The sequence below is a fragment of the Nothoprocta perdicaria genome, unplaced genomic scaffold (genome assembly GCF_003342845.1).
Source record: "Nothoprocta perdicaria isolate Ctin4 unplaced genomic scaffold, notPer1 scaffold_171, whole genome shotgun sequence".
NCBI lineage: Eukaryota > Metazoa > Chordata > Aves > Tinamiformes > Tinamidae > Nothoprocta > Nothoprocta perdicaria.
The window spans coordinates 348183-418485 of record NW_020454883.1 but is presented as its reverse complement, the minus strand read 5'-3'; the positions used below and the strand labels follow the sequence as shown (position 1 = coordinate 418485).

The 70303-nt window shown below is 48.0% G+C and overlaps 2 protein-coding genes across 6 annotated transcripts in view; both read left to right on the top strand.

Annotated features, from left to right (window-relative positions):
* The window catches only part of LOC112944676 (cystathionine beta-synthase-like), a 26910-nt gene extending 9105 nt beyond the window's left edge, over positions 1-17805 (top strand). For 4 of the 5 annotated variants that reach the window (XM_026036157.1, XM_026036158.1, XM_026036156.1 and 1 more), the window contains 14 exons: positions 106-240; positions 2716-2795; positions 4102-4236; positions 4788-4857; positions 6525-6616; positions 7292-7417; positions 7980-8064; positions 8270-8375; positions 9248-9322; positions 10009-10143; positions 10776-10884; positions 11616-11645; positions 13246-13330; positions 14110-17805. In XM_026036157.1, the coding sequence (XP_025891942.1) occupies positions 106-240; positions 2716-2795; positions 4102-4236; positions 4788-4857; positions 6525-6616; positions 7292-7417; positions 7980-8064; positions 8270-8375; positions 9248-9322; positions 10009-10143; positions 10776-10884; positions 11616-11645; positions 13246-13330; positions 14110-14219 (1373 nt within the window). In that variant the 3' untranslated portion in view covers positions 14220-17805. The remainder of the gene's footprint in view (positions 1-105; positions 241-2715; positions 2796-4101; positions 4237-4787; positions 4858-6524; positions 6617-7291; positions 7418-7979; positions 8065-8269; positions 8376-9247; positions 9323-10008; positions 10144-10775; positions 10885-11615; positions 11646-13245; positions 13331-14109) is intronic. The other variant, XM_026036161.1, reaches the window with a different exon arrangement.
* A 14449-nt stretch (positions 17806-32254) lies between these two features.
* On the top strand, positions 32255-59889 carry LOC112944697 (cystathionine beta-synthase-like). Its single transcript, XM_026036189.1, has 16 exons — positions 32255-32294; positions 34613-34767; positions 39909-40015; positions 42917-43051; positions 44746-44825; positions 46036-46167; positions 47477-47546; positions 48955-49046; positions 50206-50331; positions 51303-51387; positions 53407-53512; positions 53987-54058; positions 55149-55283; positions 56358-56466; positions 57195-57279; positions 59714-59889. The coding sequence occupies exons 1-16, from the start codon at positions 32283-32285 to the stop codon at positions 59887-59889; spliced, it is 1677 nt and encodes a 558-aa protein (XP_025891974.1). The 5' UTR covers positions 32255-32282.
* The last annotated feature ends 10414 nt before the right edge of the window (positions 59890-70303 follow it).

Below are 70303 nucleotides of genomic sequence, written 5' to 3'. Positions count from 1 at the left end.
TTTCTGCTGGCATGTTAACAAAGTTGCTCTTCAAAGTATGTTAGAGATGAGCAGCCTGTTGGCAAAAAACTGCTGCTGAAGGCCTCTGTTTTTCTTTGTTCTYAGTGGTAAAATGTGAGTACTTCAATGCCGGGGGCAGTGTGAAGGACCGCATCAGCCTGAGGATGGTAGAAGATGCTGAGAGAGCTGGAATCTTGAAGCCTGGAGACACCATCATAGAGCCAACTTCTGGAAACACAGGTAGGGGATGAAGGGTCCTGATGAAGTGTAGAATCTGTAGAAGTGGCAGACCTCAGTCCAAAGCCTGGATGCTGCCTTTGCAAAGGAGAAAGGAGATCTCTTCTTGCCTGCATGGTAGATGGAGTGCTGCAGAGCTGCACCTTATGTGTGAGATGGAGAGGAGGAAATGAGCTGTGCTGAGCGGAACAGCTGCAAAAATGTGCTAAACTTGCAGAGGCTCTCTGTTTTCTAAAAGAAAAAGGTGTTAGACCCGATTCACTAGGAATCATCACTAATTTGAGAAAGAAAACGTAATATTACTGGAATTTAAGTATCAAAAGACTGGTTGAAACTGTGCCTTTTCTTGTTTGGAAACTTCTGTAGTCCTTGCTTCTGCAYTGTTAAGTGAGTTGGGTCTGATCCTAGTACAGAAAGGCTGTTTCTGAGAAAGCTACAAAACAGCTCAGCAGTTRGTGTTGAACTGATCTGCTGTACCACTCTCTACTGAGGCAGGCAGCGCTTACACACCTTAACTTTTCAGCAGATTTTCCTTGGGCTGGCATCTCTTCCTTGAGGAAGACTGGAAGAAGAAACAGTCCCACCAGTTGGGCCAGGGAAGAATCTTGTGGCTGGGAGCAGACCAGATAGTTGACTGGTGTCTTGTGCTTAAGCTATTTCAACTGATATATTGGGCTGCTCTACTTGCAGAGAATAAATATACCTGGAGCTCCTCAAAATAGCAGATGGCCTGATATCAATGGAGGGACTGGGATGGGTGAGCTGATCTGCGACAGGTTCACTTGCCTTCAACAGAGATGACTGGGAAGTCCCATGTCACTTGTTCAGCAGGCTGCCCAGTGAGAGACGCAGTGTTGCTGAGGCTTTGGAGTGTGCCTTGCCTTAGCAATGGCATCTTCTGCTGTGCTGAGCCTTTTCCCGAGGGGGTGATTCCGTGCTGGGCTTGGCACTGCTTTTGCCTTGCAACAAAATGCCCCTGTGTAGCACACAGCTCCTGGGCTTGGTTGTGTACTGAGTTATAAGCTGTTGGTGAGAGCTGTGAGCAGTACTGAGACAGTGAYGTGCAGCATTAGCAGAGTGAGGTTTGCAGAGAGGTCAGTTGCCTGTGACCCTGGTACGTCTTACACAGAGGTACCAGAGGAGGACAGAGCTCCATGAGTGGCAACCAGCATCCCAGTGTTGGGACTGCAGTGCAGATGCCCCTGCAAGATTAACAACTGCTTGCATATCTACACAGATAATCTCATATGTGCACATTATAACTAGGTATGTGCATATACATATATRTGCACGTGTGTGTATATAGGCAAGGAAACTATTATCAGATACAGGATCAAGCAGCTGGATGGCAGCATAACTTAATGGAGGAAAATAATATATATGTAGTATTATATGTTACAATATAATATGCATTATATATTGTAATGTGTCTGCACATTGTGTATATATTGTAATGTGACTGCAGTCCTCCAGTCACACTGACATCCAGCTGCTTAAGGCAATACATAATATACAGTTCACCTTGTCACAGATTCCAAAAAGATAAATCGGCCATGAAGGGGATACAGGGTAGTAGTTTGAGAAAGCTGTTTTGATTTAAAAGCAAAGAGCTGGATAGGGAATAACCTGTGGCCACTGCCTTTTGTTGTGGGGCACTGCTATAAAAGTACAAGGCTGCTTTTCTCTGCATCTCTGTTCTGATTTGGAATTTGCTGCACTTTGAAGTCACTAGCAAGAAGTATGGTGTTAGAAGTAGCATCTCAAAACACTTAATTCCAGTCCATATGTAAAACACAATTTTTGTTTTTACTGCAACTGCCCAGCCTTGTGCTCTGTAGAAGCAAAGCCATTTCTGAAACCACAGCTTCCTGCATGGGGGTAACTGCTTTGAGGTGTTGTCATGGACCAGATGTCTCTGGGTACATCTGGTATCCAAAATAGCAGGGGTGGTGCCATGGAGCTGTACATCAGATCTAACTTGATCTGATGAAGCACYCTGCTGGGTAGCAGTTGCCAGCCTTGTGCCCTAGGGAGGGTAATTCTGAGGTCAGCCCTTCAGGCAGGCGCCCAGAGCCATGCAGAAAGAGTCATGTTGGAGGTAGAGATTTGGAAACCAGAGGTGGGGTATGTGCATCTAACAGTCCAAATAACTAACTAGTGTAGGAAGTGGATGTRGTGCATTAGAATCTGACACACACAGTATCTGAATCATGTCCTTCAGAAAGGATTTAGAGGTGTGACAAGTTAGGGACTTAGTGCAGAATCAAGTCTCATCCAGATCTCTATAAACAACTGCTATAATCCTCTATCTTAAAACTGATTCTACACACGTGATTTTTTAATTGTTGGGATGGGGAAAGGCCATGAGGAAGGGGATGTGATGATTATTTTTCTTTTTAAGGTAAAATTTGCRAATTTTGGAGGATTTTGTTTATTTGCTTGTCATTTGATGCTCTGCATGCCTTTGCTTGTTTCTAGGAATCGGGCTGGCCTTGGCTGCAGCAGTGAAGGGCTACCGCTGTATCATTGTGATGCCAGAGAAAATGAGTATGGAGAAGGTCAGATCTCCTTTTGTTTTAGAAATACGAACAAATAAACACGCTTGAGCTTGCAGAGTTCTTGATGCAAGCGAGTGTTGTGGCTTTAGCAGTGAAGGTGGAGGCCCTTGGCTTCCAAGTCATTGGTTAGGTAGAACCCTGCTGAATATATTCTGGCCAAGGGGCTATTGCTAGTGTCTTAATTAAGAAAATTAAAGGTAGCTGTGGTAGCTAACCACAGGCAGTACTATGGTGTTTAGAGCCCTGCCCCTGCAGTGCTGTAATTAAAGGAACTATCATAACTGTTAAAAAAAAAAACGAAGTCAGAGGATCTTGAGATCTACTCAACAAACTGAAGTGACTACCTCTCCCTGGCTTGTTTGTCACTTTTGCCACAGAGGAGTAGGGAGGAAGGTAGGGGCTCAAGCTTTGACTGTTCTGCTGTTCTGGCCCAAACGAAGCAAGGGGGAATGTCCAGAGTTCCCTCAAGTGAAACCCTGAGGGCTGTTGGCAAGTGTTCAAGCTGTGCAGCTGCCACAGCACAGGGAAGAGAGGAAAAAAACCACCTGGATCACATCAGGTTATTTTGCTGTGGAAAGCATAAGAACATAAAAGCCTCACAGTCTATCAGCCCAGCCTGGAGCTGCTTCTAGGGTGATGCTGCCCCTGAAGTTGAGTGCTCTCTGGATGGTCATCTGTGTTTTGCAGCTTAGCAAAACAGTTCTCGGTGCAAAGCTTTGCCATATTCCAGCTGCATGGCAATGTGCCCTGCAGTCCTGGGCCCAGGGCTCATTCTCCCTCACTCTGCAGGGAGAGTCTCCACACAGCAGCACCCAAGGGCTCTGCTTCGCTCACAGGCCTTGGCACAGCTGACTTTCAATTTCTCATCCTCACAGGGACAGAGGGAGTAAACAGGGCCCTGGAGGATCCCTCTTTGCTGTCTGTGTCCAAAGGAGGACATAAATATGCACAGTTGTTACTAAGACATGCAGGAGTGCTATCACTGCCCCAGAGTGCAGAATCCCCTGCAGAACACTTAAGAGTATGAGAGGAGACAGTTTTGTCTGGATAAGGCTCCTCAATGTGGAATAAAGGCTTCCAAAAACCTGGATGTCTGGACCGGAAGCAAYATTTAAAGTTAAGAGACTAAATGGCATTAGGATTTTTGGATCCAGTTATATATCCAGAAGGCAAGGGCAGAGGTGARCAGCTAGAAGCTATTCCGGACTGGGTGAAAGAGATATAAAACATTTTCCTGTCCATCCCAGTGAGGTTTCTGTGCTGGGAAAGAGTTTGGGAGTTTTTTGACCACCTTTGTTTGCTGCAGGTGGATGTCCTGAGGGCCCTGGGTGCTGAGATTGTGAGGACACCGACTACTGCCAGATTTGACTCTCCTGAGTCTCATGTGGGAGTAGCATGGAGGCTGAAAAACGAAATCCCTAATGCCCATATCCTAGACCAGGTAAGAAGTGGATGTTTGGAGGTCTAGCATGGAAGGTGGATGTCGCAGCCTTGTGCCTTAATGTTGCTGRCTAAATTTTAAACAGCCTGTGTGAGTCTGGGGGGAGCAAGCATGTCCCAGCCCTGGCAAGGGAAGCTATGGAGCCAGCACCATGCTGCAGGGCAGCAACCTTTTTATTTCACTGGAGGGCAGCAGGAAGGCAGTGTCTGCAGASATGCAAAAAGATCAGGGTGACTTTCTCTGCTGAGCAGGCAGTGTTGCATAGAGAAGCRGGTCATATATGCCTTGAAAGAAACTTTTCCACAGACAGGACTGATCTTGATGCTGGCGGATGCTAATGCCTTAGGACCACTCTTACATTAAATCATTTGGGGATGTTATATTTAGCCTGAGGCATTCTGCCTAGGTCCAGATAACAGATAAGGAAACAGTCTGGAAGCAGAATATGCAGCAGTCGTGCTTGGAGAATTTGCCTGTCAGGTTTTTGCAATGCCTCAGGTTACAAAATCTTGGTTTTATTATTTACTTAATGGCTCTGTCTTTCAATACAGTATCGTAATGCCAGCAACCCCCTGACACACTATGACACCACGGCTGAAGAGATTCTGCAGCAATGTGAAGGTACCTCTGCTGTTTTAGCCCTTTCATTTAATGARTTGCTAGGATTCTGTATTGTTCTTCCAGCTTTGTGAAGAAAGAGGCCTGGGTTGGCTGAGAAATGGATGGATTTTCAATATAACATGCCCCATATTCTGTGTGTAATTAGAGAGTTGCCTTATTACTATGGCTACAAAAATAAACCATCATTTCCATTAGGGAGAGATGTTTTGATTTTTAGATTACTTTGCTTATGACCAGATGAACAAAGCAGTTATGCTTAATTCAAAAAAAGATGCAACTGAAGTGACATGAAAACAGGGTTACTTTTTGTCTATTCACAGAAATAAGTATTTTTACATGCTCAGAATTCAAACTGTACATGGAGGCGGGGAAGAGATCTTTGTTCTCAGTTAATACTTACCTGGAGTCTGCTACAGGTTGTAATTCTAATTCTGTTAGTTACTATGTACAGACCAGATATTCCATTAGGCTGGAATCTGCTTCACTGGCCGTTATGTTCAGAAGCACAAGCCGCTCTCTTGTGGTTAATAGCAGTAATGCCCCTGCGGCGTGCAGGGCTCCTGCCTGCGCTAGCTCTGGAGTGCCCCAAGTGACTGCCCTGTCTGTGGCAGCAGAGAGCTCGAGCTGGGCTGCCTCCCCCAGCCAGGGGATCCATCTGAGAGCTACCAGAGGCATTGGATGCAGTGTAGCATGCTTCCACAGCTTCCTCAGGAAGTAGAGGGAAGCTGTGGTGGATGCTGCTGACCTGCCRTAAAAAACGGTGCAGTTAGTTTATTTTCTGAGACCTTGGTTACTGGAGTAACAAAATAGGTTATTTTTCTTAATGAAGGTGAGGACTATGTGCAGTGYTCTCCTCTGCTTCCCAAAAAAGTATCTCTGTGTGCTGCACAATATGTATTAGTGTGTCCTTCCACTTCTTTTTTTGAGTTAATGATCATACTTTCACAAACTACCATCCCACAAACAGGATGAATTCTAACTGCAGGCTTCATTCCTCTCTYGTTTGTGTCTCTTACTTATAGTCCAGGTATGTTCTTACATCAGTCTTGGTTCTGAAGAGGGACATGTTTGGAGTATTGTTCTGTTGACTTGCAAACRTTCACTTCTGTACCAGTCAATGATCTTTCTAAATATGCTTTTTACTAACAAAACTGCAGTTAAGGGTTTGGTCCACCTATGCATATATTGCAAAATCCAAAGGAGGTGACAGAAAAATGAATTCTGTCATACCAACACTGGCTCTGCTGGGCCTACTCATAATAAAAACAATAGCCTCTCRCATATAAATGAGCAGATTACTTGGGTTAACAATTTGGTGTACAGCTCTCCTATCTCAGGCCATCTGTTCGGTTAACTAACCTGCAAGTTTCAACTCTCTTGGTCACCTTCCATCTCTGCTGRAAGCCTCACAAATTGGTGCTTTGTCAGTCTGCCAAAAGGATGTTTCCGAATTGCTTTTTGGAGTAAGTGGAGATTGAGCAAACTGGCCTCTAGATGGGTCTCCTAATACAGCTATTGGAAAGCAAGGATCCTCATTTTTTGAGCTTCTGCCACTTTTTGCATTTTTGTTGAGAGTAAAAAGCATAAATAGATATTTTTTCCTTTTTTTAACCCATCACACTCAGGAATGTTTTGCAAATGCCTTTTGATTTCTCACCCTTAAACAGGAAAAATAGACATGTTTGTGGCTACAGCTGGCACTGGAGGAACCCTCACTGGCATTTCCAGAAAGCTCAAGGAGAAGTGCCCAGGATGCAAAGTAGGTAGCAAGTTTATATTTCTTTAGCCTAGAGAGCCTCAGATGGCTCCATTGGAGCCACTCCCTTTCCTCTAGCATCTCTGCCTCCTTGCAATTGCTCTGTAGATGTCCCATGGGAAAACTTTGAGCTATCCTCAGGTAAAATGTAATGTTGAGCAGGAGAGAAGGGTCATCAGCACCCCTGTTGTGCTCTGGTCTCATTGGTGGCCTCCTTGACTGTGCCATGGCTAATCTTCAGGAGCTGTTGAGTTTCTAAGAATGAAAGTGTTTTTTTGAACGGTTCTGTGCCTGTAAAACTACAGATTTGTAAGAGAGCAAAAGGAATATACTTTTCTGCCTGCACTTGCCACAGAAATGTATTAACTGTAGCAATACCTGACGTGTGAATAGCAACAACTTCGAACCAAGCCAAAACCATGTAAAACAGTCACACTTGTCATGGCCACAGCCTGAGGAGGTGGGATGAGTTGCTAAGGGCCAGGAGCACCAAAGTACATTAATCACAGGGGGAGAGGGGAGATGAGTGTTGCTGGGGGAGCTGAACAGGAGGGCATATTGCCATGGGCTTTGTGCGGGTGCACAGCCAGGGTGCTCTCTGAAGGCCAGTGCTGATGAGTAAATAGCTGCGTTCTTGAAAGCAGTGTGTCACAGCAGCCAACCTGAAAACTTCTGCAGATTATAGGTGTCGATCCTGAAGGCTCCATCCTTGCTCAACCTGACGAGCTGAACAAGACKGACAAGACAATGTACGAAGTGGAAGGAATTGGGTATGACTTTGTCCCCACAGTGCTGGATAGATCTGTAAGTCGTGCTTCTTGGTTAAACTGCCYCTTGCCCTTCACTGGGATGGAGAAGAAACTTGAGAAAATGTGKTTTTTTTGAGCTGAAAGGGGGAGGGCTAGCAGACAAAACTGTTTCTGTTCTTTCCCATCAAAGAAAATAATCCTTAGACTTTCTTCCTGCACAACTTTATGATTTAGAATCTTGGGTAGAAGGACTGGGCAAAAAGCACTTTCTAGAACATATTTCCTTTATTTAAAAAAAAAAAAAAGTTTCTACAATCATGACAATGTGAGCACAGCCTGTGTCCCTGAGAAGCCCTTCAAGAGGGGAGGAAGGTGATTCACGTTCCCTGTGGCTCTTCTCACAGCAAGATGTCAATGTACAGACTGTTACTGTGGTTGTCTTCTCTTGGCAAACAAAACCATCCAACCCTTGCAGAATAGAAGCCTAARCAAATGGATCAATAGGGCAGCTATTACCTCAAGGAGCTTGGATTGAAGCAACGTTGATGTAGCTGCATCATTGCCCAGCCCTCCTCATCTCAAGTTCTGTCTGTTCTTCTCTTTCTGCCTCATCCCAGACAGTGGACAAATGGTACAAGAGCAACGATGAAGAATCATTTACTCTTGCTCGCATGATGATCCGAGAGGAAGGACTCCTGTGTGGTAAGAGCCGACACTCATCCTTGGGGCTGTGAGTATGTGGGAGGATGAGGCTCTGTGCAGGTCAGGGAGGCCTCTCTGCAGTTCCATCATCCCCCTCAGCCTGGGTTCCTGTGCTGGCCTTCCCTCTGSTCTTTTGCTCTGTCCCTTCCTTTGTCACTTCCATTTCAGTGTTTGACACTTTTGTTTCTGACTCGTATTTTGCCAGGYGGCAGCTCGGGCAGCGCCATGTCTGTAGCTGTGAAGGCGGCCAAAGAACTGAAGGAAGGTCAGCGCTGTGTCGTCATGCTCCCCGACTCTATCAGGAACTACATGTGAGAACCTTCTCTCTTTCCTTCCAGGAGGTGGCAGTCTCAGGCCTCCTTACTTGCCTTCAGTGGCAAGTTGAATATGCATCTCAAGGCACCCAATTGTCAAAGCAAGGAGTGTGTTTTGGGCACAGCTCCTGAAGAACCTAGAAGGGGTTTGACATGGTAGAATTCAGTCCTGAAAGCAGAGGTCCTTGCATTTGTCTTTGGTATCTAACCACCCATACCAATTAGTATACTCCTAGTTAGTATACTTGTAGTWAACTTCCCTCCAGAAGAGATTTGCTTCCAGGCTTTTCTGTTATTGGGGAACACCAATGCTATCCCATTTCTGGAAGGATCTTTTCAGGCTGTTGCCTCTCTTCGCATGTGCTGGCAGATGGACATAGCAGTACTCCAAGAGGAGCCAGTGTTGGCATGGGCTTGCAGGTGGAGGGATGAGAGCTCTCAGCTGTGCTGTGAGGAAATTCCTCGTGCCCTTCTGAACATATTGCTACACACGATGTCTTTAGCTGTGCTTCATGGCTAGTGTTACATCCAACACGGTGCTGGGTGACTATAGAAGCTGCAGGAAAAAAAGGCCTTGGCTGAGCACAGGTTGGCACTTCTCCATTCCAGGCTGTCTTTATACTCTATTGCAAGGGAGCAATATAGTTGAAGCATTGTACCCTATGGGATTCCTTTTTCTTCCTGTGAGGATTTCATCTCCGTGTCTCTGGCTGGTAAGCTTGGACGGCAAATGGCAGTATGTTCCTCAGTTACGCTGTAGCTGTTAGTTGTAGTGGGCTGTGCAGTTGTCTTGTGTAGTATTGTTTGCTCTTGTTAGGTGTTGATAGGTGCTAGAGCTGATGAGCTCTTCGCTTCCTGATGCTTTGTAGGTCCAAGTTCTTGAGCGATAAATGGATGATTCAGAAGGGGTTCATGAAAGAAGAAGACCTTGTTAAAAAACCTTGGTAAGTATGGATTTTTGAGTCTTTTTGGTAGTCATTGTGGCAGTTACTAATTTAAAGATCATTGGAATTTGTTCCACTTCCCTTTTTAACTAACTTCTTGTGTTGCTGTGTCACATTTAATTAGATGTGTAATCAAATGTGCTTAAATGTCATGAAATTCCCTTTTCTGGAGTTGTGTGGTAGCGGAAAAGACTTGGTGCTTAATGATTTTGAATGAAATGGTTCATATTTAAAACGAAAACTAGTGTCTACACAGCTCTGCCGAGATCATAGYTTTCTGGTGCAAAGTACTACTTCTGTACATTAGTGGAGGAGGATCTTCCCTTAAACAGTTACCTATAGTGACTGTAGATAGAGCCAGTTTTTTGAGTAGAGGTCCAGACTTTCCTGTTTAAGATGTAAACAGTGAAGCTAGGGAGACTGGTACCTTCTACAAACCACATTCTATCCTAGGAAATAGATTTGGTGAGGAGACTTTCRATCATAATGCCTTTTCACACCTGAGTGTCTCTGTGGCACTGGGGAGAGAACTTGGAAGCTCTAGAGATGAGTAATTGTGGCTGATTTCTGACTCTTCATCACAGCCTCTTGTCATTCCTCTAGTGTTGGAGGCCATGGCACATGGAGCTACCAGTTCTGTTCTCCCCATAAGACTTGCTTGGTTTTATGATTTTTTTTGTCCTTAGGTGGTGGAACATCAGTGTTCAGGAGCTAAGCCTCTCGGCTCCCCTGACTGTGCTTCCAACTGTTACCTGTGCAAAGACAGTTGAAATCCTCCGAGAGAAAGGATTCGACCAGGTACCAGTTGTTGATGAATCTGGGTATGTCCATATACGTACATATTTGTCTCTCACTATCACTTATTACTTCACCCACCAGGCACCCTAAGGGATGTCTCTAAACACTTGCTAGGAGGATAATATTCCCTGTTGTCTGGCTTTCTTCGGGTGGTGGTTTGCCATTTGCAGCATGGTTCAAAAATGTTACCTTAAATATAGCAGTGTTGGACTTAATATTGTCATGCTAGGACTGTTATGACCTTTATCTAATAAGTTTCTAATTATTATCATGATATAGTTAATGACTCTTCAGTATTTTTCCACTTTTTAATAGTAGCTACTTATTGGAGGAAAAAATTCACAGAACCTCAAGCCTGTCCATCTCCACAACTCTCATCCAGCTATTTCAGCATGTTTTGCTGAAGTGCAACGAGAAAGTAACTGCTGCTGGAGTCTCWCAGCAGCCTGGCATGCCTTGATGTCCTGTAGGTTCCTTGTAGAACAGGCTGAAGAATGAACAACCAGGGTTTGCTCTGGTCAGAGTGCTAACACAAGGGATTAATAAGCCTCTGTAAACCCTTGTTAGGAGAGGGAGAAGAGCAAAAGTGCAAAGAGCAATGGCTTGCTTTGTTTAACCGTATCTCCTCTTGTCTTGCTGTCTCCTTCTTCCCCAGGGTGATCTTGGGCATGGTTACCCTAGGTAACATGCTTTCCTCACTGCTTGCTGGAAAAGTTCAGCCTTCAGATGAAGTCAGCAAAGTAATATACAAGCAGTTCAAGCAGGTAAACATATTTCACAATTCCCAGTTCTATGGTTTAAAGTACTGCTCTGATATTCCTAGCATTATTTGGGTTGGGTAAAGCTTACAGGGGATCATACAGAATGACTATTACTGAGCACAGACCTAGGATTCACAGTAGACTCCCCCATGCCACCGAATGAGCTCCTAGGCTCATGTTCCGGCTCTAGATTGGGCCATTCTATTACTTTGACAGGCTTCCTTCTGCTCTTCTTGTCTGTCTCCAAAACCCCAAAGCAAAGCTGGGCAATGTGAATATTGAGGGGAAGAGATGGGCAGATGTTGGAACAGCTCTTACTAAATAATTCCTGTATCAGATAAAACAGGCATGTGCTTGCCTTTTGCATCAGATGCCTTGCTGAAGCARGGGGATGGCTGGTGAAAGCTGATGTCAAGGTATGTGAAGCTTTGTTAGCTAATTCCCCACGTTCATCCAGAATGGTGTGCCAGAATATCACTAAACTTCCCAGCTGTGTGGCTGCCCATAAGTATTTTTTGCAGATGCTTTGCTTAATTTACAGGAAAAGGCCCCTTCAGCATGGAATGCTTTATCTAACTTTCACTAGGCTTTTTGTTCCAACACTGACAAGATAAATGAGCTTCTGTATTCAGGCAGTGTATATAACACTTCTATTTAATCTACCGGGTCTTTTTGGTTGAGGAGGAATGCTAATTCTGTGTAGGTGAAATGTAAATGTATCTTTTCCTTTGCAGACAAATAATCAAGTGTCAGGTGAAAATGTGGTGCGTAGCAAATCTGTTTAGCTCCTGTTCTCTCTCACTTGGAAAGCTTAAGCATTCCTGGGGCTGGTGTGGTGCAATCACTTTGGTAGCTATAGAGTGGTGCTGGCTGTAGTAGCCCATTCCCTGCACTTCTGAGGCTGGGGGGTTTTCATGGACACTTTAAATTTCCTTGTACTCTTCAATAAAGAAAAACTGAAACATCCTTTTCATCTTCAACACTGATGTTACTTCCTAGAGGTGGAGGGAGATGGACATGACATGGTGRTATTGCTAACATGCCAGTTAAAAGCTTCATTCACTGTTTCTTCATTTAAAGTGACATTTTAATGGAGAAACCTAGTTAAACATACACAACCTGAGGAGCTTTGTGGAATTTTGCTTTTATTCCAACTCTGGTCGAGTTTATTTTCATCTCCTCCAAAGAGAGGCTCTACTGCTCTGTGGATGTCATGGATATCAGGCCTTGTGTTTTTTAGCAGAGGGACAACTTGTTTAAGGCAGTGGCCAAAATGGTGCCACCTCTTGCCTGACCTGTAAACCTAAGGCCTGACACATCAGTCTGAACTACAGGCTGCTTTTTGCCTTTAATATACCGTAAACACAGGGTGCTGGGCATCCTCCTTTTCCTTTTTTCCCTGTAGTTCAGAGGATGGGAATCAGAGCTGTTTTCCAGCTCAGCTGCACTGCTCGTGCTGTGAGGTTCATTCCCCGGGCACAAACTGAGCTTGATGCATGGTAAAAGCTTTTTCAATCTGCACTACAAAATTCTTTGCGGTGAACTCTCTTATCCCTTCTAAGTCCCTTTTAAAGATAGAATATCAAATAGTGGGTGCTCACATTAGCTGGGGAGTGTCACTTGGATAATAGACATGGTAATACTTTTAAAAGCAATTAAATGTTGTAGTAGGAAGAATGCAGCTTTCTGTCGTCTTTCAGATGCTTTCTGAAAGAMGATGGTTAGTCAAGTGTTAGAGGGACCTCTATGCCATCCATAGAGCCAATGAAGAGTGTTTTCTTGTTCAACTCTATTATAAAGCTGTTTCACTGTAAAAGAATTTCTGATTGAGTSCCCTGACCTGGGCCTCAGTAGTGTTAGCTGAGCACTCTTCACTCTTGACTTGGTTTTGGCTTGTTTGGACTTTTCCCTCTTCCCTTCTCCCATTGGATTCACTTCCACTGGGATCTGTGGTTTGATTTGCTCACTTTCTCACAATCTTGCTAGAGCAAAATCAGTAAGTACGATCTTCAGATTCATGGTAACTTCATGTTACRAATACAGAACACACCTTTTCATCCTCTCTTCAGAAGTATTTTGTTAATGCTTCTCCAATATGATTTCAGAGTTGTAATGAAAAAATCATATACTGATGTGTTTTATTCAATTTCTTAAAAATTAGAAGCAACAAACTCTGTTTTTTTAACTGAACTTTGATCTGGTGAACTTTGCTGGTGTTTCACAGTACTTTGTATGTAAGCACTAGATAAATGCTGGTGTAGTGTTTTTTGTTTTAATACTGCACTGAGTATATGGGGCTATCTACCACCAACAAGATAAAGGACTCCTCCTCAAGTATTTTTAACTCATTTTTTTTTTTTTCAGATTAACCTGAAAGACAACTTGGGGAAACTTTCTCATATCCTGGAAACAGATCACTTTGCTCTAGTGGTCCATGAACAAATTCAGTGTGAGTACTGCTCCTTGCAAATTGGGTTTTCTGTATGAACAAGTAACGGGGTAAACACAAATGTGAATGTGCAAACAAATGCTTGAAGAAGCCACAGCCTCCGTGTGTGTAACCACGTGCTGGTAGCCAGATACTGGCACTGCAGTTCTTGTGGGGGAATTGTTCGAGCCATTAACCCCCTGGACTGCAGTGTACTTCTGAGCCAGTCATTCCTGAATCCAGCCCACTGTGCAACAAATCATAGAATCACAGAAGGGTTAAGGTTGGAAGGGACCTCCAGAGGTCATCTAGTCCAACCCTCCTGCACATGCAGGGTTATGTTGATGTGCTCAAGTCTGTAGCAGTTTCCCAATAGGATTCTGCAACACAAATGATTTTGCTCCTGGTTAGACCTATCATAAAACTTCCAGCAGTTCCATGACAGAGGATATCCAAGACTAGCTAAACCTGTTCTTTCTRTATTTTCAAAGCAAAGTCTTTATTAGAGCTTCCTGAAGTGCAGTAAGAGCTAGATGTCAACACTGATGCCACCTTCTCAGGTTCCTGTTCATGAGGTGCTTGGTTTTGGTCTACTCATACCCAGGTTGTTCAGCAATCTARGCTGCCATGAACTCTTCATCAGTTACAAATAATCGGTGATGTCCAACACTGCCAGCATGCCTGGGCACACAGAGAAGGGACAGCTKCTGCTGCTGCTTTTGCACACACAGGCAGTTAAGATGAAATGGGGTGTCTGTCTTTCTCCTAAAGACAGAACCTCCCCTTATCTTTCCCTGTAGATCACACAGATGGTTCATCCAGCCAGCGGCAAATGGTGTTTGGGATCGTAACAGCCATCGACCTCCTCAACTTTGTGACTGCCCGGGAACGGGAAAGGAAGTCCAACTGAAGTCCTGCAGCTACCTGGAGCCTCTTCAACAGCATTTTGCAATCACTAACCAAGAATCAGGTTTATTGGGGGGGCTAGAATAGGCTGCTGCTAGGGTGGGGGGATTTTGTTCTGTTCTAATTCTGAAAATAAGCGTTACTAGCCTTGTGTCAGCTCTACAGCCAGCACGTTTTACAGTATTGCACAGCGGCTGGGGATGCATTTCTTAATCAGGTTACACAATCTTTCTTGTTGAGACAAACTTATTTTTTTACCTATATATATGCATATATATATATGCAAGAATATTACTTAAATTAACTGGTGTGTTCCTTGTTTGTTATGTTTAAAGTCTGGCTTTCCAAAACATTGTTTTAGATTCATTGAAGGTGATGGAAAGAAAGGCACTGAAGCAGAGGCCCAAGAGCTCTGGAAAGTTTTGTCTGTGCAAGGGAGTTAGGTTAGGAAATACCTGTGTGAAAACAAAAGCAGAGGCTTAGGGCAGGGGAAGAAGGGAAGCATTTTTCTGACATCGGGGCAAAACAAAGGACAGGATTCAGAGGGCTGGAATTAAGTTATTTTTCACCTAGCTGCTGTAGCTTATTTGACTGCCAGTTTGACAGTGCAATGACCAAGTAATGACTAAATTTTAGCAGAACTCTCACTGCAAAGACCAACTTTTATTTTCTTGCAATTGTACCTTGATAAGTAAGTACAAATGAAATGGAAAAAAAAATTAAATCAGATTAAACTTACTGCCTGAATGTTAATATTTTCTTGATTATGCTGTTACATGCAGTATCTTCTACTTCCCACCAGCTCTTATCTTGAGTTTTTCTTCCTAGTGCCGGTTTTACAAAAGTCCAAAGCTAATCCATCAAGAGCTGTAAAATCCTTAAATTCTTTTCAAGTGCTTCTGATCCCAGAAAAAAAGAAATCTTTCTTCCAAGCTTGGAAGTAACTGGCCAACATGGGGTGGACTTGATCGGTCATAAGCACAAGAGTATTGTGCAGTGGGTGGGTAATCCCAAACTTCAGCCCTTCCAGAACTAGCTGGATTTTCAGTGTGTTGGACAGAGGTCACGGTGGCAGTGGGTTGGCCCTAGCAGCCCAGTCCACACCGTGCTGTGCCCGGGCTGCCAGTTCCTCTTGGAACTGCTGTTGATGATGGGTGGAATCACCACACGGTCCCAGAAGAAAAGCAGCCACCCTTTGTGTTTTAGTCCTAACTGGCTGCTTTTCCACCCTCTGTGCCCTCTACCCCTGCCTGTTGGGTTTGTTTTACCCTGATGGTGCCTCTGGCAGTGGATTTGCCTTCCAGTTTGGAAGTGAGCTCAGAGGATAGAGGCTGTGGAAGCCCCCTTGCCCYACAGCATTGGGCAGAGCCCTTGTGTGGCTGGGGGGAGCCAAGTGGCAGCAGTCGTGTTAAGCTGCTGCTTTCTCACCTCAGTTTTGTGAGTGTTGGGAGCCTTGTGGAAATGACTGAAAAGCTTCCAGCTGGTGTCTGTTTGCCCTTTCATGCTAGGCTGGGGCTGCTAAGCTCACTCCTCCCCTTAATGAGTTAATCCCTGTAGACATTGGCTGTTCCTTCAGGTTGGGGCTATTGCTGAAGTAATGTGATCCCTGGCCTTTCCTGAGCCCTTGCTTTCTTGAGTAATGTGAGTAACAGACTGTGGACTAAATAGAAAGGCTGGGAATAGGAGGCCACTCMGCGGCAGTGAGAGGGGTGAGAAAGCAGAGTCATTGAGGCCACTTGGCCTCCAACTTAGGTGGAGGCAGGTAGCCCTGGTTCACTTCATTCCAGCCCCTATGAGTYGGTGCTTTATCCCTCCTAGCTAAACGTGCCTCATAACTGCTGAAACTGAGGTGAGGAAGAGTAGATAAAGAATTGGGTCCATCTTCCGAGGCCACTAGAACCTGGATGAACCTCCTCAAGTTAGCTGTGTAGAAGCTGGACGTGGAGACTCATCTCTGATGCACTGGAGAGCAAAAATGCCCTTCAGGAATGATTCATCTTTGACACCTGTTGTAAAATGGGTTTATTACAGCAAAAAGAGATGAGCCTTAAGCTGTGGTTTTAAGATTGAAGGCAACTTTTCCTAAGGCTTTGGACTAAACAACTGTGGAGTTTAAACATGTGCAGCTTATGTTCTGAAGGATGGGAGCCTTTTTCACCTGAGGCTTTGTGGTGATTCAGTCCTCACTGTGCCTCTCACTGTAGTAGCAAGCCCAACTGGGCTGCTCTGCCAGCTGAATGGAAAGCTAAAGTATCAGGTGTGTAAATGCGTTTAGGCACTGCTTTTGACTCTGGATCAGCTTTTCATAGAATCACGGAATCCTGAAGGTTGGAAGAGACCTTTGGAGATCATCTAGTTCAGCCTCCCCCACTGCACACACAAGGTCACCCTTTCCTAGCAGGGYAGTGTCTATGTCACTGTTTGGCAGATCAGAGTCAATCATCTTACAAACTGTACCTACRAGACCTTCCCCAAGGAGCTGTAAACAATTTTAGTTCTTGCTCTTATTTTGGGACAGGTCTGTGAATAATCAGGTATCTCCCTAAAGTCCTGAGTATTTCGGGCAAGCTTGTAAACCCCTTTCCCAATGGTTTCAATTACTGTTCTCAGCTCCCTTTTCATGTCCATTCTAACTCACCTGAAAGGAAGAAGGAGGCCCCATTTCTTTGAATATTGGCATTTTCACTGCCTTCTTTGGATCCCACACTTTTGAGAGAACCTGTGCATTTCACTAGATCCCATGACCTGAAGTGTTTGCTGCTGCTGTGGCTGTCACTGCTGCTAAATTTTGCTAGAACTGCTGCTATTAAAAAAAGAGTTGGTTAGAGCCAGTAAGGAAGAAGGGATATGAAAACAAAGCAATCCATGTAAGATAATTCCTGCAAGATGATAAACTTGCATCCTGCATTTCTGCTGTGCAGCTGCAGTTTGTTAGGACAGGGAAGCATCTCCCATGCTTAAACTGACACAAGGAGGAAATTATGGTCACCAGCCACTCCTATTCGGTAGCAACCCTACATGTAAACTGGGGAGTACTGGGGCAAAYGGAATTGACTGGAAAGCTTTCCAGAGCTCTTTCCCTTGGTGGCAGCAAGGAGAAGGGGACAGGAAGGGGTCCTGCAAAGCTGAGCTTGAGCAAGAGGTGATGAGTGCAGTGCTCCTCCACGGGTGTAAGAATGTTCTTACCTGGTCCTAGCTAATAGTGGTAGGGCTGCATTCATGTTTGCCTTATTTGTTTCACATACTGATCTTTAAGACAAAGCTTCAGTCCAAAGCTTGAATGGAAATACACTTTTTCCTGAATGTTGTGCCTGCATCTTCTGTTTGTGCTGATTAAGCTAATTAAACTATTARGTAATTAAACTATTTTTCATATGGATAAATATGTATTATTTATATAAATATCAACATTTTGTGCTCTATTTGTATGTCAATATAAGAACATCCGTCCTTTTGGTTTAGTCTTGGCTCTGCAAAAATACTTGTCTCACAGGAAGACAGTAAAATCTGTATAATATCCTGCAAGGAATTACCAGGAACTGACCTAAGAAGCATTTTGAAGTGACCAAGACTCTCTCCTGCTCCTTCCACAAGCCATTGTGGGCTCCAGCCTCTGTTAGCCCTGTCTCCTCTAGCAGCTGGACCAGGCCTGACTACAGACCCGGCTCATCTCTAACTGGGCTTGGACAGACCTCTGCTCTTGGGAGCTTCAGGCTGCCTGCTCGGCCAGCGCGCTGATSCCTGCACTCACAGATCTGCTGCTTTGGGGTGCGTTCATACACTGTGGTCTGTTCATTGCGCACACACTTTCACTGTCCCATATAAAACACTCAATAAAACCTGTCTGATTGCAGAATGCCCCAGCCTCGATCTATTTTTTAAGGGTAGATTAAGCTGAAAGGTATTAGAGGGTGGGGAGTTTGTGGGACGTTCATCTGCTGCAGCCCCCCACGCACTTTCAGTGTGGACTGCAACTCTCTGCCTTCCTTTCCCTGCAGAAAGTGGATGGAGGGGCAGGGCTGTGGCGGAGAGCCAGGCCAGGGCCTGCTTCCCGTGCTGGTTTTATTGCTCTTCCACTTCTCCTATGCTACTGCTAAAGCTGCAGCCCGAGCCTGCAAGTGCAGCAGGAGGAATGATGCAAGGGGCAAGTCCAGCCTGCGTTTCTGTGGGAATGGGGTGTCGTCTTGGAATTACAGGGTGATGCTTGAAGGTGCATGAAGCGTGGTGGTTGGCAGGGGCTTGTCTTACAGCTACGGAGCACCTGATTGTGTTCCTTCAGAGCCAGGTATTTGTATTGCCTCTCAGCACTGCAGAACCGTGCTCGAAGCAGAGCCAAGGTGTTTCATACCACTCCAACAAGCAAGCAGCCCCTGCTGTTCGCTCTGAATTTCTTTATGGGGTCAGTGCTTGTCCCTCCCCGTGCCAGTAGCTCACACCTCTGCCAGCCAGCTTTGCTGCAGAGTGCAGGGAAAGGGCAGCGCGGTGGGAGGCAGGGGCAGGTCCAAATGAGGGGCAGGTGGGCCCAGGGCCTCCCTGCGTGCCAGCCTCTCCTGAGGGGCAGTGTTGACCTGTCTCCTTGCATATAGAGGCTGTCTCCATCTCCTGTTCCAGGTTACTCTCCAGCAGTGTGGCCAATGCAGCAGATGAATGGTGCATGCAACTTTCCTTCTCTCGTGTTTCCCTCTTACGTTACCAGCTGAAACACTGTCCTTGCCTGCAGCGATTGCAGATCATCACCTCACCTTCACCTTCTGGCAGTCTGCTAAGAAGCAGAATAGATCCTGATATCTCGATGCGATACGGAGAAGGCCAATGTCGCTGCCAGGCTGCCCGCTGCAGCGCAGGAATCACTGTTTCAGCAGCGAGGCCAAAGGCTAAAACAGCAGGGAGAGCAGCGGGCGCCTCAGGGGATCAAGTTCCACGGTGAGTAAGCTGGAGGCAGTCCTGCCCCGACCGGCTGCTGCTCGTGGCGCCAAGCCGCAGCGGGGATGCTGAACAGAAGGCTCCAGAAGCGCCAAAATACCCCAGCAAGGTGCACCAGGGGCAGCTGTAGCCAGCACAGCTGCCCAGAGACATCTAGGGAGTGGAGAGGTGAGGCTGGTGCGAGGAGGTCACCTGGATGTGAGCACGTGGCAGGCACTGAAGGAAGATGTGCAGGGTTTCAGTGCCAGCCTCGCGGTGTGGCAGCGCTGGCACTTGTCTGAAGCAGATACTTGCCTGTCCTGTGAAAACAATTGTCTGGTTTTTTTTTTTTTTCTTCTGTGTTAATCTTTGGTGAGTTGGAGCTGTTCACTATGGGAATGGAAGAGCTCTCAGGACTGGGATAGTTGGGGATGGGAGCGCACAGTCACATGYGGCAGCTCCCGCTCTCCAGGCCAAGGTGCTGATTAACTCTGCAGGGGGAACTTCAGCACAGGAGAGCAAAGCGGGAGCCTGCAGCTGATCCCAGCCGGCAGCTTCCAGACCCTTTTCTAAAAGTAGAGCCTTTTCCTGCCCAGACCCTCTCTCTACCAGGGCTCCTTGGCAAGCCCAGAGTGTCCCCTATGCAGTGGCCCTCTCTCTTGAGCAGTGCATTCAGGTGCCCGCACACATCCTGTTTCTGAAACCAGCAGCGACGCTTTTCCCAGCGATCAAGCCACTGCCTAGTGACACTGATAAAGACTGAACTGTCCTGAGCCACGGCGGTGCCCCTCCTCACAGATGCAGGGAAAATTACTGGGTACAATCTGGTGTACCGGCTGTGGAGATAAACAGAGGACTTCAGTCCAGAAAGCTGCTTTACAAAAGCAATAAATTCCCTTTGGAAAAAAAAAAAAAAAGAAGGTTGCTGGTGGAGGTGCCAGGTAAAAACTGGAACTGTTTGAGAATTGCACATCAAATATCCCTGAAAATATTCTTTAGTGTCAAAAGACTTGCTAAAGTCAAGGTGGACAACATCCACTCCTCTGCCCTCATCTACCCAGCCAGTCATTCCAGCACAGAGGGCTATTAGACTGATCAAGCATGATTTCTCCATATTGAATCCATGCTGACTACTCTTGATTGCCCTTTTTTTCTTCAATATGCTTAGAGAAGATATGCAGGATGAAYTGCTCCATCACCTTTCTAGGGAAGGAGATGAGAATGACTGGCCTTCAGTTCCCTGGGTCTTCCTTGCCCTTTTTGACACCACAGTGACGTTGCTTCTCTTCCAGGGCTCAGGTACCTCTCCTGTTCTCAAAGACCTTTCCAAGATGATGGAGAGAAGCCTAGCAATAACATCTGCCAGCTCCCTCAGCACTTGTGGGTGCATCCCATTGAGCTCATAGATTTGTGGGCGYTCAGGCTGCCTGAATGATCTCTAACTCAGTTCTCCTCAACCAAGAAAAAGTCTTCCTCTCTCCACACCCCCTCTCTTGTCTCCAGACTCTGCAATTCCTTAGGTTTGGCCTTAGCAAAGACGGAAGCAAAGAAGGTATTCAATAACTCTTCTTTCTCTGTATTTTTCATGGCACTGACCCCCTTCAGCAGCAGGCCCCCATTTTCCCTAATCTTCCTTTTGCTACTTATATATTTGAAGAAGCCCTTCTGGTTGCCCATTGCCAGATTTAATTCCAAATGGGCCTTGGCCTTCCTCGACTCATTACCTTCCTGGCCTGGCTTTCCTAAAAGACACATGGCCGTCCACAGCAGCGCTGCAGTCATGCAAGTTACCCCATTGTGTCTTTTTAACTTCAAAGAGATCACCTAATTCTACCCATTTATTCCTCATGCTGTGTGCATTGATATAGAGGTATTTCAGGGTGGTAATCAAAGATGCAGGTCTCCCAGGAGAAGTCATGTCCCTGGGCCATAATCATGTCCCACATGCACTTCCCTGGTTGCATGCATCTGCTGGAGGCATCCCTACTTGGGCTGCCTTTTGACGATGACGACTGCACTGTGTCTATGACTTCTCCCATCTATCCTAATTTAAAGCCCTCCTTACCAGGCTGGCCAACTTGTGGGCAAAGATATATGTGCCCCTCAGTGAAGTGGATCCCATCTCTCCCCAACATTTATCAGTCTTCAAATAGGGTCCCATGGTAACAGAAACCAAAGCCCTGTTGTCAATACCAGCAGTGCAGCCAGTTGCTAACATAGAAAATCCATCTCTTCTCCTCCCATCCTTCCCCATCACTGACAGAATTGATGAGAAAATGAYCTCAGGGCACCTCAATGACCTCAAGGGCACACAGACCCTTGAGAACTATCCCCAGGGCTCTAAAATCCCATTTGACGTTTTTCAACTTGCCCTAGATATCATTAGTGCCCACATGGAAGAGCAGCAGATGGTAACAGTCCAAAACATGGACAATCATCGTGAGTCTTTCCATGGCATCTTACATTCAAGTCCCCGTCACACAATAAATCTCTCTAGACAAGAGGTCAGGTTTAAAGGTAGATTTCTCTATGCCCTACAGCAGGGAGTCATCCACATCCACCACTCACTGCTTCTTCCAGGTAGTCCCACAAGGCACAGGGACTGTTGGCTTAGTTGTTTCCCTTAAAACCACGTCCAACTCCTCCTCGACCTGGAAGGCACTAAACCTGTTCCTCAATTGCAAGTCTGCAGCAGACTAAGAAGCAACCTACAAGAAATGATCAGTTTCCAGCCATCTTCTACGTCTGTAATATTGTACCATTTCACATAGCACAGAGCCCTTGAGCAACTGCACGGCTGTGAAGGATTGGGACTCCTGGAGCTGCATGGCCTCTAGGAATAACCTATCTCTTGCTCATCTTTCCAGGTGATGCTCAGCCCGCTTACTTCCTCCTGTAACTCCTTGGCCTTCTGCAGGAGAGCTGACTGCCAACCCAAGTCTCACAAGAGAAACTCAAGCTCAGCCATGAGCTCAGCCAGCTGAAGCTGCTGGACCTGTAAAGCTGAAAACATGAGAAGGCTGTAGGTTCTGGGGGACATAACCATGATCCCTATAGCACTGTCATGCCCAACTGTTTGCCTCAGGATTTCAACTCAGGRGCTGGGGAGGGGATGGGAAATGAGGGACTTTGATATGGTGAAGAAGGGATAGGAGGGGTACAGAGAGGAACCCAGGGAACTAGTGACATGGCCTCAGTCCTGGATGTGTGAGGGGAACAGAGTGAGGATGATGAGAATTTCAGATGGGAAGAAAATAAGTAGTAATGGATGTGTGCAGTCAAAAAACAGAATCACCAAATGGCTGAAGTTGGAAGGGGTCTCTAGAGATCATCCAATCCAAACCCTCTGCTCCAGCAGGGACACCCAGAGCAYGGGGCACAGGGCGGCATCCAGGCGGGTTTGGAAGATCTCCAGAGAAGGAGACTCCACAGCCTCCCTGGGCAGCCTGTGCCAGGGCTCTGGCACCCTCACAGGAAAGAAGTTCTTTCTCACATGGAGATGGAACTGCCTGTGTTTTAATTTGTACCCATTATCCCTTGTCTTGTCACTGGCCACCACTGAGAAGAGTTTCGCCTCATCTTTTTTACATTCCCTCCTGAGGTATTTGCAAATATTGATCAGCTCCTCTCCCAGTCTTCTCTGGGCTAAACAGGCCCAGCTTGCTTAGTCTTTGCTTGTAAGATAGATGCTCCAATCCCTTAATCATCTTTGTTGCTCTACGCTGGACCCTCTCTGGAAGCTCCACGTCCCTCTTATACTGGGGAGCCCAGAACTGCCCCCAATACTCCAGGTGCGGCCTCACCAGAGCTGAGTAGAGGGGCAGAATCACCTGCCTTGACCTGCTGGCAACTCTCCTCCTGATGCAGCCAGGATCCCATTGGCCTTCTTGGCCACCAGGGCACACTGCTGACTCATGGTTAACTTGGTGTCAACCAGGACTCCCAGGTCCCTCTCTGCAGAGCTGCTCTCCAGCTGGTCGACCCCTAATCTGTCCTGGTGCCTGGGGTTATTCCTCCCCAGGTGCAGGACCCTGCACTTGTCCTTGTTGAACCTCATGAGGTTCCTCTCTGCCCATCTCTCCAGCCTGTCCAGGTCCCTCTGGATGGCAGCACAGCCCTCTGGAGTGTCAGCCACTCCACCCAGCTTCATGCAAACTTGCTCAGGGGGCCCTCCATGCCCTCGTCCAAGTCATTGATGAACAGGTTGAACAGCACCAGGCCCAGTACTGACCCTTGGGGGACACCACAGGCCACAGGCTTCCAATTGGACTCAGACCCATTTATTACCACCCTCTGAGCTCTGCCATCCAGCCAGTTCTTGATCCACCTCACTGTGCACTCATCTAACTCGCACTTTCTGAGCTTTTCCAGGAGGATATTATGAGAGATGGTGCTGAAAGGCTTGCTGAAGTCAAGGTAGACAATATCCACTATTCTCCCACCATCCATGCAGCCTGTCATCCTATTGCAGAAGGTTATCAGGTTGGTCAAACATGGCTTCCCCTTGGTAAATCCATGCTGACTACTCCTGATCACCTTCTTTTTCTTGACATGCTTAGAGATGATCACCAAGAGGAGCTGCTCCAGCATCTTTCCAGGGATGGACATGAGKCTGAGCAGCCTGTAGTTGCCCGGCTCCTCCCTCTTGCCCTTTTTGAAAACTGCAGTGATGTTGTCTCTCTTCCAGTCCCCCAGCACCATCCCTGCTCTCCAGGACCTCTCAAAGATGATGGAGAGCAGCTGAGCAATAACCTCGGCCAGTTCCCTCAGCAGTCTCGGGTGCATCCCATCAGGGCCCATAGATTTGTGGGTGGCCAGTTTGCCTAARTGATCCCTAWCCCAATTCTCCTCGATCGGTGGAAAGTCTTGCTCTCTCACAGTTGTCTGTCTTGTGTTCGGGCTCTGTAGTTCATGCTTTAGCAGTAAAGACAGAGGCAAAGAAGGCATTTAGTAACTCTGCCTTCTCGGCATCCTCCGCCACCAAGGCCCCCTCGCCATTCAGCAGTAGACCAGTGTTTTTCCTGGTCTTCCTCTTGCTGCTGATATAGAAGCCCTTCCTGTTGTCCCTGGCATCTCTTGCTAACTTTAATTCCAAATGGGCCTTGGCCTTCCTTGTTGCATCCCTGCTTCCTTGACAATGTTCCTATATTCTTCCCACATGGCCCGGCCCTTTTTCCACATGCTGTACACTCTTTTTTTTTTCATTAACTTTGCCTAGCAGCTCCTTGCCCATCCATACAGGTCTCCTGCCCCCCTTACTTAACTTCTTTCTTGTGGGAATGCACCGATCCTGAGCTTGGAGGAAGCGGTGCTTGAATWATAGCCAGCTCTCCTGGACCCCCTYTCCTTCTAGGACCCTGACCCAGGGGACTGCTCCAAGGAGCTCCCTGAAGAGGTCAAAGTCGGCTCTCTTGAAGTCCAGGGCTGCAGTCCTACTTCTTGCCCAGCTTCCTCCATGCAGGATTGTGAATTCCAACATCTTGTGGTTACTGCAGCCAAGACTGCCCCCAACYCTCACATTTCCAACTAGACCATGTCTGTCTATTAGTATCAGGTCTAGCAGCGCCTCTCCCCTTGTTGGCCCATCAATCACCTGCATCAAGAAGTTATCTGCAATGCTCTACAGGAACCTCCTGGACTGTCTGTTCCGGGCTATGYGGTTGAAGTCTCCCAGGACGACCAGGGCCTGTGATTGGGAGGCTTCTTTCAGCTGCCTGTAGAAGGCCTCATCCACTTMCCCATCCTGGTCAGGAGCCCTGCAGTAAACTCCCACCACAGTGTTGCCCCTGTTGGCCTGCCCTTTAATCCTCACCCACAGGCTCTCAACCCACGCTCCATCTTCTCCTATGCTGAGCTCCATACATTCCAGTTGCTCTCTCACATAAAGAAGAACAGCTCCAACACCTCACCTTCCTGGCCTGTCCTTCCTGAAAAGCCTGAAGCCCTCCATGGCCAGGTGCCAGTCATGAGAGCTGTCATGAGAGCATGTCTCAGTAATTGCAACGAGATCATCGTCCTGCAATCGCACATGCATCTCCARTTCCTCTTGTTCATTCCCCATGCTTCATGCATTTACATAGAGGCATTTGAGCTGGGCTCCTGATGTGCCTTTCATTCTAGCTGGGCCAGCTGTAAGGAGACTTTGTGGGCCTTCAGTAGTGCTCATATTTTGCTGTTTTCCCTCTCCAGGCTCTGGAGTTGGGCTGTTGTGCGTGGCATTGCAGGCCATCACCTACCTTATCACCTGCTTCCTCGATGATACCCTCCTCTGCCCCGTTGAATCTAGTTTAAAGCCTTCGCGATGAGCCCTGATAGCTCATGACCCAGGACTCTCTTCCCTCCTTGGGAAAGATGAATCCCATTTGATGCCAGCATACCTCGTGCCATGTAAGGCTTTCTGTTGCAAAAAACCCCACAAAGTTGTGATGATGACACCAGCCACGGAGCCACGTGTTGAGGGACTGTATCCTTTCTCTTTCTATATTGCTGTCAGAGCAAGGGAAAATGGAAAATGACCCACACGTCTGAGTTCCTGATCATCTGACCCAATTCCTTGAAGTCCCTTTTGATTGCCTCAGGCTACGTGTTGCCACTTCTTGTCCTCACACATGTAAGACCATCAACAGATAACAGTCTGTGGGTCAAGTTGCTTCTGAGTGCTGCCTCTAACAGGCTTGTCCTTGCTACTGTACTTCACACAAAGAACCCTACCAAGCTTAGGCTATTTATGAAACATGCCACTTCTCAGGGCAGTGGGGTCCAACCACAGGCATTCATTTTTGTTTGTTCATTTTTGGTAAGATTTGAGTTATGGGGAGGAGGTTTTTTTTTTTTTCAGTTTAGCCCTATAATTCAGATCAGTCAGATCAGTCAGTAGTTGCTATGATTCAACTCATTTTCCTATTCAGATTGACCAGTAGTGGTTTTGATCTTGTTTTTATATGTTCTTATCTCAGTATGGCTTCATCTGAGGTGCAAAGAAAAGCCAAAAGCTAAAGAGGGTTGTCTGACTTTGAATTATCTGCTGGGCTTTCCCAGAAATTGATAAATCCTCTAATTCTGAAACCAAGTCTCACCATGTTGATTCGCCTACTTTGAAAAAGCCATTTTGATTATTAAAKGCATGGGAGGGAAAAATACGAGAAGGAAAAACATGCACTTCTCCCTCCTTGCTGCACTGAAATAAGGAATGTTTGAAAATCCAGTCTTCTAGGAGAGAATCCAACTGAGGGCTGGCTCTGGTGTTTAATATTAAAGATCTCTCCTTTCGTGCCCCTGTAAATAAACCCTAAGTACTATACCCTTCCAATCCTAGTGAGGTAAGTACTGTGAAGCTTCCAATTCAAGGAGTTTTTCAGATTTTTATACTTYAAAAGCAGATGCTCTCTCCGCTGCACACTGGCATTAAATGCTGTGTAAAACCTCCTTGTGAGAGTGAGGAATTTTCCACGTGCTGTATCATTCCCTTTGCCTTACTTTGTTTTTATTGCTGATTGGCTCGTTTCCTCCAGTTGTGATTCCCGGGTCTAGGGTGACTGCAGTTTAGTCAGTGGGTTCCTGTAGGGTAAAATCCGCAATGTAGCTGTTCAGATAAAACACAGGGCAGAGCGAGTCTGAGGTGTAATAAAGAACTTTAGATTTGAAGTATGATCTTGGTTGGGGCTTTTGTTTGTTTTGTTTTGTTTTCAGTTTAATAGTGCTTAAACACACACAGAATGGCAAGATAAGATCAGATACCCACGAGCCACATTTTTATTATATGCATACGCTATGATATTTTGGGCTTGTTTGTATGGAATAAAACATGACAAGGATGTCTCTTCAAGCTCAAACAAAGGCACTRTGGACTAGTTTTTCCTCTGCTTCTAATTCAGGGGCAGACAAAGCATGAAAATCTTGACCAAACCCCTGTCATTTTCAAGCACCCTGGACAAAACTGTGTACAGRTCTGCTCCTTTCTATATGACTGGGTTTCCTAAAGTGCTGATAACCTCTATAGACATAGAGACATAGAATTGGAAGTTTGTTTTATTTTTCCTAAAAAACTTTAGTCGTTCCAAATAGCACCTCTGGCGATRAGTGGTGGTGTTAAAAATATCTGAGAATTCAGATAAAATATAGCTAATGCTTTGTCTTATTAAAAAAAAAGGTCAATTCAAAGTTCTCAAACTTTCCATTTAGTCTTCTTCTACAGAAAATATTTCATTAAAAAAATCTCTAAACAAAATATTTTATTTCAAAATGAGCTTCCCTCATTCCAAATACTCATCCAAATCTCTCTTTTTTTTTTTTTTTTAACAGTTCAGATTGAAAGGATCTTGCATTCATATTTCTTTCAGCTTGGTCACTGAGAACGAGAATCTTGTTTTTTCATGTGGCTTTGCTTCAAGCATGTGCTGCTTCACAGGCTGCTTCAGAAGGCAGCCAAGAAGAGATGGCTGGGTTATTCTGTAACTGAAATGCACAGAAAATGCAATCCTTGCTGAGTTTAGTATTATTTACAGTTTCCTTAAGAGGGACCAGCATYATTTACGTCATATCAGATAGCTTACAAGATTTTTATACAAAGGAATTACCTCTGGCAATGTTTTCCAGAGATTTCATTTATTGCAAAAAGACCAAACATGATGTAATTCCTGTGCTAACACCCATGACGCTTATGCCTTTGAAAGGTTTAATTCCAAAATAAGCATTCCAATACTCGCTATTGTCACTTGATTGCCTGAACAGCCATGAAGCTGTCCTCATGACAGTTTTGTGGATGAGCATGGCCCCAGCCTGGGCCAGGCATCTGTGCACTGTGCTGGATGCAGGAAGGAGTGGGGAAGGGAAGGTCCCACATTCCTCTGGTCTCATKCTCTTCAGATAAATCTGCACACAGATAATTTTATAATTGTGCCAGCCAGCACTTGGGAATCACTGTAGAGAGCTGCAGGTGTTTGCTGTTCTTGGGTGACTTAATAATAAAATAACTGCATGAAGAGTCAGTTTTAGCATAAGAAAGAGACAGAGATTTAGGTCTGAAGACTAATCCTATGTTTCCAAAAGACATATGGACAAAAGTCCATATCAAGCAGTATCTAACCCTGTATTTCATTTCTGTTATCACTTATTCAGCAGAACACATGATGACATGAACTAGGGCACATTTAAGCAGTAGTTTGAGGACTGAAATGTCATCTGAAGTGAAATTCCGAGAAGATCCCGTTGCTGGGGGATGGGATGAGAGCACTTACAAAGATAAGTATAAGTGAAATTGAACAATAAAATGCTTGTCATCTTTATATTCCRATCATTTATGCTTGGAGAGCTATCAGATGCTGGGCATAATCAGGTACAGGGCAGGATCCAATCAGTAYGTCTCCACAGAGCGCTCTACTGCTGCTCATTGGCGTTCTCTATCACGGGGATGTATATAAGCTCAGAGCTGAGGCACAGGGAATGTACTCGGCTAACACACYGAAACTGGTAAGTATAGCTTATCTCTTACTGAGCATGCTTCTTTCCCGATAGCAAAGTACATGGGAGTAGTGCCTACTAACCAGATCACATTGTTATCATGGAAAGGCTTAAAAATAGCTATGCTGTGACTTCTGCTGAGCCTACTCAACCTCTGACTGTAATCCAGGGAGTGTGTGTGTGTTTTCAGTAAGATGTGAATATATCTGAAAATCAGTGAGGTTCTGACTTTGCACCATAAGGTCAATTGGGCAGTGCAGTAGGTTGCCCAGAGAGGTTGTGCAGTCTCCATCCTCGCAGATTTTCAACACTAACTGGATAAAGCTCTGAACTTAGTGTTGACTCTCCTTTGTAAAGGAGGTTGGTTTGGAGACCTCCTTTGTAAAGGAGGTTGGTTTGGAGACCTCCTAAGGTCCCTTCCAGAACTGGTCATTCTATGATTTTATTGACAAACTGTTTTTGTATTTGTCTTAGTGAGAGAAACACTATTTCTTTAAAATCTATTCATTTTTAATGAACACACTAAGATTGTATTTTGCTTTGAATGCATATAGAAATCTGGAGCAGGTGAGTATGGAATCCTTCTGCTCTGCTGACTTCATTTAATCTTTGTAGGATTATCTTGGTTTTCTTCCTTTTGAAGTTATCAGTGCAGTCTGATAACTTAATAACTGAAATYGCTTATCTGAAATGTACTCTATAAACATTAGCCTATGCTCTTTGTCATATGTTTTCATTAAGTTGTAGAAGCTGCAGAATTATGTGTTCCTATGCCCTGTCTCTTGCATTGCCTCCCATTCCAACCAACTTGGGTTATTTTCCCTTATCTGTAGTCCATTCTGTGCTGCTTCGATCTTCTTTATCTAACACTCCTGTGCTCTGAAGAGATTAGTAGTGCCATTATAGAATACCTAACAAAGATCAGATGTATTTGACAGCTGAGCAGATGATAGCTGAAGCTTCAGGGAAAGGTAGGAGGGGGATTTTGGTATCAGTGTCTGGGACATAGGTAYGAGTTTCCATAATCAAGGGAGAACATATCTTTGCTTTGTGATACAAGGTGACTTAAAACTGTATTGGAGGCAGTGTGAGGAGATGTTTGCTTTGGATATTGCTCCTCTCAGCAATCCTTGACTGCAGTCAAACTTTCCACTGCAGTCTCACCCCCCTTTCTGGTCCTGCTTATCACCCAGAGTGCATGTTAGCACAAGGTAGCTGCTCAAACTGTCAGCTGAGGAGTGCATTGGTGTCTTCTCCTCACCTCAGAAAGATATGGGAAGGTCAGGCTCCACCTCTCCGTTGGTACTAGAGTTACTGTTTCAGGTCGTCTACAGTCTCACATTAACTTTACTGGGGTTCCTACACTTCCAGCAATCTTTATCTTCAGAATCATAATGGTTTGGGGCATGTTTTAAATATAAATGCAGACCCTAGGGCACAGCTATACAAGAGATATTAGAATGGTCTGTGTGAATGGTCTAGATTAGAAGGGAATCTACGCAGTCGTAATCACATTGTAGAAAGAGTTAACCAACCTTTACGTAGATACACGAGACCTCCTGCAGCAATAATGAATGTGGATGTTGTAGATGTTGATTGGTTTCTGATCTTTGGGCTTTTAGAGACTTTATCTGTATCCACTTTGAGTGGCTGAATAAATGAAACCCCATTCTTTGCCTTGTTTTTGTACTGGATATTTAGGGAATAGAGCATAACGATTACGCTGCAATACTGTTTGAAGAAGGCCCACATCAGTAATGCTCCCTTCCTTCAGCCCTTCCAACTTCCAGCACGGCATGCTGTCCCCATTTTACAGTTTTGGGGTTGGGTAGGGGCCTCACTGGGGTCTAGGACACCTCTTGGCAGTGGCAATGTGCTCTGACTTTGCATTTCCCGCTCTGGCCCTGACAGGGTAGCCCTAAAGAGGCAGGGCAGGGCTGCTGAGAGGCAGGACAAGGGACTCTGCAGGAGGCACTCAGGTAGTCCTTGCTGCTTGCAGGGCATACAAAATCCTGTTTTCTTCACCCCCACCAAAAACAAGCAAATTGGGAGGTTTCCTTGCATTTTTCTGCAAGGAAAACATTTTCCCTTGTGCCTCCTCTCCTTGTTGTGCTTTGGGCAACTGGCAAGAGAAGGATCCAGGACTGGGCAGGGGACAAAGTTAAAGCATGAGAACAAGCCTGGACCTCCGACCATGCCTTAGATATCAGGGCCCTTCCTGGCCTCCAGCCCCCTTTGGATCTCTGTGTCATTGGGTGAAAATTTCCGTCACCTGTAAAAGAAAGTGCTCTTTTCTGTTGAGCCCAGCCCCGAACCTTTCCCTGAAGCTTTGGGGAGGTAGGTTTGGGCACCCAGACCTTCTCGGTGACCGCTGCCACGCAGCCGCCATTTCGGAGTGTGACACCACCACGCGTGCGCAGCCACTCCGCGTCACCCTCAACACAGCAATGGCTGTAGCCACGGGGTGGACGTGCTGGGGCTGAAGGAGGCCTGGGCAGCCTCGACTTGCCCTGTAGTTATGGCAGTTATGTCAGAGACTGGGGGAAGCCTCACAGGCATCTTAGTTTGAGCCACTTTCCCTCTCTTCTCATCCAGCCCGGCCACAAAATGGCAGAGACGGGAGTAACCAGGCCTTGGTGGGGGAGGTAGAGAGAGGGGAAGAAAATGCCAGTAAACTCCTGTCTGCCAAAATTTTGGTTGGCAACCAGTGACCCTAGTTGTGAAAGCAGGCTAACTGCCTGTGATATACACTCCAGCTTATCTCTTCTTTACCCACAAGTGACTTTTGCTCCTTTTCAGTTAATTCGCTAGGTAAACAAGGATTTGCTTGGGGACATACTCTCAAGGCTGACACAAATCCTGGCCTTCAAGGAAAATGACTTTTTATTATTATTATTATTTTAATCCCTCCTGAGATAGCAGGCTTGGTGGCAGCGGGGAAGAGCACAGAGAGCACAGTGTGTAGCATGGGCCCTCCACCTTTGCCAGGATCCAAATTTTGTCTTTATCATCAGGCTCATTGTGTCTGTTGCTCTTCAAGCCTCAGTCCCTGGGCCATGTGCATATCAAATTATGAGCCTCTGTCTCCAAACAAGTTCTGATGCCTGTGGCTGAAAAGGAGGCACAAAAAAGCCAACAACAAGAAAAACAAACAAACAAAAAATGTGAAAAGAATGCAAAAATCTACAGGACTCAGAAGAGAAGTTCTATTAAAAAAAAAAAAAAAGGCAAAATGAAATAAAAATTGTTGGGTTCTTTCCTAAGCTGGTATTTCGGTTTATGGAAACTGAACTAAGCTTATGGTAATGCTTGAAAGATGGCAAAAAAGGCACATTTGTGCATGGAGCATTTTTCTGGTGGCTTTGTTTAATATGCTCAGGGACATGCTGTCTCCCTGGGAAATGTCCTTTGGAAAGAGAACAGAGGTGGGAAGTGGTAACAGGCTTGATGTGACAAGTGGTAGCTGGCTCAATGTCACATACTGTTTGCTAAAACCCTGCCATTACTCAAATGACAGTGTATTTATTAATCACCTCCTTTTTTATTGTGTTTCAAGGATACCCCAGCAGCCAGAGCGAATCGTGGCTCCGTTATCTGAGTTGGTGGAGAAGCCATCCAGGAAGCAGTGCCCTGCTAGCAAGTTGCTACCGCCGTGCACTGCAGAGAAGACACTGCAAGCGGGCGAAGCCAGCAAGCGAGCAGAAGGATGGCAGAAATGGTAATCGAGGCTGCTTTGGGTCTCACGTGTCGAGTCGTAAACTAATTATGTAATCAGGGGCCAGCCGTAACAACTGTGCTGGCTGCTTGCCTGGATGCTATTAAGTCAGACGTGCTTTGTTGGCATTACAGTCAACCCAGCTGTCAACACAGGGCAGGGGAGTGGTTTTATGGCCTGGAATGAAGATGATGCTCCACGTGTCTGTTGGCCACTGCCATCTGTGCTTTATGTTTTGGCTCTACTGTCCTCCTTTCTGCTGCCCTCATTACCTTCCCTAAATGATAGGCAGTAGCTAGACTGTGCTTCCTGCAGCCCCTTCTTTTTTCCACATGGCCTGTTCCTCCCACTAGCAATCCTCTGGATCTGGAAATAAGGTATCTCTTCTTCAGATCAATGAAAATCTGGTTTGGTTCTATCAAACTCAAAATTAAAGCTCTCTTGTTGTTATGCTTGTTCTAATCTCAAAATGTACCACTAACATAGTGCAAGAAGATAAAGGAGAATATACTATAATAAGAAAACAACAGCAACTTCATCATCAATCCAAGTAAAACAAGATAGATGACATCCACCACTCTCCTCTTGTCTATCCAGCTAGTCATTCCATCATAGAAGGTGATCAGGTTAGCCAAGCATGATTTCCCCTTGGTGAATCCATGCTGACTACTCCTCAGCACCTGCTTCTCCTCCACGTGTCTGGAGACAGCAGCCAGGATGAGCTGTTCCATCACTTTCCCAGGGACAGAAGTGAGACTGACTGGCCTGTAGTTGCCCGGGTCCTCCTTCTAGCCCTTTTTGAAGACTGGTGTGACGTTGGCTTTCTTCCAGTCCTCCCCTGTTCTCCAGGAGCTTTTGAAGATGATGGAGAGTGGCTTAGCTATAAGCAGCTATATATATATATATATTAGCTATAAGCAGCTATATATATATATATAAATGCTGCTCACGCAGCACTCTGGGGTGCATCCCATCAAGGTCCATGGATTTGTGGGTATCAGGTTTTCCTAAGTGCTCTCTGATCCAATCTTCCTCTACCCAGGGCAAGTCTTCCTTTCTCCAGGATTCTTCTCTTATCTCTAGGGTCTGGGATTCCAGGGGGCTGCCCTTGGTAAACACTTACTGAGCTGCAAGGTCCCTTTATTCTGTGAACAAACCAGGAGAGAGACTTCCAGTTATCAAAAACTTACTTCTTTTCTTCATGTGGCTGATCACAATCACAAAAGGATGAATGATGAATTGCAGTTGTCTAAATCTTTTTGCAGAACTTGATGGCAAACACAGCCAAGCCAAGAAACTGATTGCAAGTGCTGATTTCATAAAAAGAACCTACAAAGAACACCAATAAGAAATAGATGTTGCCATAGTGAGTGACACCAAAGACCTGTGCAACCCTTTATCCTGTTTCTGATTTTGGTCACCAATAGATGCTAAGAATAAATTATAAAACCAGACTCATCCTTTTCTCTATATTTGCACCATTAGTAATGTACTATCTCCCCATAATGCATGTATGTATATGCATTAGAACCAGCATATTTAAGAGTTACTAATGAACTTTATCTTTGTGAACTTGTCTAAAACTTTCTGGTTCCACTGATACCTCCTTTGCTTCTATAATTGCTCCTGATAATTTAGTTCTGCCTTATTCCTTGGTTTTGAAAATAAGTGTTTCCCAGTCAACTTCTTTAGATGTTCCAGGCCACTCTCATTTTCAGTGATCATTTTCAGTCTGAAGAATCCTGCTTTATTTAAGCTGTTTTGCTGTGGAACTTTTCTGTACCCCTGAGCACCTTTGTTGCCCTTCCCTAACTTTTTGTTTCTATACTTCAATCTTTTTCACTTTTAACAAACATTAGTACTAGAGCACAGGTTGTTCACCAGTCCTTTGAGACACAGCATCACAGCACAATTTTTCTCCAATTATTGTTGGATGGGCTAAAACATATATATGATTTCTCTACTGTTATAGTAAAAATTATTCTCCTTGGCCAAACAGTTAAATGCAGAGTGCCAAATATTCAAGTGGGGGGATGCCTGAATGTGTATTAGAGCAGAAGAAGAATTACAGGAGATAGCGATCATCAGATGTTCTGTTATAGTGTTGAACACTATAACACTGTGTTTTACCTATATGATCCAGTATACCAACACCAGACATGTGACAAAAGAACATATGCAGCTCTACAACTGGGTTTTTGCAAACTGATCATCTTGTTTTCACAGCCAAAGACAGAAATCATTTCTTTCCTGGGATATTTATTGCACTCATGCCTGCATATACACTCCCAGGTTACTGTGGTTCTCTTTCCCCAACACAGGAGCTGACCAAAGCATCCCTTCTTAAGAATGGCAGTTGTGCAGGAAATCAGGAAAGGAAAACTGACAGCGCGTGGATTCTTCCCAACGTGCCCAGCAAGTGCACATGGACAGCTKCCACACCTGCCACCAAGTCTCCACACTCCTGTATACCCTTGTAAGTAACTCCTTTATGCTGATTTATGCTGAGTACACAAGATTCAGCATCTTCCTGTGAAGATGGCACACTGTGTTGTTACACCAGGACGGTCATGACCAGAGGGCAGTGGTTTTACAATAGGTCATGCTAATGATGTTTTTTCAAAAGGCACCAGCTATCGAGTAGCTGCTCTACAGAAAGAACTTTCTCTGTCCCTTTCATCTTGCAGAACTATGTTGCTGGCTTAAGAGTYAGGCCTGGGTTTTCCAGCACACACTTGAAAGCTTCTGCTAGTTTGGGGCATCTCATTTTAGAAGGAACAAGATGGACAGATTTCAGAGGTGGCATTCAGCCAGAGACTTACATACTTCYGTAGAAAGGACTTTGCAGGGTCTGGTGTTACACAACGGAAGTGAAGGCACTCCAGACTTCCAGGCACTGGCAGAGGTGTTGTAATTGTGCTCTTGGCTAGAATCTAACATAGGCAGACAACTCAGAGCTGTTGCTCACCATCCTTTCCTACCACAGAGTCAGTAAGAGTTACTCATTCACCAGCTGAAGGGCTACAGTTCAACCACCCTTGTTCATTCAAACAGTCTGAGGCAATATGTGAGAAGAGTACAAAGTATTAGCAATATCTTTACCCATTGCTAGTTATCTTCACAAAAACTGTTTACCAGGTGCTGGCCTTTTGTGTAGAGAGAAAACAACTGTAGCAGAGATTGCCTACTTTGTACAAGGGAAGCAAGAGTGCAGTGCAAGTCTAAAACAGTGATTATTATGAGCCTGTTCTTGTCCTCCCAACAGCTGATTTCCTCCTGGAGTGATGTAAGCCTGCTGAAGTGCCCAGACTGAACGAGAGGTTCTTTAACATCCCTGCAAACCAAACGCAGACAAGCTATTAGAGATAAGCCTGTTCCATAAATGTCAAGGACGTGTCTCTGTTGTGCCAAAGGTGTAAAACAGGAATTCGACTTCAGCATTTATGCAATTAGAGCCTCTGGGACGTGCGGCTTGTGGATTCTGTGTGGATGCCTGCCAGCTAGAAGCCAGCTGGGAAATCTTTGTACCACCTGCCAYCTCCCTGAGCAGGTGGGAGAGCCCTGCACAATCAGAGCATGGCTCACCAGGAAAGGCACAACCTGAAACAGTTTCTAGATCTAGTGCTCAAAGAAGAAATGCGTCCTGCAGTTTCAAAGTTAATCTAGCAAGCATGCATCCAGTTGGTCACCCGGTATAAACCATGTAACTAGAACTGGAATCATGAGTGCTGAATTCACTAGACTGAATTCACTAGACTGAATTCCCTAGACTAGACTTTCACACTGAGGTAGTCTCTAGTCCAAACTTCCTCTCCCGATGCAAATTCTCATGAGGCTTCGTGTGCTCCTCAAGTGCCATACAGAAGTCTGCAGTATAGGAAACGCAAGTGCTTCTTGCTCTCTGATCATCTATGAGCCTCTACTAGTGCAGCTTCCTTTCTTCCTGAAAAGGACCTCAAAGAAACCTGTAATTGACTCTCTTCAAGTCAATGACATTAAGCAATTAGCATTTTTGTTTTCTTTTTTAAGAAACACCATGATTCTAGTATCCAAAGTCTATTTCCCAGCCTGGCCCATTCTTATCTAGATATGAGAGATCGTAGGACTCAACAACCTGCAAGAAGAATCAGCCAGGTCACTGCTTTATAGAGCTCACGTGCTCCACTCCCCAAGGCTGACTGTCCTCACAGAATGCAGGTGTGGTGAGAGAACTGCTCAGGCAGGAACAGGCCTTCTGCAGCTCCTGACACTGTCAACCTTTCTACTGGCATTACCAAACCAAGCATCTCCTCCTAGATCTGAGCAAGTCATAACCAGGCTTTCCTGTGCAGTATTCATGAGGGGCTGAAACTTGGAAACAAAATGCTTGGAAATGTAGTCCCCTGAGGTACTGTGAAAGCCTAGAAGTCAAGACAATGTTTTTAGTCAAACCTCCTGTGCTCCTAGGTCCTGGACATTTATATTCTCAAATCTGCCCCCTTTGGGGAAAACAGAGATGAGATAAAACGTGACAAAGTCTTCATGATTCACTCTGTACAAGCGTATCCTTGTGTCCACTCACTTTCTAAACAGCAAAGCTTCTTCCTGAAAGACATCCTTTTATATATCACTAAAGAAATTGCACACAAGTTACAAAGCACCACGAGACATCACACTGTTGTGTGCAAGAAGCATATGTAAGAAGGGATGTTTTGTTTTGTTTTGTTGGGGCTTTCTGAGATTCCCCTATGAAATATGAGTGAATTTAGGGGTAGAGGGTGAAGCATGGAGAAAGAACTTGTTTTAATTAAACAATACTAATTAATAGTTTTTCCTTAGATAGAGAGCTGAACAGGTTTTGATATTCTTGGAGCTTGTCCTGTGACATATTTTAACATCAATAAGAATTACTTGGCTTGTCGGGACTGCCTTTTCTCTGGACCACTTATGCAATAATAAGTCTTACAGAGTAAAAGCATAATTCTTGGAGAAAGAAACCAACCTTGTGCCATGGCAATCCTGAACGGACACAAACTGTTGGAAGATGGGAGAATGCCCACTACATCCCTCAGGAGCACCAAAGGCATTTTCTAGGTATACTTGTATCCATAGTACTACTAACTTCAGGCACAGACATAAATCTTGGATAATCCTGGCAAGGAAGCTAAGCATGCTAGTAGTATCTTTGTAGTAAAACATGTTAGGTACTAGGAATTAATTTGACAGAACTATAGAAAATTGGATGCCTTGCCCCAGAGAGGGGGGAAGGTCTCTTAKACTTTTGGGGGCAGTCACTGTGCTGGGTGACAACACAAAAGATTTCTGATTCCCACCTTTGATGTCCTGGCAAGGCTTGCCCTGGCATGTGAGAGGAGTGGCTGTTATTTCACATCCCCTCTGCTTTGCTAGGCTCCATCACTGCAGACCCCCGAGCCCTATAACTTCTCACACAGCTGCCTCATGGGGTTCAGAGAGCATGTAGCATCTTGTTTGCCACTGTTATTGACAGAGGTGAATCAGTGGGCTTGCTTTCTTCTTTTGAGCTGACTTCCTGCAATCTAAAAACATCTAATACTCAAGGTACTGAGCCTGAAAACCAGGCTTAGCTCCAATGCTCGCTAGCAGTTCCTGTCTACCCCAAAGAGCTGGTGTCTCCTTGCACTTTGGGCCAGCTCTTGTCCGCACTGAAATCACAGACACTTTTCGTGGCTTTTGCAGCTGGGGCTTACCATGCAGATGGGAAATGGCTACAGCTGTGGGGAATGCTCACTTGTTATGGACTCACATTCATCAGTATTCATTAGAGGTTACTACCACACAACCAATTGTTGTGTGGTGACACATTTGTTGAGAGAGAGGTAGAAGTACATGTGTACAATACACCATCTTTTCTGGGCTTGACATGTAAGAAAATTGGTTTCTTTTGACAATAAGTACCTGAAGTCTGTATTTCAATTACACTAAAATAGTATGTCTGTATTCCTGCAAAACAACAAGTGTTTATGGCAGAGTTGTAAACTCTGGAAGAAGGGACATGTGTCTTTAAGTAAAGAGCATGTCATCCCTATGTCATGTGGACTTTCTGTAAGCAGACAGCCATCTGCCTGACTGCAATAGCAGGCAAGGATAACTTGGGTTCAAAGTTCAAAGGATGATAGTAAGCAAGAGGTGTTCAAAGGCGAGCTAAACAGTGAGGGAATGCAGGGAAACATGTGGGATRTCAACCAGAGACAGTATCTTTGTGGCCCCAAAACACTTTTCCCTCTGTGTTTTAAAAAGTTCAAGGGCATCAGTTCTCCATCAGCATGGCAAGATGCTTTTAGCTATGTGTCGAGGAAGCAAGCCTGTATCACTCCAATTGCAATTTCTGTGATGTTTCTTGGCTCCTGTTGGAATCTGATGGGGACTAGAGAAAGCAGAAGGCTGAATATCCATGATCCAAGAGATCCATTTAATCATTTGTGAAAAACTCCAGTCATGCACAAAGGCCTGCAGAAGTGGGGCTAAGCCCTGAGCTGTTTATCAAGGTACATTGAAATAATAAGGGACTTGCCTCAAGTGAGGTGATTTGTATTGCCTCTGGTATCACTGCTGTGTGAACTTGGGTGTTGAGCAGTCCACTAATACAGGCTTTTGTAGAACTGAGAAGGGAAGCATCTAGACCGATATTTCATTCCTTTATTAAGGGCATAAACTTGAAAAGTCAGAGTGAAATTAGTTATTGATTARAAAAGTTGTCAGGTTCATATCTTTAGAGGAATGGAAATAAAACTCAGACAGGATTCATCAGGAGCATCATTTCAAGGACACAGAGCTCCATACTGGGTTATGGCCATTCATGCTTTGAAATCCAGGAACTGACTGATGCTGAGAGGTGTTGTGCTCATCAGTCAGAGGCTGAGTTTCCTTTAAGTAGCTTGGGGCAATCCTTGCAAGTATGGGAGTAGGTCCTGACTAGGCAAGGAACAGTTTGCTCCAAGTCCTCAGAAAACATGAAGAGCAGAGCTGGTGCTACGTAGGATGGGGAAAAGAAGARAAGGCTTTATGGTGGCCTTCTGCCTTTCTCAGCTGCTATATAAAATCCTGATGCTTGTTAGCTCTTCTCATTTCACTTAGTTATGAGTCTGACCTATTGGTTCATTGAAGAAGACGCTTTAGAAGAGTTCTGAAAATAAGTTATCTTCTTTTTATATCCAAAAGAATAAATAACTCATGGTAACAGTGATGGAAGACCACAACTAGTTCCTGATGTCTTTAATCATATGTGGGTGTAAGTTGAAACACAGGCAGTTCCTTCTGCATGTGAGGAAGAACTTCTTTCCTGTGAGGGTGCCAGAGCCCTGGCACAGGATGCCCAGGGAGGCTGTGGAGTCTCCTTCTCTGGAGGCCTTCAAAACCTACCTGGATGCCGCCCTGTGCCCCGTGCTCTGGGTGACCCTGCTGGAGCGGGAAGGTTGGACTAGGTGATCTCTAGAGGTCCCTTCCAACCCTAAACATTCTGTGATTCTTTGACTGTGGAGCCAGGATGTCTCTTGGTGGCCTACCAGATATGTTGAAACCTCAGTCAGATTTTATCCTAGGTTGGGTTACAAGTGCTCTTATTTGATATATTTCTTTTTTTCTTCTCTATCAATACAGACAAGAAGAAACAAAGATCTTGCCCAACATCCTGAAGAAAATCGGCTGCACCCCGATGGTCCGAGTCAACAAGATTGGGAAGTCCTATGGGCTGAAGTGTGAGCTCTGTGAGTATCCTTTTGTCACCATCGTTTTCTGGACAGTGAGGCTAGGGTGAGGTGCTCTATCAGAGGTGACTTCCGGACAGACTCTGCAGAGAGCAAGAACTGAAAGGGGGACCAAATGTAGCAATGTTACTTGTGATCAGAAGGCAACAGTCTAGTCGTTTTTCAGATCAAACCAGATGGTTTCAGGCTAATGGTCTGAGTGAAGGTGTCTCCCCTCCCAACGAACAGCTTCACAAGCTCTGGCTCCCTTTTCAAAGCATGAATCCATTTGTCCAGGTGAGCACCCCAGGCCTTGCTCGAGCCACGTGCACCGTGTGCAGGCAATCGAGGGACACTCGATTATCACCAGCTCTGCACCAGCTGCCTGTTCCTGCTCTCTCACCTGAGGCCTGGGGTGTTTTAGGCACCACGGAGRTGCAAGCCCATGACAGCTATCACAGGCATGTAGCAAAGTCACACCGTAACTTGTTCGCATACCCCTGACATGAGCTATTATGTTGCTTCCTAGATATTACAAACCCCAGAAAGCAAGTTTGGGCGGGTACCTTCTTTTCGTTGCTGATGTTGCCTCCCTGCAACAGCTCAGGGTGGAGCCGGGATGATTTTGGGTGCTGGCCGATAAGACACCACGCTGCGTTACGGGCGGCAGCGCTGCAGCCTGGCTGCGCCGCTCCTCCCCTGTGCAGCACCTCTAGCACAGAGGTGGCAAAGGTGCCCGAGAYGCTGCCGCCAGCAGCAGTGTGGGGCACGCAGGGCCCTCTCCCAGCCTGCCCGGGCACAGGGAGCAGCGAGGGCTCCGTGCAGCAGCACCAGCGCTCCTGGCCTCCAGCCGGAGCACGTGCAGTCCTGGGGCCGCCAGGGCAGGCCAGCCGGGCGGCCGGCCTCACGCTGGGACCGCCTGGCTCCCCGGGCGCTGCCGGAGGGACTCTGCTCCACCTCTGCTCCACCTCTGCTCCACCTCGGCCAGCTGGAGCCGGGCCGGGCCTGCCCCTTCTCTGCGTCACTGCCCCCAGGGCTCTGTCTGGGATTTCATTTTCTGCAGTGGCTCCCTTTGGGATCTCCCCCAAAGCGGCCTGAAGTCAAAGAGCAGGGATTTTTGGCAGCTGGGTGTATCGGCAGTGCGTGTACCAGGCTGGTAGGCCCCCAGTCCTTCCAGCAGGAGCCACGCTCACCCCTGCCCCCAAGGGGATTCGGTATCCCTGCCTCCCAATGGGTGCGTTATCTCATGCAAGGGTTGCCTTTACCTTGGTCTCCTGCAGAAATAAGGGTGATGCAATCAGGCTGTCTCTGGGTATACGGGCTTTGCAGCCTGCCTTCCTATAACTAAACTGGTCGGGAAGACAAACATCAAGGTTGATGAATTTCAAGAGGCTGGGGTGGGAGGAGTGACTTGATTAGTGCTCGTTCTCCGTAAAACAGCACAGCGGGATCTTACAGTCTTATTTGACAGCTGGGAATCCCCATGGTAACCAGTCTCCACGGGACACAAATCCACATGAAACACACTGTGCTCTTTGGCTCCATCCCTTTTAGGTGCCCCGTGAGGCCCCTAACCCCGTAACCTTAGAGACTGCCACATTTCACTGCCTGTCTCCTTCTGGAGCAAGACTTTAGAGCACCATCGGTGTGCATGAAGCCAGGGGTGGGTGGGTGGAGGGCAGCTCTGCAGTTTCCAGTTCACCTGTGAAGAAAGCCTTTCATTTGGAGGATGCCTTGCCAAGACAAGTGCCTGCCAGGCAGGGAAGGATTTGGTCCAAGCAGCAACRAGCAAGCTMGGGAGCAAGTCTGAGCCTTGTTTTYYCTGGGATGGTGTCTCCCTCCCCTGGTGCAGAAAGGGAAGGAGAGCAGGACTTTCACAAAATTGCCCTAAGTTCCTTTCTGCATAAACCATCAGCCATCACAAAGSCTGTTACACAGCAAAGACATGAGTGCTGGCTGTAACTGCAACATTAAGGTAGAAGTTAAAATTACCCTCGATTACCTTCCAATTTCTGTTCCGTTAGGGATGTCTGTGTGTCTGGAATTTTGGCGGTTTGCCTTATAAAATGCAATGGTAAACACAATTTTTTTTTTCCATTTGCTTTGGCTGCTCATGTATCTGGTTGATTCAGCTCAGTCTGAAGGAGATGGCTCTGAAAGGATGAAGCGAATCACATCCTGAAAGCACTCATCTCTCCCTGTTGTCTCTGAAACAGGGCCTGGTGTGCCCATTTCAGATAYGAATAGCAAAGAGTGAGAATAATCCTATCCAAAGCATTAAGAGCGTTAAGGGCCTGATCAGGAGTACACATCTGCCTTGCAGTTTGAGTGCACATTAGAAAGTTTCTCTTACTTGGCTTTTGGCAGTTGAGCTTAGAAAGTGTGATTTTGGCTGTCAGTTGAAAGCATACTTTCTATTGTTTGTTTTTTATAGCACCCTATTCAGAAGTATAGAACAGCCCTATAGAAAGGCACCATTTTAGATACCTATTAATATTCCAGAGCCTGCCGTAGCCCAGGAAAAGCCACAAAACCTTGCTGTGAACCCTGACATTGCCTTGCTTGAGGGCAGCAGGGCATTCCTATTAGTGCATCACCCTCACATCATCTCAGTAGATGATTTTAAATCTATATAGGATTTACCGGACCAGCCCACTGCCGTCAGGTGCAGGTAGATGACACCTGGGTCACATCTCTTGATGTAATATGGGCAAGTATGTTGACAAGGAATCCCRTGGCAAGCTGTGGTGCCCCGTGAGCAGGGGGCTGAGGTGTTTCTCTGAGCAAAGAGTCCATCTTACAGAGGAGCAAACGTTTTCCCAAAATGATGACAGTGAGGACCAGAGCGGGCTGGGGGCTGGAGGGTGCCTGGCACTTGTGGCTGTAGCTGGTCCCTGACAGAGCGTCACCTTTGAACCGCAGTGGCAAAGTGTGAGTTCTTCAATGCCGGGGGCAGCGTGAAGGACCGCATCGGCCTGAGGATGGTGGAAGACGCAGAAAGAGCCGGGATTATAAAACCTGGAGACACACTCATTGAAGCCACCTCAGGAAACACAGGTGGGAAGCGTATGTGTGACACGTGTCCGGGTACCAGGCAGACTGAAGATAGGGCCCGAGCTGTGGAGGGGTCACACAGGAGGAGCAGTACAGAGATTTATGGAGTTCTTGCACTTCCTAATATGCTGTTGAGTGAAAACACTGGACTGACTAAACTTATCCTGGCCACTGCAATGTTCTTTCCACTGACCCATTTGTGGAAACATCTGAAGAAACATCTTTGAAACACCATTACCCCCTTGCCCGGTGCAAAGTGACAGATCTGTGAGCACTGATCYTTGGGCAACGAGCAGCAAGAAGGTTAGCTAGGGGCCCCGTGGCTCTGGCTATGTCCTCATCTAAACTGGCTCCCTCCTGGCTGCCTCAGGTAGTCCAAGGTGCTGCGGTGACTCATTGCTGAGATGCCGGAAGGGTCTCTGAGTATCCCATCCTGTGCAGACGTGGTCTTGCCTACACATGCCCTYGAGGTCACCCCTTGGGAACACAAACAGCCTCAGGAGCTGCAGCAGCTGGGGCAGCCCACGTGCTTTCTGGCTGAGAAGTTTTTGAATATTCAGTTCCCCAAAGAGGGTTTCCCCRATGGGCTGGGAGATTTTTGTTTCCTCTTTGTCGCTGTCATCTTTCTTAGGCTGGCTGGTGGCTACAAGTGACAGAGAATAGAGGAGTCTCTCCTCCAGTTTGCAGCCCACACAAGACATGGGGACACTTGCTGAATTTCCATGGTTCTTTCCTTCTCCCAGTATCAATGCCTCCCCAAAAGCCATGGATRTGTGTGTACAAAGCCAGCTTTGCTGAAAAAGACACACTGGTAGATATCAATGCACTTYGGAAGGCAATGAAGCCACGTCCCTTGCAGTGCTCCCCTCTGCTGCTAGTAATGTAGAACAGGGCTGTTTTCTATAAGTTTTGCTCTTTCCTGAGCCATTTGTTCCAAGACTCCCCGCATCAGCCYTTGTTTATCCCGGGCATTTCCCGGCGCCGGCGCTGCTCTCCTCCCGGGGCTGGGGCAAAGGGATCCTCCCTTGTTGGGCATTCACGACGTGGCGCAGGCTGCTGCYCGGACTCGCTCCGGGCTGGAGCCTGGGCCATCACAGCAGCACCAGAGTTGCTTAAACTCCCCTGGGCCACCTTCTCCCGGCTGTTTGGAGTGCTCCAGCCTCCCTTTCCTTATCTAGCCGGGGAACAGCTGTCCACATTCATCACGCAGAGTGAAATCAGAGCACGGACACCCTTCGCCTGCTCACCACAGAGCCAGATCTGCAGCCTCATCCCTCCCCACGCAGAAGAGAGAGCRTTTGAGGGGGAGGGGAAGTGCTCCTGAGATGGAAACAGGGCTCCCCTGTATTTCACAAAGCCCAGTGCGGCGGGCAGAGGAAGAGGCCGGAGCTTTGGCACGGGAAGGAGAGCGATCCCCAGCCTTGCTGTTCGCTGCATGCCGCACMACAGGCCGCTCACTCTCTGGGGCCCACAGCCGTGGGACAGCAGGGCATCCCCCCACACTCCCRGGCTTTCCAAGCACACCCTGCAAGGCTCAGCGAGGAAGCCCTCCCTCCTAGCTGGTCAGCAACAACTCGCAGCTTACGCTCGCCCGTCGGAGAGGGGACTGTAGGAAGTGTGAGGGAACGTGAATGTCAGTCGGCCTTGCCAAATGCCGTTGCCTTATCAAACAACTCCCTTTCTCCCGCCCTCCGCAGGCATCGGGCTGGCCCTGGTAGCTGCAGTGAAAGGCTACCGCTGCATCATTGTCTTGCCGGAGAAAATGAGCGTGGAAAAGGTCAGAGCTCCCTGTGGTATTTCCCTGCAGTTTGGGAACAGCTCCCTCTTTCTCTCTGTCTCTCTCTCTCAAGAACTAGAGGGTCCTCTCCTTTAAAGGGTAACTCACATATCTTTGTAGCTATTCAGAAGATTYCCTCTGTTTCTTYCCAAAGAAACAACACAGCGCGCTGCGRTGATCCCACTGATTATCTGGTGTCAGTGACGCAGCTGGGGTCACGTGTTAGCCAAATAGGGTGCCCTTCTGCAGAGAAATGGAGCAATCTGCTGCCTGAGAGCTGGGGCTGGAGGGAGTGAGGGAGAGGAGGGCAGGGTGCCCGGGCTCTGCTGCCAGCCCTGCTCTCTGCTGCTGTGGCATTTGGAGGGTTACTTGAGCTCCCCGTGTTTCTAGGGTTTTCTTTAGCCTGGAGACATTTGGAGTTTTCTGAGCTGTTTTCTGAGATGGTGGAAATCAAGTCACTCGCATGAGAGCTGCAAGTGATGGCTAGGTGGAATTTCTGTCCACCAAGTGATGGCAGAAATCTCCCACAGTCTTGGGGAGCCCAAGGTCCCACAAACTGGTCAGCTGGATTCATGCTGTGAAGCCAAACTTGGATCCTGACTTGACTCAAAACTGAGCCCTTCTCCACCCCCATCTTGTTCTAAATCTCACTTAAGCTGAGTCTGGATCAGATGCCACCTCCTCCCCCAGCTGCCATAGGTCTCACTTGCACAAGCTGACACTCACTCTCCTTCTCTGGGACACCCCCACTCCCTCGGCAATCACATCCCTCTGTGGATTAATGCCCCAGGATTCATTTGTAGTTACTCCTTCCCCATGCTTGGGCAGAGGAAGGAAGGGACCTGAGGCAAAAAATGTTTTAAATCCCTCTGTGCTCACAGCCTGAATCCACAGCACATATGAAAGCCGCCCTCAGGTGCTGTTCCCTTATACCCTTTGTGCCCTTCCCGGGGTGGCGTTACCTGCCCCCACCTGCCTCCGGAGCAGAGCTGGGCTCAGGGCGAGGCTCCATGTGCCAGCACCCAGCGGGAGGCCCCGGGCTGCCGGGGGGATATCAAAGTAACTGAGAGTCGGACATTGTCACTCCAAATGTTAAATGTCTCCTGCATGCAGAGCTTCTCCGGCATCTGACCCACGGCGGGCGCGGGGCTCAGGTTGCCGACGCTGCCTGGGATCGGTTGCATTACCTCTGCTTTCCTCCCTCTGAAAGGTGGATATTCTGAAGGCGCTGGGCGTGGAAATAGTGCGGACGCCGTGCACCCGCTTTGATGCCCCCGAGTCTAACATCCGCGTTGCTTGGAAGCTGAAAAACGAAATCCCAAACTCTCACATCCTGGACCAGGTAGATGCAGTCCCTCCATGGACCCTCTGGTTTACCTGGTGCACTCCAGGTCTGCCTGTGTTTGGGGCCTTGCCCAAATCAGCAGCTCAGGCAGATTTCATCAGTGTGAAATCACCGTTTTATGGCACATGCAACTTCACTGCTCCTCCCTAATGCACAGGGTGGCAGAAACAAAGCAAAGCTCGTGTGCTCGTTCTGCCCAAGCTTGGGATTGGTGAGGTTGGCTTTTCTTGCATTTTTTAAAAGACTCCCTAGGTTGCTTTGGATATTAATGWCAACTTCAGAATCACTTTTTATGCCTGACTAGCAGCCCCAATTCTGTCTGAAAAAAAMCCAGCCTTATGCTGTACAAGACAAACCCTGACAATTCCCACCAGCAGTCCCCACAGGACTGGATTCTGCACAGGAGGCACCTCTCGCTGATCTGACTTGCCACAGGGAAGAATCCCTGCAGGGAGCAGGGAACCCCAACAGTGCAGAAAATTTAGGTAAGGAGTACATTTCCCTCCTGCTAACAAAGAGGAGGTTCAGCACATGAATGCACTTTTCAGAAGCATCCTGGTCTCTAGGTTTAAACATGGGACTGCACACRTTTCTGTGCTGTTCCTGTGCACCACTGCAAGGACTCCCTCTCTCAGTGTAGGATCACTTCTTTGGCTGACCTTTCCAAGACCCTAACCTGGAATCACTAGCAGTCAAGCACAAATGCCCCTCAATTGCAAGTCAGATTTCAAAATTACATTTTTTTTTAAGTTTTCTTAAGTATTAACTTAAGTTTTAAGTTAATATTTTTTAAAAAAGTTTTAAAATCTGATATATAGGAGATTGATTGATTTAAAAACTTTTTTAAAATACCGCATGACTGCATTTTGAGTTTTTTCTAGGCAATGATGAAGTCTAAGAATGTTTCATTCTAAGCAATAGCTGAAGTGTTGGGGAGCTTGCTTGCCTTTGGCAGCAGGAGCTTTAATAAAATCCCCAGGTCTCTCAAAACRCAGCAGTGCCGACTAGGAGACAGCCTCACCACCTCCAAGCCAAACAGCCACCAAGTGCCAGAGAGGGAATATTCCTGGGCATATTTACTCTTCTAGAGTAGACCTATGCTGTGTCCTTAGACACCTGGCCTGAAGTGACAACCAGGAGGAATATCTGTGACCTGCTGTGGCTGGATTACAGTGCAGCCATGCCCAGGAAAAGGAAGGGGGGAAGCTGTCTGCTCTGGGTGAAGCTCGTCAGGAGCTATTGCTAGTTTGGTATTTGACCTGTGCTTTACACAGTGACTTACACTCTTCTCTGTTGAAATAAACAGTACCGAAACCCAAGCAACCCCCTGGCTCATTACGACACCACAGCTGAAGAGATCCTGGAGCAGTGTGAAGGTACCGTGTACACTGTTGTTTCTATGTACTGAGGRTGCTGTAATTCTCTTTGAGAGGGTTATTTTACACTGTTTATTGATGTGAATGTCTAGAAACGCCCTGGAGGGCCCCTGTAAGTGAAGGCACCCTTGATAATACTGACACGCAGAGTGTAGCAACTTCACATAATCCACTCCAGATCCACCTAAGCCTGCAGGACTTCCCTATTATGGCCTCCAATTTCAAAAGCCTGAGGGAGGAGACCAGAGAGTTAACGAAATTAGGTTGTTTGTAGTGAAGGAGAAGCAGCCCATCTCTTGGCTGTTACAGCATCTCTGAGATCTGTCAGATGAGAGCACAAGATGTCTCAGGAGGCCTCGTGAGGAATATGACTCTACTGGGGCAGTGGCAGCCCTYATCTGATCCAGCACAGTCATTAGCCAATTAAAATGCATTGAAACTTAGCAGATTAATGATATGTGAGGTGAGGTGGGGTGGGGGGGGTGAGGGAAGTGGGGAGAGAGAGGGGAGGGTGAGGGAAGGGGGTGAGGGAAGTGGGGAGAGAGAGGGGAGGTGAGGGACTATCTCAGTCCATGTCTGAGCAGATAGAAGCAAAATTTATTGCCAGTGCTGGGAGCACTGCAGAGCATAAGCAGAGCTCAGGGGTTTTAGCTGGAGAGCAGTTGTGATAACAGCACAACAGTTGGGTAGCAACAGGAACAGGAGAGTTCCCGGCTTCCCCCTACCACAGCGTGCAGATCTGCTCCGATCATCAGCCAGCACTGGATTACCAGGCTCATGTCCCTACTGCAGTTGCAACACGAGGCTGTGAAGGCCTCACAGATTCTGCTTCCACTATTCCTACAGCAGCAAAGCATCCATGCMTGTGCAGAGGGGTTGGACTAGATGACCTCTGCAGGTCCCTTCCAACCTTAACCATTCTATGATTCTATGATCCCTGATGTCAGCMGTGCGACTCCTGGCAGACACCGGTRTCGGGCACCTCTCCTCTTGAGAGGGGCACCTCTCCTCTTGGGATGCTCGTGCTAGCTGGAAAGCTGTGCCTGCTGCTCCTCTGTGTTGTTGCTCACGCGCGTGCACTGCTCCGATGGGTGCYGTTTGGGAGGGCTGCAAGTGCCCTCATCCTCCCTCCCCCTGGAGCTGCCAGTGCCAAACCTGCAGAAGTCAYGGGAATCTAGAGGTCGCATTCAGCCCCATGCTGAGGCAGGGTGAGCTGTGTGCAGATCCTGCAGGGCCACCCGTGCCTCTCCGCAGGACTGTGCTTTTCCTCCGGCATGAATCCTGCCTGTCCTTCCCGCACACAGGGTGTGCATCTGTGCAGGGCCCTAGAGAAAGGGAGGCTGTTGGTCACGGCAGGGTTGGGGGTCATGCTCAATCTCTTTGGGGCTCTCTCTTCTCCRACCTGCAGGCAAGGTCCACATGGTGGTGATCGGATCGGGCACGGGAGGCACCGTCACTGGTGTTGCCAGGAAGCTGAAGGAGAAGTGCCCAGAGTGCAAAGTAAGTCAGGAGACGGGGCTGACCCAGGGGAACCGCGGCCGCCCTGTGTCCTCCTGACCGTGTCCTTGCTCAGAGCTCACCCGCAGCTCCTGGTGGCAGGGCTCAGCTGGCAGTTGTTGTCTCTACCGATTTGTTGGCTCACAGGGAGCTTGGCTTTTCTTGGAAACAACCTGGTGTTATGCCCAGCGTGAGCCAGATCCCTCAAGTGCCTCAGAGGTACAAGGCTCCATCTCTGCCCTTCCCTGTRCCCTGCACTCTCCAGGACACACTCAGATTTCCCTTGCGGAGTGGTTTGCCCAGCTGACTGCATTGTTGCTCCTGCTCCTGGCTGCCAAAAGTTACTGCTCTGGCAGCTTCATGGGGGGAGCAGACCGTGCAAATACCTCTTCTCTGCCTCTGTGAAAAACCTCCGTGCAGTTGGGTTATCACCACTCACAAACAGATGATGGTTCTGCAGAACTTGTGCTTCAGGACAGCTTTGAGGGTCACTGCCCCCCAGCATCACCACCCTGTCAGTATCCACACCCTCAGACACCAGAGGGGATGTCTGAAGGTGTGGATACAAGCAGGGGTGATGTGGGCATGAGCTAAGCTGGCTGCCTGCTTGAAGCTGTGTGTGCAGCAGTGCCACCACCCCCTTTTAAATCTGTGTGCTTATCCAGGCAACCTCTACACACACATAAAGCTACGAGCAACCACAAGAGGTGCCACTCTCAGCCAGCACAGGTAGGTCCAGGGAGGGAACCAGTCTGGAGCCAGGGTTTTCCATGGTGAAAGTGGAAGTGGGAGTGAGCTGACTGGATGGCTTTGCACTGAAGCAGGTTGAGGATCAATCACACCCTCTCTGCAAAGGGTTCAGCTTTCAAAGTAGCTGACTCTGCCAAAGAGGTGATGGCAAATAGGCTGATGGCATTTTAAGCTGTCACAGTCTCTTCTGCAGCAGCTGGACAACCACGTAGGATCTATTTCTAAAGGCAGAAACAGTATTTCTTTATCCTGGGAGTTTCCATGCTGCCAGTGGATAGGAATATTAATGAATATCAGGGGAAGAAAAATGTTGCTGATAAATGTTGCTGATAAGAGCGATTTTTCATTTGAGGTGTGTGTTTGATTCTATTTGAACTCTCTCTGTGATTAACAAGACTTCCTTCCCTCAAAGATCATCGGTGTCGACCCCGATGGCTCCATTGTCGCTCTGCCCAGTGAGCTGAACACGACAACCACCACAACCATAGAGGTGGAGGGCATCGGGCATGACTTTATCCCTACTGTCCTTGACAGATCAGTAAGTAGCTGCGTGATGAGGAGAGGCATCTGTCTTGTCTTTGGCTTTATACCCAAACTACTCCCMAATTGAGAAATATTCAGATTCGGTGCTTGACCTGGGACCTCAGCATCTCTCTCAGTAAATCTGGTCATAGCTGACCTAAAATGAGAAGCCAAATAAAGGGGCAGACAGGGAATATGCCAGAATATCAGACTTCTCAGCTCACTCTTGTTCTTCCAGACTTCAGAGCATGCCTCTGTTACCAGAAGTCTGCAGAAGCAATCTGTATTAAGGTTGCCATTCCTTACACTGGTGTTTCCTGAGGTTTCACTGGCCTTCACTGTATGCACCAAGCAGAAACTTTGCCCCTGAGCTGCAAGACAAGGTACAAACAGTGTAAGACAAAAGATCATAGTACTTGACAAGTTTCCTGTATCTATTACCACCATCTATGGTGCTTTAGAGTCATAACTCAAGCTGTATGTTCTCCCTAAGCCTTCCCCTTAGAAAACACTCCGCACAGCCTCAGATCCCAGATTATTTACATATTCAAGGAGTTGTGTTAATTACTTCTCTGCTTGTTGCATATGGCTTTTAACAGCTTTGACGTGTGTTCATCTCTAGACTYTTTTCATTGCTGGATCTGATTACAGCTTTTGCCTGCTAAAATCTTGACCGCTAACCTAACCTATCCCAAGCCAGCAGGAACACCATTCCCTCTTTCACACCCCATATCCGGACCTGTCTGATATCCCAGACTCTCTGAGGAAGGGATGTTGGCTGGACTGGCTGGAGCGAGTGCTTGCAACCAAGGACGTGCCTTCCAGACTAAGCAAGCTTTGACAAGCGTGTTTGTTTTCAAGCAGTATGGGAAGCAGTTTAAAGCAGCCAGATCTGGGAGGCATCAGCAGCTCAGCATGGATGAGAGGGTGGGCACAGCCTGGAATAACCCCTCCAGGAACCGACTGCCCTCTTTGCTTTCTCTTCAGGTGGTTGATCAGTGGTATAAATGCAACGACAGAGACTCGTTCCTCATGTCTCGCAGGCTGATTAGAGAGGAGGGATTATTGTGTGGTAAGCAACAATGACAGGGACTGCTTCTCTTAATGAGCTTTTTGCATCTCAGCCTTTAATTGTTTGGGGAGAAGAACAGCTTAAGGGCACACGCTCATTGCATTTGGTGCCTGCTAGGTTAACGGGGCCGGATGCAGAGCCAGCGTGGAGGTCACTGTAGATGTCAGGGGTGCTGCAGTGAGTCAGTGGTTTGCGATCTGACTCATGGCAATAATAATAAGAATAGAAGCAATAACTCTCTTCTTACTTTAGTACTTTTGCACATGGAACGGGATCTTCTGGGCCCAACTCTGTTTTGGTGTAGCATTACATGGACTGAGGAACAGGATTAATAGGATTCAGGGCAGGACAGGTGGACTAAAACTGTTGCTCCATTAACAGCTCTGTGAGGCTGTATTTTCTGTCTTTGAACTGTTGCCACCCTAGAGGTGCCAGGATTGAAGCAGGAAAGATTGGAAGTAAAGTAAGTGTAAGATATTCTTGCCGAGTATTTCTCCGCGTGCCAAAGAGCTGTCAGTGACCCCTGTGGCTCTGCAAAGTGAACAGGTGCTTTCAGACACCCCCTGCCCGTTCTGCCCTGAGGTCCTCTAGCCAGCATCAGCATTTCCAGCCTTTCCTCCCCCTAAGCAGGCAGCAGTAGGTTTATACCCAGCACCAGACAACAYGTAGGGTTGTAGCTGTGGCTCATCACCAGCCCACATACAGAAAGACTTTATTGGGGAAAAAAAAGTCAGAGCTGTTGGTAATGAACTGAAATATCAAAATTAAAGTGCCAGCCTGGCGTGGTACCTAGCTAAATAGCAGTACCTAGTTGTCTTCGCCTTCAAGGCGAAGGGCACCTTGATGGGGGCACTTCCATCCTTCTTATCTGTTACACAAGGAGCTTACACTTTAAAATGACAGTCCACGATTGATTAAATTATCAGAGATTTTAGTCATAAGTAATTAGCTATGCTTTTTATTTTTATGCATTATGCTTTTTATGCATTATGCTTTTTAATGCTTCTTTTCTACAGTTGCTAGAACATACTTGACCCAAAGTAAAATGCATTTTACCTTCCAAATATTTAATCTTTCTCCCCTTTTTTTTTTCCCTTTAAAAAAAACCAATCAATTATGATCCAAAACAAGGACTATTTTGAAACAGAAGGTCTAGATGAGATGTGGTTCAAGACAAAAACATTTATCTAAATGCTCCAGTGTTTTATATACTCACAAAGTCACTGCGTTTCAATGGAAACTAATTTGTGAATAGCTTCATGTTCCCAGACCTGCATTTTTCAGGCACTTTCACCATTTGTTTGAAAAATGTGACCCAGTACTACTTAACCTGCAGTAAACTACGTGCTGCCTTGAATGCAGTCTGTCACTGGCACACAGGTAGTGGAATGTGTTTGACTTTCAGTGCTTGAACTATCAGTGGAAGAATTGCCTCTGTAAAGCCGGGACCTGCTGTCCCTACGTGCAGCAAACCACATGCAGGCACACGGATGCAGAGGCACGTTACGTTTTCCCATGGCATTGGTCTGGTATTCCAAGCATGAATGTGATTTTTGTCTATTTCTTCCACCCTTGTGGTTTATTTAAAGTGAATCTGTCAGCCTGGAAGCTCTAGGTTTGACCTCCTTACTCAAGGAAAGGGGGCAGCATGGGCAGCAGTGCTATGAATGTGCCCGTGGCTACTCGTTTGAGTTTCTGGCCTGCTGGCTGTGCCGCCCAAAGAGTGCCAGCCATAAGGTGACTTTTCTTGCTCCCTCATGAGCCTGCTGTCCAGAGCCACATGGAGGTGCCCCTTGAGTCCCTCCCGGTCCCTTTTGGAGAGCTGCAGGAGGTGGCTCATGTGCTTTGCCTCCTGCTCCCAGCGCTGTGGGCTCTCCGGTCTCCAAGGGCGTCGCTTCTCCTGCAGCTTGGCGCCAGGGCTTCACCCCACGGCCCGGGCAGAGCGGGGCCCGCGTGGGGCTGCGAGCCGGCGCCCGGGCCACTTCTGACGTCTGTCTCTGTCTCCCGGCACGCGGGCAGGTGGCAGCTCAGGCAGCGCCATGGCGGTGGCCGTGCGGGCTGCCCGGGACCTCAAGGAAGGGCAGCGCTGCGTTGTCATCCTGCCCGACTCCGTCAGGAACTACATGTGAGTTTCTGCACGCGCCTGGGTGCAGCCCTGGCGAACTGCTGGAGAGCCAGCAGTACAAACCCCCGGAGCGAGCCTGCCTGGGAGCCCTCCCAGCACAGAGCTTACCTAAATCAACAACAACAACAAAAATTAAATACAGAGGGAATAGTATCCTTCAGTGGTAAGAGCCAGGGGCTGGGTGTTGGGACACTTGGGCTTCGTTTCTTCCTGTCACTGACTTACCACACAGAGTAAGAGTCAGTCAAGTGGCAGTTTTGGAAACCGCGTGCCTCCAGTTAGGCACGTAAATAGCTGGCGTGTTTCTAAGGGTTATTGAGCACCCRCAGCTCCTGCTGACCTTAAAAGGGGCTAGGAGCAGCCAGCTGCACAAACCATGGGAGCCCTGAGGCAGTGCTGAGGTCTAGAGCATGAGACACAGCTCAGCGTCCCACTGCGCACTTACTTACAAACGTCTTTGCTGATGATTTCTAGGTCCAAATTTTTGAATGATAAGTGGATGATTAAAAATGGATTCCTGAGTGATGTCCAGGAGCACAAGCCTTGGTAAGACAACTTTTGCCAATACAGACTGTACTAAGGGGACCAGTTTTCTGAATCTGGAAATGATTATCTTCAAGGGAAAGCATTATCTTCTAGTATTTGAGGAAGATTAGTCTGTAACGCTGTAATGTCGGCTCCTCTTTTTTTGTGTGGCTAAATATTCCTGTTCACTGATCAGAAAGCGTAAAGGAGTCATTTCTGTCCTGAAGATGTCTGTGTGCTCCCATGTGGCCATCATTTTCCAGTCGGTTTAAACTCTGCAGAGCAGAACAGTTGAGATATCCAGCACCACTCAAAATCTGCTCAGCTCCTTCTCGTACTCCACAGGGGAAGAGTCCCGTGAGGGCAGGGAATGCACCAAAATATTTGCTTGATGATGCCATTTTAACATGTGTCAGGATAATTATTTATTATTGTTTAGAAATTGATTGTTGCGTAGAAAGCACCTAGTCTCACCTTCAAGACAAGAGGTGCTGCCGATGTGACTTGCTCCTATGGGTTACCATAACCAAAGATTCTTGCAAGTTATTTTCTAAAAACAAACAAACAAACAAAAAAAAAACCCCAACTTTTCCAAGGCATCTTGTATCTGGTTAGAATAGATGTCTTATGTCTTGGCCCTTCCACTCTCTAGACGTGGCCCATGGCCCTACTTTGTCCCTGCAAGGGTGAAGGGCTGGGATGAATTGGAAGTTCCCTGTTGTCACCAGTGAGCGAGAGTAGCTTGTCCCTGAAAGGCCGTGTCAGCATCCCTGCTAGGCTCTCCGGGAGAAGCTGCACATTTAGCAACAAGAATGCAAACTGAAGAAGTAAAACTGGTGGCCTTCTGCTCTCGACCCAAAAGCTAAGCACTCTGTAGCTTCCGTGGATTAGGCAGAGCTCAGAACCTTGCTGACTTCTGGCCTTGGGAATTGTAAGGACACTGGGCCTAGGGAAAGCTCTGTTTAAACAAGACTTGGCCTTAGTGGGTTTATTGCATAACTTTTTTGTGGACTGTGTTGGTGTAGTTGGTCTGGTCTTTACTAACTTTTCTTCTCTGACAAGGCCCTCACTTATTAGTAACAGCTTGGTGCTGCTGTTTGCCTTTCAACAGGTGGTGGAACATCAAGGTGCAGAAACTGAATCTCTCAGCCCCTCTGATTCTTCTCCCAGAAGTCAGCTGTCAAAAGGCCATTGAAATCCTGCAGGAGAAGGGATATGACCAGGCTCCTGTTGTTGCTGAATCAGGGTATCTATTTTTACTTGTTACACAAATGGTCATTCAAAGGAGGAAAAGCAGACWAATTCTGCTAATTTGGTTAAATTCTCTTAATTTCTCTTTTTGAAATATCACCTGTCTCCTTGTGATACAAAGTAAAGGATAAGCACATGGGCCTGAATCCTGAGACACATGGGTCTTATGAATGCTGCAGCAGTGGCATGGGCTCTGTGTTCCATAAAGTTGCCAACCTAGACAGTCTAGACCCTCTATTTTCTGCTGACAGTAATAACAGGCATGGGCTATCAAGAAAACTCCCTGTAGATGAGCTAGTAAAAGTCAGAGGCACAACCAATGCCTAGCAGCCTCAGCAGAGCTGGATCAATGCACACACCAGCGGGATGCAGAGGAGAGGCAAGAGCCAGATGGGAAACATGCAGAGAAAAGGACCTGAGAGTCCATGAATCTCCTTTCTCCCAGCTGCCTGCGTCCCAGCTGGATGCAAGAGCTGATTTGAGCCATGGCTAAACTAGGAGCTTGGTGAAGGACAAGTGTCTTCTTGTCCCCCGTGCGATGCCAGTGGAGCAAGTGGAGCTGCAAGAATCCCTTGTGTGGGGATGGGGCCTCTCACTGTCTCAGTCCCTGTGCACTCCTGTGTCTCCAAGCAGCAGATCTCAGAGGCTGCTCTGCAGCCAGCCCTGCCCAGGCTCTGATGCTGACGTGAGAAATTTCTAGGCTGAAACCCCAGCCATGCTCATGTCATGCCCTGGGTTTGAGCTGTTTCCATCCAGAGGGTGGTACAGACCAGAGATGCCTGCACTGAGCTGACATCTGAGGGATGGAAAGGTGGAAGTCTGGAAGGACAGCAAGGGGGTTCGGGAGGAGAGCAGTGATTCATCAGTGAGAAGCCCTTCTAGGAAGTCACCAAGAGAGGGCACATGCCCCCTAAAGGTGCTGCTCTGATGCATTAAAGGCTTGTGCCTCTTGTTGCTGAAAGCAGCAGAGACTTAGCCTTGACTTAAAGGGAAGCAGTTCAGTCCCTGTGTGACACATGTGCTGCACCTCAGGCTTGGCCTTTTGAAAACACTTCTTGTTCCCTTGCAGGCTTATTTTGGGAATGGTGACACTCAGCAACATCCTCTCCTCCGTGCTGGCTGGTAACGCACAGTTCTCAGACCCCGTCACGAAGGTCATCTACGACCAGTTCTCAAAGGTACCACTGAGGTTGTTGTGGCTGTTACTGACTGGTGTCTAGGGAGGGGAAGGAAATATGCACCCCACCCTGGCGTGTGACAGGGGCTGGGAGAGCAGCTTAATGAACAGACAGAGGGGTAGGGACAGCAAGAAGTGGAGGGCAACCACCATAGAGGTGAGAATAAAAATAGGCTCCTGCAAAAGTGATGGCAAACATTTGTGGAGTGACACGGGAGGACACTGTAACATGAGACACAGGAGCTTTTTCTGGCAGGAGCAATGGCTCTCACCTTTCTCGACATTATCTGAGGACTTTGGCCAAATGGAGGATCGGTACCACGAGAGCCATCCCCAGGGCTCAGCMGAGCTGTGCAATAGGCAGAGGCTCTGAAGGATGCAGAGTAGGTCCTGGCTCCCATCCACGTGCTAGGGTGGTCAYCAGAGGCCCAGAGGCAAAGTGAGGTCAAAGGATGGTGTTTCAGAGGAGCTGCAGAGGTTACACCAGTGCAGGCCCATGGGTGGCCTTGGGGCTTGTGGGTGACAGTGCTGTATTCTGGATAAGGCCAAGCCAAGTTGCCTGCACCCCTTACCCTGTCTCACAAAGACAGTGCGGGCAAGAGAAGCGCCCCTGAACCTGGTCTCCAGGTCCAGCCATGCCCTAGCAGGGCTACACTTAGATATAGGAGTTGAGCTCCTCACTGGCGTGCTTTAAATGTAATGTCAAACGTCTCTTTTTGTCCTGTTTAGATCAGCCTGGATGACAGCCTTGGGAAGCTTTCCTGTATCCTGGAGAATGACCACTTCGCTATTGTTGTACATGAGCAGATGCAATGTAGGTATCTGTAAAGAGGGGAGGGACTGTAGGGACATTGCACTGATGTTCAGGGTGGCTGWGGAAACGTCTCAGATTGAGGTGGATGACAGGTATCAGCACAGCCTCAGTGCTTTGCAGGAGAGGTTTCTGCCCAGTGGCTCTGCAAAGCTCTGAAACTGCCAGCTATTCCCCCATTGCCTTTCCTGAAACTGCAGGGATGGGGGGAGAGGGAGAAGTCTCAACCTCAGGAGTGCAGGACCAGCACTYGACTTAGTGTATGTACTGCCAGAGCACTTCCCAGCTCTGGCCATGGGAGCTCTGTTGTCCCCAGTGCAGGGATGACATCGAAGCACACACGAGCTCAACCTCACCCGCTATGGAAACCTGATTTTGGGGATGAGAAGGTGTGCATTATGGGATTTCACTTAGTCTCCTTATCTGAGAACCAACGTGGACAGTAGGCAGCAGCTTGGAGCACAGCATGCTGCCTTTGCTATACAGCTGTAGCCTCAGGCATCCAATACCCATTTAGTCTCTTAATCTTGATTTCAAATTGCCTTGCTGATTGTGGGCAGCAGGGGAAATAAGTGGGAAGTTAGGGATCTCCGTAAAATTAGTAGCCCAAGGGCGAGATCCAGAAGAGCATTTGGGCACATTAGGTGCAGCTTAGGTGGAACTGAGGCACGTACGTGCCTAGCAGAACAAGCTGCAGAGCTTGCCCCACTCTGCTTAACAGCCTTCAGCTGAGCATGCCCAGGGGCCCTGCCGTCATCTCCAAACACCCTCCTTCCCACTTGCTGCCTCTGGGGATGCAGCCGTGGCCATGAGATGTCCCTTTGCCTCTGTCCCCTGAGGGGCACGGGCAAATCACTGTGCTAAAGAGCCTGACACAAGACGTGTTGTGGGACACATCCCAGGATATGGGGGGCAAGCTGAAGTTACACTAGTGCTGCCCTAGGAGCTGAGGTGCCCGAGGCCAGAGTCGGGGCACTGCACAGCCCTGTGCAAGCAGCTGGGCATGCATGTATATTCAGGCTGCTATCCAGGGATAACCTGCCAATCCAGGGGCACCACTGCACTAGTCCAATAGGGCACTGCACCAGTCACCCCTCACCCTGGGGAAGCAGATGGAGCTGGTGGAGCCCCGTGCAGCRGGGCCATGTCAGCAGGGAGGCTGCTGGTACACCTGAGTGTGTCAGCAGGAAGGCAGCAGGGATCACACCCGGCCAAAACAGGTATGGCTGCAGCTGCCTGTTCTGTAAATCTGGCCCGACACAGCCTTCCAGTGTAATTGCCCTGTAAAAGCTCCAGAGGCACAAACCGGGCCTTATCTCGAGGGAGGTGCTTTGCCTAAAACACCAGCAACACAGCAAAGCAATCGTAAAAGCCATGTTTAGAGTGACGTAAGAGCTGAAGGGTGAAATTAGGTGGATTTTATGGGAAATTGTGTTCCCTGGTGCACGGGTTACATCAGGTGCAACGTTGCCCTTCAGCGAGTGCCAGCAAAGGAGCCCCAGGGCTGCCTGCTGAACTGAGGGCCTCCAGGTCCCCCCGTCACAGGCATCCCAGCCCCTTCATTCTGTCCTGGTGACCTGGTGGCTCTTCCTCAAAAAGCAGGCTGGCAATCCTGCCATGTTCCCACAAAATGCTGCCACAGGACTAATGCAGAACATCCTTTGAGGCATATATCCAATTCCATCACACACATAGACAAAAAAGGCAAAATYGTAGATGGAGTGTTCTTTTTCACATATCTTGCCATAAAATAGTAACAACCCCCCCCCACATTTTTGTATAAATTAAATGCTATCCACCAAAAAAAATATCATCCATCTCTACCCAGGGCCTCCTGCTCTGCTTTTTAAGCAACTTTTTTTTTTCTTTTCTAGAGCTGCTGTTTTAAGGCAGCCACACTTGGCCCTTTATTTATTACTTTCTTCCCACACCTTCCCAGCTTGCATTTTATATCCTGCTTGGACYCTGGTGGCTAATTTTATTTTAATTTAAGAAGGCATTAATCAAAATGTTAGAGCAATTCTTGCAGTGTTACTTATTTTATTAGGGGTAGTGCGGGACATTATGAGAACAGAGTAGAAAGTGTCTCACTGCTGCTCTTAAAAAGTCTGATTATTTAGTCCTGAGAAGTTTTGTGGTGATAGAAGCAGAGCTGGAACAGAAGTTGGGTGAAAGCAACAGGGAAATTAAGATTCCTGCTCTGCTAAAGAATGCATTATTTGCAGCTAAACACATCCCTGATGTGATTCCAAGAACCTGACTCATGGTGCATYGGTCATTTTGGTTGAGATATAGCAGAGACGGCTCTTCTCCCACTTAATTTTTTCTCTTAGGAAATGAATAGCAGCCTCTGGATGCCTGGGGGTTGTTTCCACCACCCCTCTTTTTCTTTCTTTCTTTCTTTATGTCACTAAACCGGATTTTTCTGCATTTACAGTCAATGGCAACGGCAGCTCCTTCATGAAGCAGATGGTGTTTGGCGTGGTCACGGCCATGGACCTCCTCACCTTTGTGAGCAGAAGCGAGAAGCGGCGGAAAGGCAGCGTGGCCGCACAGGGCCCCGCGCCGCCCGCGGGCTCAGCTGCTCCTCCCCAGCCTGAAGGGAGTCACTGAGCACATCTCGTGCTCGAATCCAGCTGGTAGCTTCTCGGAGTGACTATGTTAAAAATTGTAATGTAATAGCCATTTGTCCACTAAATGCCGTCCGGAATAACACTAACGAGAAGATGACTAACAAAATTAKGTTTAATAGCAGTATGTGGTTACACAGAGCTACCCAGGACTGAAGGCAGTAACGTAGGGCGGGTGGAAGTGTGAGGGGAATCATTCTTATTGCTCAGATTTTATCAGAAACAGGTTTTCTTGTGTTTGTTGCCAGTAGCCAGCTGTAGAGCACCTGTGTTACCGGCTGCTGAGCGGGGGGAAAGGGAAGGGAGAACCTGATCTTGTTTTTGCTGTCAGAGTATTATGTTCAAAGAGATGATCATGAAGGTCAGAAGAGCTATTTTCCATGGCTGCAAAATCATGACTGAAATCCAATGTGAAACAAGTGATGTGGGAACACACCGAATCGCCTCTGAAACTCATTTGGGGGGAGTCACTTTCAAAACACGTCAAGAGCTTTGCTGTCTCTGCATGCATATGTCTCAGGAGATGCTCCAAGGGRAGAACAAGCAGGTCCAATTCTGGCTTGTTACTAAGTGGCTAGTCCATATTTTCAATCTGATTTAGTTTGTACAAGATTTTTATTAAATTATAGAATGCTCAACTATTTATATTTAGGAATAGTGTCTCTGCTGTCTTTTGTTTCCTGAGTTACTTAAACTATATCAGATCTTCTGCAAGTTTTCGCTTGAATAATAACCTTATTTGTCCAGATGAGTAGATACCTATTAGATCTACCTTCCATKGTATGTATTTTAGCAACTACATTGCAAATGGAAAAAAATGATCCTGTGTGTATGTTTCAAGTCTACAGGAGCAAGTCTCAAATGCCTCCCAGCCCCATAAAGTGCAGAACTGAAGGTGAATCTGGTCTGCTTTGAAACTCGGGGCAAGTTAGACCCTTCCTGACCCGCCACATGCACGTGGGCAGGCCTGGCTGCAGGAAGAGGGAGACTGATTGTCCGTGCCATGGCTAGGACCCCATCCCTCTTTGCAGATCTCCCTTCCCAGCTGGTGGAGAGTCCTGTCCTGGATCCCACCTGAGAGCTTCCCGGGAGCAGCAAGGAGAGCTCTGGGCTGCCATCACATGTGTCTGTGAACACCAATATGACAGAGGTTGGCCTAGCAGTGCTCAAGGCTGCAGGGGCAGCTCATCCTCGCAGTTTGTCCTCTCAGAAACTGCCTGTGATTATATAAAAGCTGCCGTGACATTTCATCTCCATGTGAGGAGGAACTTCTTTCTTGTGAGGGTGCCAGAGCCCTGGCACAGGCTGCCCAGGGAGGCTGTGGAGTCTCCGTCTCTGGAGATCTTCCCAACCTGCCTGGATGTCGCCCTGTGCCCCGTGCTCTGGGTGTCCCTGCTGGAGCAGGGGGTTGGACTGGATGATCTCTAGAGGTCCCTTCCAACCTCAACCACCCTGTGATTCTGKGATTCTGTGACTGTGGGTTTGAACAAAAATGAGCACAGGATTTGACAGTGGAAGAGACCGCAACGTTTACGCAGGAAAGTTTCTCCCTTTGGGATGAGGTTGGAAATGGAGCCGAGCTGGCGGTTCCCCATCTCCGCCTTGAAGGGGTTTCCATCCTGCCGCTCATTCTCCGTACCCCAAACCTCCCCCAGAGCAGCACCTCTCAGCAGCAAGTGGGGCCCTGCCAAGCCGTGTGGGAGCCGTGGGGCCTCCGTGGGGCTGCCAAGCCGTGTCTCAAGGGCAGCCCAAGGGGGCCCGGCACATGGGGTCGGTGCCCTGTGGCACCGCAATCAAAGACATGGGAGCAAAGGRACAGTGTGGGAGCACCAACATCGCCCGTGGGAAGGGAGAGAGGGCCGAGCTGGAGGGACGTCACACACAGTCACAGAAGAGTTGAGGGTTGAGGCTGGAAGGGACCTCTAGAGATCACCTAGTCCACCCCCCTGCTCCAGCAGGGACACCCAAATGCCGCGGGGACCCTTTGGAGGAGGYGGCTGTAGGGGCACCCTGGGCCGGAGTGCGCAACGCACCAGAGTGGAACGAGCCCGGGAGCCGGAGCTGCTACAGAGCGCTTCCTGCTGCCCCGATCCTGCCCGCGCTCCCATCCCACAGGCAGGCAGGGACCCGGAACCAGGACACAGCCTGGAGCCCAGGCAGAGGAACCACCGGCGCTGGSCTGGCAGCCTGCAGGGGTGCCAGACCTGGCAGCCTCCGGGGGCACCGGAGACGGGCGAGGGCAGAGGGCAGCAGAGCCGGCCTGGGGGCACCAACAGCACCGCCACCTCCCTGGGCCATGGTGGGAGGACATCCCTGCTCCTCACTCCTGCCTCAGCTTTAAATCCCTTTATCCGCCCAGAACAGACGAGACGGGACAGGACAGGACGGGATGGGACGGGACGGGACGGGACGGGAGGGCGGCCCCGCGGCTGCCAGGTGAGTCTGCAGCCCCAGGCACCAAACTGACGCCACCAGCCAGATAAACATCTCCCCGTCCGGCCCAGCCGCCCTCCGCGCCGCTCCCGCCTCCGCCGTCTCCCCCYTGCACCTCACCCTGGAGCTGTGGGCCAGCCGGGGTGTATAAATAGAGGCGGGACGCACGGACCCACACACGGACCCACGCACGGACAGGTGGGAGATGCTGCTGCAGCGCCCAGCGCGGGGCCCTGCACYGCCACGCACCAGGTAACGTGGGGCSCGCACGGAGCAGGGGCGCCTGGTGGGGACGGCGGTTGGGTTGTCCGGGGATAGGGAAAAACTGGCTCGGCAGMGCGGGAGCCAGGCTGCCGTTTCCCTCAGTGTTTGGCCTTTACTGAAGATGGGCTCCGTTGAGCCAATTGCTAGGCAAAACCTGAGTGCTGGGGTGTGGGAGTTTCGCTTTTGCAAAACACGTGTTTTCATGTCTTTACATGTTATGTGTAAAGCAAACGGGGGCTGCACAGCTGGGGAATGGCCAGGGGAAGCTCTGCATGGGGTTGCGAAAGGGAAACTCTGTAGGCAGGTCTGGCTATAGGCAGCCTTCAGGGAGCAGGTCTGGGCTCCGTGCAATCGGTACAGCCATCAGGCAGCTGGAAAGAGTGATCCAATAGTTGTCRTGGATTAAAATGTGTGAATGAAACAGCAAGCAGCAGGACCCTCTGCAGCAATGAGAAAGAAGCAGAGCGATAAGTAACTTGATCATGAGATGGCTCTCAAAACAGGAAGGATTTAAAGAATCTTACTTTGTGTGTTCTCCCTTGTCATATTACAGACACAAAGAATTCATGCTTTCAGCCTTTTTTTTTTCCTACACGCAATCATGCAATTTACTAATATTTTTGGCTACAAAGTGTTAGGAACAATGGCAGTTAGTCGCACATTTCTGAGTAGCGTATGCACTGAGTAGCCAGTGCATAGCATGAGATTACTGACCAGACTGATGCAGCTGAGACCACGGGTGGCATGGGGGTGATCAGAGAGCAATCYGGGCTGGAAGGACGCAGTGCCGGCCCAGCAAGACGTAGGGCGGGTCAGCCCAGCGGGGAGGATCTGCAGGTGCCGGCCACGCAGCACCAGCTGCCCACGGTCGGTGCCAGCCTAGACAGTCTCTCCCAGGAGAGCGGCATTGGCACGCGGCAGGCCTGGCTTAAATGGGGAGGCTGAAAAACTGGTGTAGGTGAAGAGAAATCTTGGAATTGCAGAAACATTGTATTTGGAAAAGACCTTGAAGATCATCCAGTCCAACCTTAAGTCCATCTCTGCCATGGCTGCTAAACCAGGTCCCTAAGCACCTCATCCACCCCAGCGCTGCCAGGGCTGGTGACTCCACCGCTTCCCTGGTCAGCCTGTTGCAGTGCTTGACCACTCTTTCCATGTAGACATTTTTCCTAATATCATCTAATGTTAACCTGCCCTGGCACATTTCCTTGAGGCCATTTCCTCTTTCCTGCTGGTAGTGGTGCCTGGGATCCTTTCCAAGGGAAGGCTTCACAGAGGGCACAGGGGCTGGGCTGCCCACGGAGCACGGGGCTGTTGGAAGGRGCGAGCAGGAAAGTGCCAGGCGGCCGCTGTCCCGCCGGGAGAGGAGGGCAGCAAGAGCAGCAAGGCGCAACCCGCAGCTGTGGCTGCCCCACAAGCTCCCGGAGGAGGAAACCGCGCGGCTCTTATCTCGGCGCCGCATTCCCAGCCTGAAGGCCTCCCAGGGGAAATTGGTCATTGAAAGTTAACTCCCTCGGTCAATACAGGGACAAAGAAGCGGCCTTCCYGGAGGGCACAGCGGGTGCCCAGGTGCCGGGGAGCCCCCAGCCCCCAGGGAAGGTTTGGGGGCAAGCGAAGCGATGCGGGGCGGCCGCGACCCTTTCCGTGTCCCCACAGGAGCATGTCGCCGGCGGCGCTGCTGGGCCTCTGCGTGGGCGCCCTGCTGCTGGGCGCCGCCGCCAAGCCGCTGGCGCCCGCCTGCCCCTGCCCCAGCCACCTGCAGAGCGACTGCGAGATGCAGGGCTTCGCCGAGGGGCCCGTGCCCGCCGGCGCCTCCTTCTACATCGACTTCGCCCGGCGCCTCTGCACCTGCGGCCCCGGCGGCAACATCACGTGCGCGTCGCGCTGCCCCGCCGTGCCGGCGGCCTGCGCCGCCGTGGGCAGCGCCGCGGCCGACGGCTGCCCCCAGTGCGTCTGCTACGACGAGGACGAGCTGCCCGTGGCGGCGGGCGCCGTCGCTGCCCGCGGCGGCCGCCTCTGCGCGTGCCCGCCGCAGGGCGGGCGGCTCCAGTGCCGCGACCAGCAGGAGGAGTAGGCCCCGCTTCCTCCGCCCTGTCCGGAGGCTTCCCGTGCCCCAGAGCATCCCTGCGGAGCCGCTCRAGGTGCTGCGGAGCGCCCCGCGGCAGGGATGGCGCTCCGCGCTGCAGCGGCGCRGCCTTCCGCCTCCTTCCCAAGCCAGGTGGTCTGTCCCCCGTAAGGCCGGCTCCAYGGCAGCTCCCCGCATTCATGGGAATGAAGCGAGTGCGGTTATTTATTTATTTGTGCTCTAGTGTGCGTGTTCCTGCAGCGCATGGGTAGCGCCGCTCTGCGCAGCGCCGGGCCCGCTGCACGGCCCCGCGGGCCCCACGGCTGCCCCTCGCCTCCTGCAACTGCCAAGGACTGCCCAAAAGCTCCCGTTTCTGAACGCCTTAAGTATAAATATATATATATATGTGTGTGTGTATGTATGTATTTTCAGGAAGACTGTAATCAAAACCACAGCTTAATCATGCTGAGATGTTAACCCATTTAATCGTGTTTTTGTTTTTTTTTCAAGAGGCTGAATAAAATCAATTGTACTGATAAACTTCTGGCACACCCGTGCTTTCTTTTCTCACCCATTAGCTGGTGACACGTGGGCCACACGAGCCCGTCCTGCAGGTGTTTCTGCCCTGGGTGACTTGGAAGYGCTGAGCGAGTCGCCTTGGGAAACAAAATTGTCCTTTGGAAATAAATGAGAGGCCCCTGTGTGTTCCTCCTGCCCCAGAGAGGCATCGGAGCGGGGAAAAGGTCTGCGCTTGGCCGTGGGACGTGGCGAGGAGCCGCCGCGCAGAGGCRGCCCGTGCGTCCCGTGAAACCCAGGCACTCAGCAGTTTCACTTTGCGGTGCCAGGGCTGCTTCTTTGTGCTGGATTTACACACACAAACAAAAATGCCATAAACCTGGGGGGTTCTCTAGGTGAGAAAGGCAGCTTGCAGCAAACCAAGATGTGAAATTGCCCGACAAAAGGCTRTCGTGCACTGATGTTCGGCGTGGAGAACCACATGAAACGCGGCACCGAGTCCCTTTGCAGGCAGTCAGCAGTTTTTGGCGTGCTTGAGCTGGGCTTTTGACGCAGTTCAAAGGCAAGAAACTCGTCACTTTTACCAGTGCACTGGGTTAGGAAACAGCACCTCTTAATTTCTCATGGTTTTCTGAGGTAGGTGCTGCAAGGGAGAAGGTCATGCTCAGCGACAGGGTCGCAAGGTGTGAATATTTTAATCCGTGAGCTGAGTGCTGTTGCTTGCCAAACATTTGCACAAATCTGAATGCATTTGCGGACGTGGCAATTGTTCCTCCAGCAGTCACGAGGGATTTGCGTGGCTTGAGCAAACTCGGGGGTTTCTTTCCTAAAGCCCTTTTCATTTGGGGAGGGGGTGGGCCTGGGGAGATGTGTTTACCCTCTGCGGTGAATCTTGCCCTGTGGAGGACGTGTCCTCTCCCTGATAGCCCCTGGGAGGAGAGCACAATGAGCAGGAGGCRACTGCTGAATATTGGCCAAAGGATTTCTCATTTAAGGGCAGCTTGTGGTGGCTGTGGCCACTGCCCGGCCACCTCGCAGCACCTTKCACGACACTCACGTAAGCAACAACACTGTGTTACTTTTTCATGAACACTCCTAGCACAGGGACGAAAAGAAACCCGTTTCAAAGAAGGTAAATGGTTTATTTATCAAAATTTATTTGCTTTAGCTATGTTTTGCTTTCTTTAGCATGCTTTATTTGAAAGGGTTCTGTCCTGTGTTCTCTGGTATTAACCACCTGAGTGCTTGTCTACGTTTCAGACATGGTGTTGGTGTTACCGATACTTACGTTTTTCCAAGTCAGGCTTTCCCCATGCTCCAGATCAKAGTGTAGTTTCGTGGCTGCTACATTTGCATGTTGTGATGGATATGTGAGAGCCCCTCAGGAGGGAGGCATCTCGCAGGGCCCCTCGCAGGTTCCCCCAGCCCTCGGTTGAGGATTTGGCTGCCCTGGGTTTTCTCTAGGTGTTTCTCTGCACCCCGATCCCACACGCACGATCTCAGGTCAGGATGAGAGCAGCCCACAGGCAGCCCCTTGYGTGGAGGTTCCCTATTAGGCTTAGCCTTAACCAGCAAACCCTGCACACTCATGAAAAACTAAACACGCATATGCATGTGTTTGGGCCAGTGTACAAAGAAAAACATTATACATGTAAGCGGGACACTGAACCGGAGCAGATTTTTTTTAAATTAAATTTCCTCCGGTATTCATTTGGATCACTATTACAGTGAAAATTCATGGAGGTATCGTAGGAGAAACAACAAATAGCGCTGCACAGCAAAAAGCAAGTCCCAGTTGCTCCCTGCATTGCAAACAACAACCCTTCTTTTATGGGGCTGGGGGGAACCAAAAACACGTAGACTTGACCTTTGGAAGAGATGTCCTTGGGGAAACGCTGTTAAACAGACCCTTGGATTGTGGTTGGCAAAAGCACAACAGGGGCTGTGGGAGAAGAGAGATCTCCTGGCCAGGATCTGCGAGCAAACCCAACATAAGGACAGGGACTGGGTGTATGACACATGTTACTTCTGAAATTCAAAACTGAAATGGATTTTTCTGATAATTTATTAAGTGTAATTTTTTAAATTAAGGATTTGCATAATTTAATAATTTAAAAGTTTTCCCCTTGCTTATTTTTTTCAATGCAAAGTATTAAAATATGCAGACTCTATAGCTAAGACCATTTACTAGGGCAAACACATTATAAAAACAGCATGTACATGACAAAAATGACACACATTCACTTCAGAAAATAATGTACAAATTGTCTTAGGTTTAAAGTGTTTCAGTTTTAATGTGCATCTAAGCTAACAATAGCTTATTCTTATTTATGGGTCCAATACTGCATTCACTGTGGCATCCACATTCATTTTGCCAAGTTGTTGGGCTGGAATTTTCCCAACAAAGCTCGCTTTGAACCTTGGAGCTCTTGATGGAGTCCTTATCTGAAACCATTCACAGCTGAAAAGTCCAAGAGACACTGAAGAAGTCCCGGGCTAAGTAATCATGGAATAGCTGCTACCAGCTTTGAAAGAAAGAAAGAGGCTGGGAGGGAATAAAAACTACAAAAAATACCAAAAAAAAAAAAAAAAAAGTTGTTTGTTTGAAAGCAAAATGTATATTCTTAAAAGTAGTAATTTCTGTAGCTTTTTAAAGTGTCACTGCATTTTAAACCAACTCAGGAGTATTGCTCCCCCCAGCACCTGGAAGGCAGAAAAGCTATTGCAAGTATTGTCCAAGAAAGTTACCCCGCTCTCCCTGAAAAACTCTGGAATTTTATTTGATGAAGCTTCTTGAAGTTTCCAGGAGCTGTCAGGTCTCAGTCCAGCTGTGGKGCTCGGTTAAGAAAGTTATCTGTAACCCACAGTGCAAAACAGTCTTCTCACGGAGAGGGAAAAAAGAATCCTCTTGACCAAATGCAAAATAAGCTCTTGCTTTGCCTCCTGGTCTTAACTCAGATCTTTCTCTGGAAACCACATACACTGCTTCCATGTCTAAGAAAATCAGCACCTGCACAGAAATTCGTTTTGCTCGGGCATCCATACATATAGTAAGTGTCCCTGTCATCATTGCAGGTTGTAGCCTGCACGGAAGGCAAGAGCAGCCTCAACGTGAAAGGCCAGGCAAGGTAAGAAAGGCCAGGTAAGGTAAGGAAAGAAAAAAGGAGTCATCTGAGGAACACAAAAGATTAAGGAGAGTCTCTGCAGTTTGCAGCTCATACAGAAAGGTTGCTCTGGGAGGGGCACGTCCCAGCCATTTCTAGGTAGGATCCCTAGGTGGGCTTTTCATGGCAAACTAAGTTTTAAAATGTTTGGATCTTAACAAAAAATGCCTGCAAAGTCAATGTTATTACCACATCTACCTATTAATATAGGCATCACTGAATATTCAGGATCCAGTGACAAACAGAACAAAAAGGAATATTGAGAATAATGGTCAGGAAGCACCTAGCAGACTCCATCTTTTGACCTTTACTTGTGGCCCAAAAGTAAAAAGCAAGCAGAGAAGACAAAAAAAAAAAATACCCTGGAGTTTTGCCCCAATTGCTTCAATTAGCTTTAATGCACATCCTTGCTGCACCAGGAAGACAAACCAAAGCTGGCTCATGAAGGTCCCAAGGCCTCTGTATTTTAACATCTAAAGGGTGTTTTTTGTTTTGTTTTAAAATACACCACAGGSTTACTGCTACATTATGTTACACTCTGAGCTTGCATGAATTTAAATACAGGTTTTGAATAAATAATGCAGTACTTTATATAGGGCCACTACTTCTTATTTTTTGCAGAGTTGGCATTTCACAGTTGTTGTTTACAGTGTGTTTTCCTCCTTTTTTGAATTGAAAACCTTCTTCTGGTTTTCTGGAAGGAGGGCGATTTCCAAACAGGCTCAGGTTGGGCAACAGAAGATCACCAGGTGTTTGGTAAASAGGTCCTCCACAAAAGCAAACAGGCTAATCAGGTGCTTAGGATGCGGCTGTGACTCATGGAGTTTATCTTTGAGGGGGGTTTAAGAGTAAAGGACTGGTTGAGGGGGTTTTAAGAGTAAAGGACTGGGTATCCGCTGTCCTGACTGCAATGTAGGAGAAAGGACCTCTTTAAAGGAGCTTACTTTTCATTCTTTTCATATTGAGGGACAACAACTGCTCCCTGGAAGCGGTGGGTTTGAAGCTACTCCCAACTGTACCGCCTGGAGCTGCTTGCACTACGCCCAGGCACCGCTTTAACGTCAGGCCCTGTACGCCTGGCACTGCTCGTGTCTGCAATACCGATCCATCATGGAGAAACCCTGTGAAACCATGTGTGATCCAAACACACTTGGAAACACGTTCCGCAGCAAGCAAATGGTCGTGAATATGACTCTTGAAAACTGCCCATATGGCTTGTAAGCCATGCTCAGGAGAGGGCACGTGGTGGTGCTTGGCCGAGAGGGGCCTGGGGAGCCCGGCCTGGAGGCCCCMGCGGTGCCGCCTGGTCCTGGAGGCCCGAGCGGTGCCGCCAGGTCCATGACATGGGCCGGACCCCAAGGAGCGTCACGGAGACCCCAGCTCCGGGCAGAGCCCTCTGCTCCGGGTGCCGCAGCCGGGTGGCCGCCAGGCCCGGCCGAGCGGGCCCGCGGCCACAGGCGCCTGCGCCCGTCCGTGCCCTTCTCCCCCATGCGGTTCCCGCCGGCTGCATGGAAGCACCCGGGGTTCTGGCCGGAGAAGGGCTGCCGCAACCGTCTGCCAAATCTGCAGATCCATCTGCTCGCTTTCTGCAGATCCCTAACCTAGTTACACGTGGCACCTTTGGAAAGGCCTTGCAGCCTTTCCCAAGGTAAGGAAAGGCCTTACAGTGAAAACGTTCGCACACGTGGGACCTGCGTGGGGGAATCCTTTCCAAGTAAATCAGTACTATATATGCTTGCAACCATTATTGAAAGTTTGATGTCCATGCCAGTTTAATTAACAATTTTGAAACAAACAAACAGAAAAACTCACACACTTCATGGGCTATTTACCTGCCAATTCCTTCTTTCAAAGCTGCTCCTGCATTACAAAAGCATAATAAAAATGCCCAGATTCTTTAGAACTAGTAAACATTTTTTTTTCTGCATTTGCATAAACAAGAAAATCCTAACAAT